Source organism: Muscardinus avellanarius (assembly GCF_963383645.1).
Source record: "Muscardinus avellanarius genome assembly, chromosome: 17".
NCBI classification, from domain to species: Eukaryota; Metazoa; Chordata; class Mammalia; order Rodentia; family Gliridae; genus Muscardinus; species Muscardinus avellanarius.
In genome coordinates this window covers 4069494-4141582 of record NC_137803.1, presented here as the reverse complement: position 1 = coordinate 4141582, position 72089 = coordinate 4069494, and the positions used below count along the sequence as shown (strand labels likewise).

Here is a 72089-nt window from a genome sequence, read left to right as displayed (position 1 = left end):
CCCCCTGCATCACTGTCACCCTGGAGCATCCCCATCGCCTTTGCTGATCTCTAAATGTCACTGCGTTTCTGAAGACTCGTCCTTCCCGGCCGGGTTCTAAATAGAACTGCCTTGGGTCTGTCTGGAGTTTCCTACCTGCCTGCAGTCCTAGCCAGTAAACTCCACACTGGAGACCCTGCATGACCATAACCCGTCCTTTGTGATGCTAACTTTTAGCACAAGCCACAGCACTTCTTTATGGCACCGTTGCTATTGCTGTGAGTCAGCAATCCCCGGAGACACTAGAGGACCATGCACAGACTCATCTCTCAGCTCAGGATTGGCAGGGTCCTTGGCTCACATGCTGGAAAAGAATTCTAACACAAGACGGCCGGAGACAGAGATTCACTTAGGAAAGCAGAAAATACATACTCAGGAGGGGGAGGATGTGGCCCACCCCAAAAGAAAGAGAGGCCCTTTATGAGTGGGTGCAGGGCTCTTGTGTAACAGGGGACTTTGGATAGGCACGGCAGGAGGAGGTGTGTGAGGATGGCCTCAGGCTTGCAGTCACAAGATGATTTAGGGTATTTGGTCATCTTCCAGGTCCTGACTATCACTGTCTGGGACCTGACCTTCAGTGACTTAACAAGTACCCATTTTGGTAAACTGTGTCGAGGACAGCGAACATTGCCCAAAGAGATTGCTCTCTGGAATAGCGCCCAAGGAGACCTCTGTGGTCAACAGAGGTCTGTGTGACCTCTGTTGTCTGATCAACAGACACCTCCCCAAGAATAGTCAACAAAAATTGGGGGTGGCAAGCTTTCATATTAAATTTACATTCCCCTTGTTCTTTATTGTGTCTCCTTTCTACCTACTTATTTCTTCTATCCTACCTCAGGTTGCTAAGGCACTCCACGCTGGAGCTTGTCCCAGCCCTGAAATCCTCCATTTCCCTGAGGGGTGTCGATTCCCTTTCCAGGGAACGGTGCTGAATCACAGTCTGGGCACCAAGCATGCTCAGGGGCCACCAAGGTGAATTGGCTTCCAGGACCTTTCAGAAGACAGAGAACCCAACAATCCCAGAAACAAATGAACCGATCAGTGCATTCTGTCAGGGAGATGAACTTTGCAAGGGTCGATTTTATCTGAGCCAGCATTATAAAACAAGATTCCATGTTCTTTCTCCAGAGCAGAGTACAAGAGTTCATACTGGGAGAATAAAATCAATATGGAATCAGTGATAAAAAGATTGCGGCTCACGGTGCAAAAGGGTTTGATGTGCACAGCTCTACATGAAAGAAACCGCCGAGATGCAGAGCATCCCCTCTCAGGACAGAGCTCTTGGAGTCAAAGCCAGGTCCCCGTCACGGGTTTTCACCCTTCCTGCGTTTTCTGACTGCAAGCCACCGGGTTATTTTAACTAGAGAGTGGGGTATTGGCCTTTAAGCAACACACATGGGACCATGGGAATCTACTGGGATCTACATGGATTCGTCACTTGCCCTTGCATGGATCAAATTCAGTGACACCCCAGGATGTTCCCACCCCAAGATGCACCTTCCCAAGCACAAATTTGGAGCAGCCATGGCACCAAAGAACACACAGCCCACTGGATCTTTTCAACATTTTACTGCAAAAAATTTCAAATCCCATATAGCCACAGCCACCATTTTTATTCCATCTATTGCCCCTGGCGCCACTGCGCTAGAGCAAATTACAAACACCCGTCAATCTACATCTCGAACACTTACAGATTCAACATATTTAAAGGAATAATCTGTTTACCCAACTTTATCTAATAGTGGCCACTCTGCCCTTACCCTCTCTAATTACCTCAAAAATACCTTTATTTTTACTTTGTTTAGATTAAGACCTAAACAAACAGGGTTTACACATTATACTTGATGGTTATAGTTCTTAAGATTTTTTTTTTTTCCGCACTGGGGATGGAACCCAGGGGCATCTACCTCCCAGCTACACCCCCAGTCCTGTTTTTTATTCTTTATTTTGAAAAAGGGTCTCACTGAGTTACAAAGGGCCTCACTAAGTAGCTGAGGCTATCCACAAACTGTGATCCTCCTGTCTCAGCCTCCAGAATGCTGGGATTACAAGCGTGCCTGCTCGGCTTCTTAAGAGTATTTTAACACATAATGGTCGTGTGTGTGTGTGTGTGTGTGTGTGTGTGTGTGTGTGTTTTACTAGGGATTAAACCCAGGGGCATTCAATCACCAAGCTACACCTCCAGACCTTTTATTTTTTGTTTTGAAACAGGGTCCTGCTAGGTCGCTGGGAGTCTCAGTCCATCGGTAAGGCTGTCCTTGAATGTGCAATCTTCCTATCTCAGCCTCCAAAATACTGGGATTATGGACAAGCGCGGGCTTTTATGTCCACCTTCCACTCTTTTAAAAAAAAAATACTATTTACTTGTTAGAGCAACTGGGTGGTCTGATAGAACTTCCCACATTCTGCACGTGGCTGATGGGCAACTGGCTCTTAACAGCTGGGGAAGGGTTAGCGCAGGACAAAGTATCAGGTGGCAAACCCAGTAGTGATAAGTATCAGAGAGAGGCACACGGCCAGGGGACAGAAACCCAAAGGAAGGGACGAGGCAGACTGCACTTCTAACCCAGGAAAGAGCTCTGCCATCCGTAACAGGGGTCTACTGGAAGAAGACCACCAGGGAGGTGACCACACAGACACGGATGAGCTGTTGCCTGAAAACCAAAGTCCTCTTCTCCAAACTTGTAGGAAGAGGCAAGGCTGTCTTTTTAACACTCTGTCTCTGCAGGCTTCTGGTGCATGCCTGCCAGCAATTTTTTTTTTTTTTTTTTTGGTGGTGATACTGGGTATTGTATCCAAAGGTGCATGATGTACAAGCTACACCCACAGCCCTTATTATTTTTTGTTTTGAAACACAGACTTGCTAAGTCAGTGAAAGCCTAAATCACGGAGTCTGACCTTAAACCTGTGATTCTCCTGTCTCAACCTCACAGGTACTGAGATTACAGGTATGTGCCACCTCCCTGGCCAGCCTTGCTTTTGATAACCTCTTCTCTCCGTGGAGATTCATATTACCAGACGGTAATTGCATCTAGATGGGCATGGTGGTGCATACTTGTAATCCCAGTACTTGGGAGGCTGAGACACGAGGATCGCAGGTTTGCAGTCAGCCTCGGCTACTTAGTGAGGCCCTCTGCAACTTAGTGAGACCCTGTTTCAAAGTAAAGAATAGAGCTGGGCACGGTGGCCCACACGAGTAATCCCAGCAGTTGGGAGGCTAAGACAGGAGGATTGCAGTTCAAGGACAGCCTCAGCTACTTAGGCCCTTTGCAACTCAGTGAGACCCTGTTTCAAAATAAAGAATAAAAAAGAGGGCGGGGGTGTAGCTCGGAGGTTGAAATCCCCTGTACCATCCCCAGTACTGCAAAAATAAATAAATAAATAAATAAAAGTAACTGGTAACTACATCTGCATCATTCTTATCATGAAAAAATAAATCCTCAGTTCACTTTACAGCCTTTTGAATAAAACGCTATTTATTTATTTATTTATTTATTTATTTTGGTGGTACTGGGGGTGGAACCCAGAGGCTTTCTACCTCCGGGCTATACTCCCAGACCTTTTTTTTATATTTTATTTGGAAACAGGGTCTCACTAAGTAGCTGAGGCTGGCTTCGAACCTGTGCGATCCTCCTGTCTCAGCCTCCCAAGCGCGGGGATTACAAGCGTGCGCCACCACCCTTGGCTAACACGCTCTTTAAAATCATTTACCTTTTTGTGATAATTTTGTTTAATTTATGCCTTTACCCTAATCTTTAAAAAAGATAACAAGATCTCAATGTGGCACAAGGCCAAGATCGACAGGTACTAAGGGGCTAGTGACCTGGTCATCAGGCAGGAAGATGACGGCCAGGGAGGCCTCGCGCATCATCGGGCAGCTCACACCTCATTCTCTCCTATTTCCTTGAGCTCCTTAAAACAGAGCGCAGGGACCCTCTCCAGCTGAGGAGGCTGGACGCCCCGTCACGGTGTCAGGAGGCCGCAGCTCTGGCAACCTGGCCGAGCCTCCTCCTGCCTCTTCAGGCTGCCGGAGGTCGCTGTCAGGTCTCCGCACTTGCAGCTGCCGCCCAGATCCCTGGCTTTGTTGCCAGATGCTCTCTGTGTGTGTGTGTGTGTGTGTGTGTGTGTGTGTGTGTGTGTCTGTCTGTCTGTCTGTCTGTCTGTCTGTCTTCACTTGTCCTGTTGAATTAAAGGCCTCGCCCACCCCAGTCTGGCCTCATCTTAGCGAATTACATCTGCAATGACCCTCTTTCCAAATAGGCCACACTGCCAGGTCCTGGGGGTACACGTAGATGTGTGTGTATGTGTGTGTATGCATATGTATTTTTGTATACATATACACATATATGTGTGTATATCTATATCTATATCTCTCTATATCCCCCCAGGATGTACATCTATTTACACCCTCAGTCTTCTGGGTCCTTGTTTTGAGCCAGGGTCTCATACTGCAGGCTGGCCTTAAACCTATGGTCCTCCTGTCTCAGCCTCCTAAGCACTGGTCAACATATATTTATAGAGGACACATAATTCAAACCCTAACATCCCCTTTTCCTAAAAAGGCTCAGGATAACTTAAGCATGCATTTGAGGTCCAGATGAAGTGTGGACCTTGCCCTCTGCACCTGCCCAGTCCAGGTCGGCACAGGCACCCCAAATCACCAGCACTGAACAAAGCCACTGTCCTAGCAAGTGGTCCCGTGACACTCAGTCAAGCACCCGCATGGTGTGAGTGTGGGCGCCCTTCCTTCGTTCAGCAGACAGCTCCAGGGGAGGTTTCTGGGCACAGCACAAGGCTGCTTGGCACCAGAGGGGAAAAAGCCAAGCAGGGCATGAACCCTGACCCTATAAGATGCAAGGCGAGGAGGGGAGACCCTGGGCCAGACGCCAGCGCCCACTGCAGCGTCAGCATGAGCGGCTGCTGAACCTCCCTGAATCTCCACGTCCTTCTCTGGACAAGTCAGGTAAGCCAGGAGCTTCGCGGGCGCTATGAGCCTGGGTGGAGGTAGAGGCAGGCGTGTACTTAGCAAGAAGCACCGTGAAGCTGAGATCCTGCCTCCAGACAGTCCCAGAAAGGCGCTGAGGGGAGGCTGGTACCTCACTCACAGGGACACATCCGGACCTGGACTCGAAATATGAAGAGCTATTTCTGGGCTCTTCGGGTGCCCTGGGGTGGCAAGGGCCCTGTAGGCGTGGGCTCAGCGAGCCGCTATTCCCAAGATGAGAACTAATGGAAGAGAGAGCGGCCTTAAGCAGCCCAGCTGCAGAGCGCAGAGAAGTCATCTGTGTTTGTTTGAAAGGAAGCTCAGGCACGGGAGCCCTGTAGACCTCAGCACCTCCGCGAGGAGATGAGCTTGAACTGCAGATGCTCTATTGAATAGAGCGGGGGAAACTAGTAAGTAAGCAGAACATACATACCCAAGGGAAAGGTGAGAAACTCTACCAGAGTAGAAAAATATCCAGAGGTGATGGCGTGTTCTTATCATCCCAGTACTCGGGAGGTTGAGACAGGAGGATCTCAAGTTCAAGTGTCCAGTCTCAGCAATTTAGCAAGAGTCTCAGCAACCTAATGAGACCCTGTTTTAAATTTTAAAAATAAATAGCCGGGCTTGGTGGCGCACGCTTGTCATCCCCGCGCTTGGGAGGCTGAGACAGGAGGATCGCACGGGTTCAAAGCCAGCCTCAGCTACTTAGTGAGGCTCTCAGCAACTTAGTGAGACCCTGTTTCCAAATAAAATAGAAAAAGGTCTGGGAGTATAGCCTGGAGGTAGAAAGCCTCTAAGTTCCACCCCTAGTACCACCAAAAATAAATAAATAAATAAATAAATAAATAAATAAATAAAGCTGAGGATATAACTCAGAGGTAGATCCCCCCTGAGTTCAATCTCCAGTATAGCCCCCCACCAAAAAAAAGATATTATTACAGAGAGTAATGACTCTGGTCTCCTGGAGGAAGAGAGGAAAGGAGGAGACGGAGACCACACTTGGTGAACACAGGGAGACAGGGACAGTGGGCTGTCCACTGGTGCACAGCGGTGGGTATTAGACAGGCGAGAGTATTCTCAGTCGAAGCACCTGACACTATAGGCCATTGCCTGAGCACAGGCAGGAGGAAGCAAGAAGGCCCACACCCGTGGGTGTGAGAGCTGCGGATGGAAAGTTAGCTTGAATTCTGTAGCAGAAGCTTCCAGAACTAGTCACCAGCCACACACATTATATCACCTCTGAACTGGAGCTCACAGTAATGCGTGACTAATTATTGTATCAAAGGTCAAGTGACAGGGCAGAAACTAGAGCAAATAAATAACCTTGCACTGATAAGAAATAGCAAGAAAACAGTGCTTACCAAACACTCTATTGGAGCTCGGAGCTCGGCGAGCCTTCACCCCCAGGCTGCTGAATGCGGTGGACTTAGTTCATCACAGATTTTGGTACAAAAGTGTCCCCAAAAGTGTTAGAGGTTTCTAGAAAGTTGTAAGCAAAGCATGAGAAAAGAGGTCCTCACTCTAGGAATACCTTATATTTATATGTAACAACAGGTATCAGCTAAGGTTCTGCAGTCTATCAGACCCCATCCTCACGTTGTGTGTTTGCTTGCTTTGATTTTTCTCTGTAGTAGTGGAGATTTAACCCAGGGGAATTCTACCTCTGAGCTATACCTCTAGCCCTATGATTTTTTTTTTAAAACAAGATCTCGCTAAGTTGCTGAGGACTTCACTAAGTTAAGTGAGGCTGGCTTTGAATCTGCAGTCCTCTTACCTCAGCCTCCCAAGTACTGAGATTACAGGTGTGCACTGCCACGCTCAGCTCATTGCCCACGCTTTTAATGCTAATATTTTATAATGCAATCTTAATCTAATATGAAATTCATAGATGATATCATATATACCTACTTCATGTATGTGTGTTGAGGGATTATTACTGGAGATTGAACCCAGGGGCATTCTACCACTGAGCTACACCTCCATTCATTTTTTTGTTTATTCTTTTTTTTTTTTTTTTGGTGGTACTGGGGTTCCTGGAAGCCCTTCTACCTCCGGGCTACACTCCCAGACCTATTTTTACATTTTTATTTGGAAACAGGGTCTCCTAAGCCAGCTCGCGCGGCTGGCTTTGAACCTGCGCGATCCTCCTGTCTCTGCCTCCCAAGCGCGGGGATTACAAGTGTGCGCCACCACGCCCAGCTTTATTCTTTCTTTTTAAACAGGGTCTCACTAAATAGCTGAGGCTGGCCACAAACCAAGATCCTCCTGTCTTAGCCTCCGGAATGCTGGGGTTAGAAGCATGCGTCATCATGCCCGGTTCATTTTTTATTTTGAAACAGGGTTCCACTAAGTTGCTAAAGCTGGCCTGTGACTCTCCTGTCTCATCTTCCTAAGTACTGAGATTAGAGGCATGCACAACTACAACTACTACATGCTTATACCTACTTTAAAAAAAAAAACAGCATTTGTTGAAAATTCTGGTTTTTTTTCCTCCAAAGTATGTTTTTGGCACCTTTGTCAGAAATCAATTGGTTATAAGTGTATGGATTTGTTTCTGTATCTTCTGTTTAGTTCCACTGGTCCATGTATCTGTCTTCGTGCCAATATCATGCTTTTTTTTTGTTACTATGACTGTGTAGTATAATTTGAAGTCAGGTATTGTGAGGCCTCGTACATGGTTCTTATTGCTGAAAATAACTTTGGCTATTCTCGATCTTTTGTCTTTCCAAATTAAATTTAGGATTGATTTTTCTGGCCTTGTAAAGAGTGACATTGGTATTTTGATAGGGATTGCACGGACTCTGTATATCACTTTTGGTAAAGTGCCTATTTGAAAGCATTGAAGATCTTTCCATTTCATAAGATCTTCAATTCCTTTCTTTAGTGTTTTATAATTTCCATTGTAAAGGTCTTTTATCCCTCAATTAGATTTATTTTTAAGTATTTTATTGTTTTTGAGGTTACTGCAAATGGAATTACTTTCTGGATTTTTTTCAGTGGAATCATTGGAATATAGAAAAGCTACCAATTTTTTTTTTTTAGACCAACTTTGTATCCTGCTATTTTGCTGACTTGGTTAATCAGCTCTAGAAGTCTTTTGGTTGAGTTTTTAGGTCTCTTAAGCTTAAGTATAAGATCAGGTCATATGCAAACAGAGATAATTTCAGTTCTTCTGCCTTTTCAACAAATGGTGTTGAGAAAACTGATTATTTATTTGTTGAAAGATGGAATTAAGTCCCTACTTCTCGCCCCTCACAAAAGTATAACTCAAGATGGATCAAAGACCTGGAAATTAGACCTGAGATTTTGAAATTACTGAGAATGAACATAGGTCTAACATTTCAACATATAGGCACAGGTAGACACTTCTTCAATAATTATTTTGGGTTTTTTGGGGTTTTTTTTTTGCAGTAGCAGGGATAAAACCCAGGAGCATTCTACCTCCAAGCTACACCCCCAGCCCTATTTTTTTTCTTTATTTTCAAATAGGGTCTCACTGAGTTGCAACGGGCCTCACTAAATAGCTGAGGTTGTCCACGAACCATGATCCTCCTATCTCAGCCTCCCAACTGCTGAGGTTATAAGCACAGGCCACCATACCTGGCTTCAATAATATTTTTAAAGTATAAGAAATTAAAATGAGAATTAATAAGTGGGATAGCATTAAACTAAAAAGTTTGTTTCCAAAAGGTAACCATCAAAAATATAAAGAGAAAGCCTACAGAATGGGAGAAGATCTTTGCCAGCTATTCCTCTGATAGAGGACTCATATCTAGAATATACAAAGTACTTAAATACTTAACAAAAAAAAACAAAATCAAGAAATGAGCAATTGAACTAAATAGGCACTTAACAAAAAGTAAAATAGTCCAATAAATATATAAAAAGCATTAGCAAATTAGGGAGACACAAATCAAAATCACACTGAGATTCCATCTAATGCCAGTTAGAATGGCAATCATCAAAAAGTAAATAACAGCCCGGCATGGTGGCACATGCTTGTAATCCCAGCATTTGGGAGGCTGAAACAGGAGGATCTGGATTCATAGCCAGCCTCAGCTACTCAGTGAGGCCCTTTGCATTTCAGTGAGAACTTGTTTCAAAATAAAGAATAAAATATAGGGTTGAGGATGGAGCTCAGAGGTAGAGTGCCCCTGGGTTCCATTCCCAGAACTGGAAAAAAAAAAAAAAGCCAAATAACAATAAATGCTGGTGAGGATGTGGGGAAATAAAAAGGGACTTCAGAAAATGAAGGAGAAACTCCAATGGAGTCAGGAGGTGGTTTAGGGGAGAGGAGGGAAGAGAGGGAAGATTGATGAAGGAATCACTTCCACTGACATTACGTATATATGTGAAAATACCAATGTCAATCTCAGTATACCGTGCGGCTAAGGGGGAGTGGGTGGGAGAGCTCAGCAGGCACTGTGCACATGTATGTCACTAACACTATAAAGTACATTATAATGTGATGCCATAATGCACCAATACTGGGGACAGAACCCAGGGGCCTTCCACCTCCAGGCTACACTCTCAGACCTATTTGATATATTTTGTTTAGAAACAGGGTCTCACTAAGTTTGCTGAGAGCATCACTAAGTAGCTGAGGCTGGCTTCGAACTTGCACAATCCTTCTGTTTCAGCCTCCCAAGTGCTGGGATTTTATAGGCATGCGCCACCACGCCCAGCAAATGAAAGTAATTTTAAAAAAGAATCATCAGAGCCGGGCGTGGTGGCGCAAGCTTGTAATCCCCGCGCTGGGGAGGCGAAAACAGGAGGATCGCGCAGGCTTGAAGCCAGCCGCACTGGCTTAAGAGACCCTGTTTCCAAATAAAAATATAAAAAATAGGTCTGGGAGTGTAGCCCGGAGGTAGAAGGGCTTCCAGGAACCCCAGTACCACCAATCAATCAATAAATAAATAAATAAATAAATAAATACATAAGAATCATCATAATGACCTAAATCTAGCACAAAGGAAAAATCAAATGAAAGCAATGTATAGTTAGCACTGTTGATTGTGTGGTGTGAATGCCTGGATATCATTATACCCAAAGACAGACAGGTCCCCACACATTTCCAAAACCCTGTAAAGTGATACCACCCACAGAAAAGAGATCACTTGACCGGGAACAACCCCCCCCCACACACACACACACACTCAGTCCTGTGCAAAATGTGCCAGCCCGGCTCCCAGCTCGCAGCCTGCATGGAGACTTCCAAATAGGTACAGGGTGTCCATCCCAGAAGGAATACCAGAGCCTGGTGAAGCCATCTTTGGCTCTAACCAAGGTGAAGAGATTTCACAACTTAGCAGGGCAGGTCCCTTTCCACCCAGTCTGGTGCTTTTCATCTGACAAGCAATGACAGTCACTCTGGCCTGGCAGCTCGGGCCTGTGTCTCTTAGTTCACCTCTGTACCAGTTTGTTCTCTGTTCATTTGTTCCTTGTGAGGCCAACACAGCCCCTGATGGAGTTATGGAGCTGGGTGGCCCCCGAAGTCCCTGCCCCCATACAACGCCACATCCCCCAGGACCATGTCTGGAAGCCTGTCCAGCAGAATGGAAAAATTGGTAGGGAACTAGGGTGAGCTCCATTCTCAGTTTGCCTTTCCCCAATGAATGGTAGGGCTGATTTCTGATACAGTGTCTTTCTGCTTTATTTTTAAAATAAAATTTAAATAGGTCTCAAGATACATTCCCCCCGAACATCTGGTCCAAAATTAGGTTTAGTTATTGTTATGGATTGAATTGCACCCCCACCAAAACCCGTAGGCTGAAATCCTAATCCCAGTATTTCAGGATGTGACGTGATTTGGAAATAGGTTCCTCACAGATGTAATCAGTTAAGATGGGGAGGTGCTGGTTTAGGGTGGGACTCCAATTCACCATGGCTGGTATTGTTTTAAGAAAAGAAAATTTGGATCCAGACAATTTGGTGAAGACAAAGGTCAAACTCAGGTGATTCTTTTACCATCCAAGAAGTACCAGTAACAGTGAGCAGCCACCAGGCCCTGGGGAAGAGGGTGGTAGCAGATTCTCCCTTCAGCCCCAAGAAGGAGTCAACTATGCAGACACCTGGATCTCGAATTTCTAACCTCCAGAAATTCTGTTGTTTAAGCACCTCATTTATGGCAGGAAAATAATACACTTAAATAAGTTTGTTTTGTTTTGTTTTTGTGAGACTAGGGATTGAACCCGGGGCATTCTACCTCCAAGCCCCACTCCTAGCCCTATTTTTTAATCCTTTATTTTGAAACAGGGTCTTACTAAGTTGTGAAGGGCCTCACTAAGTAGCTGAGGCTGGCTTTGACCCTATGATCCTCCTGTCTCAGCCTCCCAAGTACTGGGATTACAAGTGTGTGTCATCATGCCTAGCAATAAGTTTTTAATTTAAATATTAAAGCTGAGCATAGTGGTGCACATCTATAACCCCAGAGCTTGGGGAACTGAGGCAAGAGGATCACCAGTCCGAGGACAGCCTCAACAACTTAGGGAGGCCCTCAGCAACCTAGCAAGATTCTGTGTCAAAGTAAAAAGGGCTAGGGATATAGCTCAGAGGTAGCATGCCCTTGCATTCGATCTCTAGTATAAACAAATAAATAAATGCCATCTAACAAATCATAAAACATTGTTAGTATTTAGTATTACATAAGCTATAATGAGAGTCCTCTCTCACGGCAATATTTAAATCCTGTCTACCATAAACTCTGCCTATAGACCCACTCGTTATAGTCTGAGTCTTCTCTGGGCACATCACTGACACACCAGATATGATTACTAAGTATGTTTGGAGCAGGTAGAATGAAGAAACCACCCTGCAGCAGTTCTACTATGAGAAATAACCCCCTTACTCTGGTTGAGTAAAACCAATGGGCCAGAGCAATTACCACTAAAAAACGTGGGGTCCAGATCAATAAATATGACATCCGATGCTCCCGGTACCCCTGCACTTTCCCTGGAAAGCTGATGTCTCATATCCATCCCTGGCACATCTCACTAAACCCATTTGGCTCATGGCACAGGTTGTGTTACTTATTAACTATTTTATGAGCATATGTGTGAGCATACAAGTGAATGGGGGCTGTTAGGAAATTAGGCTCCAGTTTGCCATTCTAACTTGCACAGTCCTAAGAAACAGTTTCCAAAAGACCTCCTAACACGTTGCCCTCGAAAAAGAGCTTAGTGAATTCTTTCTTGGTTGCAACAGGTTAAAGGTTCATGTCATAGGAAATCATAGTATTTTGGTGGTGACATAGATGTAACTTCTCCTGCCCACACAAGAATCAAAAGCAGGTTCAGCAGTGCTGGGCGAGGTGTTCAGCCTTTACCCTCCCAGGGGAAGAGGTTACAGTCAGAATAACCTTTTCATCTGGCTATCACACACCGTCGCAATTGTGAAGAGTCCAGTTCCCACATCAGAAAGGAAAGTCCTCAGAGAAGCTCAGAATTGGACTCTTGCAGTAAAATCCCTTGCAGTTCTTCCCATCCTATGGAGAAATGAGCTAAAAAAAAATCAAACAACAACAACAACAAAACAAACCCCTATAACCTATAACCACTGAACTTCAGCCCTTTAGCATGAAGTGATTTCCCAACAAGTCTGTATCAACAAATTACACTGTTTTTTGTATGTCCTGGCCCGGTAAGGAGTTCGTGAACTTCCTCCCGAGGTCAGAGATTTGAAATAGGTAAATTAGTAGGACAGACAGAAGAGAGACAATGTTTAACTAATAAACCCAGCTGAATCACGAGAGGCCCTTGGACTTGGCAGTTTGGGGCTCCTGGAGTTCGTTGGTAACCTGCTTCTCTACATCATCCCATTAAGTTATGCTTTGATGGCTGGTAAAACAAGAAGCCCTGGAGGCCTTCACTGACTTCTGTTGGCTGAGAAACTGGTTAACCATACGCAGAAAAATGGAAATAAACCCCACTTTCTCACCATTCAAGATGGATTTGAGACTTGGGAATTAGACCAGAGACCTTGAGCCCCTTGGAGTGGCCGTGGGTCTATCTAACGCTGCAACACACAGGCACAGATAAAAACATTCTCCACGAGACCCCAAAGGCACAAGAAACTCAAAGGCAGATCAATCCATGGGATTGCATGAAACTGAAGAGTTTCTGTACAGCAAAGGAAACTATCAAGAACCTCAACCCGTGCTCAGCATCACTTCCTTCAACTCAATATTCTTTCCATCCTAGACTCTCTAATCTTTCCTGTCCACACTTTCCTCCCTAAGCATGATAGCACTCACCCGGCCTTAGTGATCATGAACTGATGCTCCTGCAGCCTGCATTTCCCACCCAGATGAGAGAGTGACACCATCTCCCAGAGGGCCTGGTCAGCTCCAGAACAGCTCCCATGCACTCAGGAAGAAGCACACCTTTATCATCTGGTACCCCGAGCGCTTTCCACAGAACCTAACATGGAAATTTCTCAATAAGATGGATGGATGGCCAGGAGTGGTGGGGCACACTTGTAATCCCAGCATTTGGGAGGCTGAGACAGGAAGATCGAGGTTTGCAGACAGCCTCAGCTACTTAGTGAGGTCCTTTGCAACTCAGTGAGACCCTGATTCAAAATAAAGAATAAAAAATAGTGCTGAGGGTGTAGCTTGGAAGTAGAATGCCCCTCGGTTTCATCCCCAGTATCACAAAAAAAGATGGATGGATGGATGGATGATTGGTTGGATGGATAGGTGGATGGATAAGTGTGTGAATGGATAAGTGGGTGGATAGATGATAGATGGATGGATGGATGTTTCTAGTGAAGAGATTCAGAATAAAATCAGAAGAGGAGACAGCCAATCCGCCATCATACAAAGAAAGGAAACTGAGAGAAAAACCAAAGAAGCTTTTTATAAAGCTGAAATGCCATCAGTCAAGTGTTCTGCCCTTCTCCTGGCACAGTCATGGCTTGGAAAACAGACAGGAGGAGCTCTGTAGTCCTGAGGATGAATGTAGGTGAGAGTCATAGCCACACAACAGGCACAGGGAGAGACAGAACAGGTTATAAATCTCACTGCAGCTCGAAAAACCCAAGGAACCAGCCAGGAATGCACACAGTTCTCAGTAGAAGTAGTTCTGTAAGACAGCAGAGGGAGCAGGAAGCACCACTGGAGCCGGAGGGCACAGATCCACAGCACGCCTTTCCTCAAAGGATTCTGTTTTTGCCAGTACATGGAAACTTCAGCCCCCCAAATTTGGCTGCTCTCATTTGCATCTCCTGGGGTCTCCAAGTGGCTCAGTGTGTGGGGACCTCAGTGATGAAGCCCACACCAAGGGGAAGCAAAGCACCAGGCCTTGGGGAAGTTTCGAATGAATGCTGGAATAGTCCACATCTGCCTAGGAGGAGAGTGACCCTTTGGAGACCCTAAACCAGCAGGCTGCAGCTGAAGGCAAGCTATTGAGACACGGTGTACAGCCAGAATATGACCTTCAGGGCACACCAGAGCCCACTAAGGCCCAGGCTTGCATGCTGGGATTGTGAGATACTGTAACTCCACAGAGATAAAGAGCAGCTGAGCAGAAGTTATCAAACTTGGGTTGAAGGCACAGAACTTCCTTGACCTCCGGCATGTAGCTGGCTCTGCCCGCCTTTCTGTTGTCTACTGATAACCCTTCACCCTCCCTTCTCCCTTGAGTCTGGACAAACTCCAAGATCCAGGCAGGAACTCAGCCACCCCATGTTTCACAAGCCACCAGGACCCAGGGTGCCAAGGATATTGGATATCATCTCTCCACCTCCTGTCATGCTGAGAAGCCCCTGGGTCTAGATGGGCCTGGCTCTAACCTACAGTGTGCCACATTGGCCCCGTGGCCTCCAGTTCTCAAAATCCCCCATCCCTAAAGGTCGAGGAGCAGTTTGTGGAGTGTTTTTGTGCGGGCTTGGACTTGATGCCAGCACCATGGTTGTGGGCAGGAGAGAGATCAAGGTGGGATCCACGAATACTATCCAATGATGGTAAAAAGAGAAGATTGGAGATACAGACTAGAGGTGGGGAGGACCACTTAGATGACTTCAGTTACCTATCATTTAGGTTATTCACCTTTGTCCCAGGAATTGGAGTAAGCTCTGAGGACACCGTGCAGAACAGAGACAATAGGCTGGGCAGCTCGGAGGAGGCTGGTTGGCGAGGACTCACAGCAGTGATCAGAAGAGAAGAGCCAAAGGTCGGGTCTGAGACCACGGCATTGGAGATGGAGAAGGGAGATGGGTGTCAGGGTAGACAGACCATCAGGGCTGTCTACAAGTAAACACTACAAACAAATGAACAGTTAGTCTTCAACTGTGAAAGTTATTTAATTCAAGCAATATATAAGTGGACAAAATAGAAAGTAAACAGTCCCTCTTCCCGCTTTACATGTGTCCTACAGGAGGCCACTCTGAACAGGCCAGGGAGGGCAGACAGTGGTGAAGAGGAGGGCCAGGGGAAGGAGGACTTCCAACTCCAGTGTGAATTGGGCCGACGCTCCTGAGATAAGGGACACCAGACAGGACCAGCACATGGGTGACGAGCTTACATCGCTCAAGTTGAATTTCCTTTATAACTGCTTTATTGAAAGATAACTCATATCATATAATCCACCCACTTACAATATACAGGCCAGTGGTTTTTAGTACATTCAGAGCTATCTAACTATCACCATAAACAATTTCAGAATATTTTCATCAGCCCCCAAAGAAATCCCATACCCATCAGCCATCACTCCCCATTTCTCCAAGGATTTGAAAATTCTGTACATTTTGTACTAATGGGTTCACATGATATGTTGCCTTTTATGAATAGGTTCTTTCACTTAACATGTTTTCATTGTTTTAGCCATGTGGTATCATGCATAGAAATTTATGTCATAAATAATATTCCATTTCCCATGTATACCATGTCTTTTTATAACCCATTTATCAATACATGAATATTTTTTTCCACTTCGGGGCTATTATGAATAATGCCATGAGCATTCATGTACAAGTATCTGTCTTGCTGGAGCCAGCCAGCAAAAGTGCAGGTTCTAAAGAGAGGTGTGAGAATGAAGAATTTATCTCTAAGAATTTGATTCTCAGAATATTTAATTTATTCTAACATGGGGGAGCCTCCAGCCTACTATCTCTACTGGCCGACCCCTGTTCTTAGGTCAATATTTCCTACTGGTCGATGACTACGCCTGGGTCAGTATTCTCTACTGCGCCGACACGGGGTTTGTTTTTCCAGAGGTATTTATACAGTCACAGGTCAATCAATATCCTTGTGCTACCACCACCAGAATACAATAAAGACCAATACAAAACACATATTACAGATAGATTAACCAGTACCCTCATGCCAGCACCATCTGATCTTCTCCCCAAACCTTGTTGACTCTGGGCGAAGGACAGTCAGCTGAGTCAGAGACACTAATCTAGGGGAAAGCCTTAATGGCTCCCCACAATTATCCCCCCCTTTTTTTTTTTTTACTATATTCAAAGAAGACTCTGCCTGTCTTAGGTTGTTTCTTTCATGTATCAAGGATTACCCATCTTTGGATAATACACTGCTAGGCTATATATCCTGTCTTAGGTTTCCTTGTCCCAAGGAAATCTTACCCATCATTGACTACCAGCCTCTTAAATGGGGGTACCCTTCAAAGGTAAATTGTGCACTTCTGCTGAAAAAATGCTCTTACTTTGTCCTGAGACCACACTTTGTCCGAGTCTCTAATAAACAAGGTATTGGGAGTATCATGTAACAGGTATTTCAGCAAGACATTTTCTCCAATTAACACAATGATTTTTACATGTTAAATCAGTTTTACAGAGTAAACAATTATTAGTGGGCTAACTTTTTTATCTATTTTCCCTGGGTAACCAGGGCCCCACAAGACCAAACCTTCAATAGCAGTTACTACTTGTCTGTAATACCACGGGTGTCAACTGCAGACATCCCATCTTCTTGACATCCCTAGAAAAACATAAGAGTGTACCAGTTCTTTATCCAAATTAACCAAAAGTACCAATTCTTTGTCCAAAATAATACTATCAGTCTTTGTACTATCAATTCTCCATCCAAAATAATCTTGACATTTTTACCAGTTCTTTGTCCAGTATAACCAAAAGTTTCCACAATGGTGTAAAATTTAAAGCAAGAAGTCCCGGCAATAGTGAGTTGTTACTGAAGACGGCTTCCAAACAGCTGCTTCCAAACAGCTGAATGAAGTATGGGATGATCTGGAACGTAAGCCCGTGTTTCAGTCATCAGCTTTAATCCGAGAGTCTTCCATTTTTGCTTGATCCATGTCGCACGAGTCGCTCAGGTATCCACCGTGCATTATCTTCATCCTGTGAAAAAACACAAACATGCCCTCTTCCCCATATTAGTATGGGGTCAGGACCTTTCCAAATTCCTGGAATTTACAAAGCAAAGTTGTTTTTGGAGGACGATGCCAATATCTATCTGCTGCCGTGTGACCAGTTTTGTCAGCATTCAAGAAATTAAGAATAAAAAGAGCATGATTTAAAGCGTTCTGTGGTGAATGGGGATATAACTCCCCCTTTTTATTTATTTTCAAAAGGGTTATTTTCAGAATTATGGGCTCATTCTACAATGTCATGTCCTTGAGGATTATAGGGTATACTTGTAATATGTTGAATACTATATGTATTGCAAAATCTCTTAAAAGCCATACTAATATATCCTGAACCATTATCAGTTTCAATGCAGGTAGGAAGACCCAAGAAAGAAAAACATCTCAAACAATAGGAAATCACGTGTCTAGCGGCCTCCCCAGTTTGGGCTGTAGCCATAACAAAACCCGAAAAAGTGTCAATAGACACATGAACATACTTTTGCTTACCAAGGGCAGAAATGTGTGTAACATCCATTTGCCACAGATTATTTGGAACAAATCCCCGTGGATTTACACCTAAATGAGGAACAGGCAAATACTCTGGACATATAGGACACTGTTTAACAATTTGTCGTGCTGCTTCTCGAGTAATTTGAAACTGTTTGCGCAGACCAGCACTGTTTTGATGATGTAAAGAATGTGATCGTTGAGCTTGTTCCAATTGAGAGGGGCAGACTAACTTTGTAGCATCGTCAGCAATTTGATTACCTTCTGCCAAAGGACCAGGCAGGGCAGAATGTGCTCTTATGTGCCCAATAAAACAAGGATGCTGGCGTGATAAGATCTGAGTTTGAATCTGAAGAAATAAATTACCTATCACTTTATTATGTGTATCAATATATGGTACTGTTTCTAATGTTTGAGGGGCATTAGCTATATATAGACTATCAGTATATAAATTAAAAGGTGTGTCAGATAGATGTTGAAAAACAGCCACTACTGCATGTAATTCTACAACTTGAGCAGACGTATAAGATGTCTGAATTGTAGTACTATGTTTACTAATTACATAGGATGCCTTACCATTTGAGGAGCCATCAGTAAATACAAGACCGCTTGAGATATGGGAGTAGCATGAATTATCTTAGGAAATATAAGAGCATGTTTATTAACAAACTGTAGTAGCTTATCATGAGGTAAATGATTGTCAATTTCTCCAATAAAGGATGCAAAAGCAATAGCCCATGAATCAGCATTCTGAAAAAGCCATTGTACTTGCTGTTTAGTAAAAGGAACGCTAATAAGTGAAGGCTCTTTACAAAATATTTTATAGATTCTGATCTAACAGAACACACCAAGCAGGCAACTAATTCCCAATATGGTATTAAAACTCTGCTTGGAGTAGTGGGCAAATGTATCCACATTAACAGTCCATCCTGCCACAAAACAGCAGTGGGTGTATGTGCCGATGTTAATATATAAGCAGCCCATTCTTTAGTATAATCAATGTACTGTTTTCTTTGACATTCAATAGCCAATTCAACTTTTTTAAGAGCAGCACGTCCTTCCTCTGTTAAGATCCAAGAGGAAGCTGGTCTGAGTCACCTTTCAAGATATCAAATAAAGGTTGTAATTCTCCAATAGTAATATTTAAAGATGGTCTTAGCCAATTAATATCTCCTAAAAGTTTTTGAAAATCATTTAAGGTTTTTAAATTATCTATATGTAATTTAATTTTTTGTGGCTTAATAGTCTTGGGATAAAGAATGTTTCCCAAGTAAGTATACGGTGGTTCTCTTTGTACTTTTTCTGGAGTTATAATCAAACCATTATTTGGTAATGCAATTTGTAAGCTAGCATAAGCTGACAACAAAATCCCTTCGTCTGTATGTGCTAATAAAATATCATCCATATAATGTATCATATACACAGATTTGTAGGATCTTCTGACTGTAGCTATAGCCTTTGCAACAAATTTTTGACAGAGTTGGACTATTGGCCATTTCCTGAGGTAACACTTTCCACTGATACCTTTGCATAGGAGCTCTATAATTTGTAGATGGAACACTAAATGCAAATCTCTTACAATCTTGTTTTGCTGCAGGTATCATATAAAAGCAGTCTTTTAAATCTGAAATTATTTTATAAGTGTCTTTGGAGATAGCTGATGGATTGGGTAGTCCAGCTGTAAAGCTCCCATTAATTCCATAGTTTTATTAACTTGCCGTAAATCCCGTAACAGTCTCCATTTACCAGATTTTTTTCTTAATGACAAATATGGGTAAATCCCAAGGGGAGTTAAAACTTTCTATATGGCTGTAGTCAAGCTGTTCCTGTACTAATTGCTCTGCAGCTTTTATTTTTCCTAAGGTTAGGGGCCATTGATCAATCCCAACTGGTTCCTCGTTTTTCCAAGTAATAGGATCGGCATGGAGCACAGGCTGATCAACAGCCCCTTCTAAAAACACCATAGACCTGCTCGAGGGCGTTGTAAATGAAGCTTTAAAGGCTCTATAACACCCTGATTATTTATCCCTAGACCTTCCTCTGGTAAAAGTCCTTGATCTAACATTTGCTGTGTCACTATAGGGCTGGGGCTATAAAGATATATACCCATGTTCTGCATAACATCTCGGCCCCATAGGTTGACAGGAAGTCCTGGAACAATATAGGGCTGAAAAACTCCAGTATGGCCTTCCTCATCTCTCCAAGTAAGCCAATCACTGCTTTGTTCAGGGTTTTTCATCTGTCCTATGCCTTTAAGATGAGTAAGGAAAGAATGCTTAGGCCATTTGTTAGGCCACAGATCAGCTGTTATGACAGAAACATCTGCCCCCACATATAATAGCCCTGAAAATTCTTTCCCATGAATAAACTATTTCAATTCTGGTCTTTGATTTCCAGTTGCTTGGACCCAAAAGGCATCTGATGAGCCAAATCCTTTTTTACCTTATTTAGATCTCTGAGCACTATTGTTAGTTTGCACCTGAGGCAGCAATACTAATTGTGCCAGTCGTTGGCCTGCATTAGTAACAGCTATCCCTTGAGGAGAATGTATCATGATTTTTATTTCTCCTTCATAGTCAGAATCAACTATGTCAGGGGCTACAGTTCCCTTCATGGTGACACTACTCCATCCTAACAACAATCCTGCTGTCCCTTTAGGTAACAGACCATAAACGCCAGTGGGAAGGGCTTGCATCCCCATTTAGGGAGTTAACACTGTAGAGGTGGAGGCACAGAGGTCCAATCCTGCGCTGCCTGGGGTTGCTCTGAGTAAGTCCTGAATGGTTTGTTGAGAGTTGTCCTGCTGAGGTACAGCTGTCTGGAGTGCCCCATAACATTGTTGCTGCGGGGCCTGAGGCGGGCCCCTCCTTCCGTTTCCGGACAGGAACTGATTCCCTTGCTCATCAGTCCTTGATTTACATTCCTTAGCCCAATGCTTCCCTCTTCTACATCCAGGGCATAAGCCTGGCTCTCGTCCATTACTAGCACTCTGCCTCTGTGGGCAGTTCTTAACTAAATTATTATTTTGTCCACACCCATAGCTTTTAACCATATTATTCTTAGGTCCTGATTGATGTTGTTGGAAAAGGACTTCTTGTACAGTTTTCCCTTGTAATGCCGCAGCCATAGCTAGTCCCTGTGTATATGCTGGTCCTATATCGGAACATAGCCGAATGTAATCACACAGGTCTCCTTTCTAAAAGGGCGTAAGGCAGCTTGACAAACAGCATTAGCATTCTCAAAGGCTAATTGCTTTACAAGCATCAGCCCTGCTTCACTGTCACCTATCAATCGACTAGCAGTTTGTAATAACCTGGCTACAAACTCCTGATATGGCTCATCTGGTCCTTGTCTTATTTTTGAAAGATCTTTAGTTTGTTTTCCTGAAGAAGCCAACTTGTTCCATGCTCGACGCGCAGCAGCATTGGTCTGAGCATAAGAAGCTAAATTTTAATTGCTGAGCGGTCTCCCTAAGTTGTCCTTCTCCTGCTAACATTTCAAAGTTTATGGGTATTCCCTGAGCTATGTTCAAATCTGCTGTGGATTGGCATTGCTCTGCAAATTCAGACTTCCACAATAAAAAAATCACCCCCTGATAAACAAGCTCGGGCTGTTTCCAATCAGGACACAAAGCCTCCATGGAGAGAGATTCTAACATGGCCTGAGTAAAAAGTGCTGTTGGTCCATATTGAGCACAAGCCGTTTTAATTTTTAATTGTTTGAAAGGAAAGGGTGTATGTCCTCTAATAACACCTCCTTGACCCAGTTTTGCTGGCATTTAAGAAATCTTATAATGCTTTCTTTACCATCAGGGTCTTCAGTATCTGGGAAACTCTGAATCCCCTAGTATCTTCTCCGTTTTTTGCAGCCCGATTTATAGCTGCTTGAAGCGGTGAAATTAAAGAAAACAACTCATCTCTATGGTACTGAGCAGCAGTTTCTTCCTTAGGAAGCTTAACACAAAGCATATCTTTTAACCTATGTACAAAAAGCAAAAAACTAATCTTCCGGCCCATTGTATATTACTATTTACACATTAGGAACTAATCTTCTGACCTATCCTCTATTACTATTTACACGTTAGGTGCCTTCATTTTCTATCTTAGTTTCTTTCTTCATTTTCTGTCTTAGTTTCTTTTGCACAAAGCTTGTTTAATGACCTATTATATATTACACTACCCATGTTTCACCACCACTACAAATCTTTGAGCCTACTCTTTTTATTCAGCGGTGTCCTTCATGGGATCCTCTATTTCAGAATTTCCCCATATTACAGATAGGTTAATCAGTACTCTCGTGCCATCACCATCTGATCTTCTCCCCAAACCTTGTTGGCTCTGGGCAAAGGACAGTCAGCTGAGTCAGAGACACTAATCTAGGGGAAAGCCTTAATGGCTCCCCACACTGTCTGAATACGTTTTTTTTTTTTTTTCTTCTTTTTTAGGTATGTATATCTAGCAGTGGAATTGGCAGGTTACATGGTAATTCTATATTTAACTTTTTTTTCATACTGGGTATTGAACCAAGGTCTGCTCTACCCGGTACCTTTTATTTTTACTCTGAGGCAAGGTTTTTTTTTTTTTTTTTTTTTTTTTTTTTCATTTACCTATCTACATTGGTCTTGAACCTGCACTCCCCCTGCCTCAGCCTCCTGAGTAGCTGGGATTACAGGCGTACACTGCCATGCCTCACCAATGTTTAACTCTTTGAGAAACTGTCATGTTGTTTAACACAGATTTTTATGTTTCTGCCAGCAAAGAAGTAGGGTTACAATTTCTCCACATCTGTGTCCGCCTTTCCTATTGCAGCCTTCCTGGTAGGGATAAAGTGACATCTCTCTGTGGCTTAGGTTTACGATTCCCTAATGACTCATGGTGTTGAGCACAGTAATGATGCGTATAGCTCACCTGTGTCTGTTCCTGTGGGCGTGTCTACTCCGGTCGAGTTGTAGCTACAAGTCCCTAGATACGCCATCTGTAATATTTTCTCCCATTCTGCGTACTGCCTGTGTTTTGCTCAGCTTTTCCATCTCCATGACCAAAATACCTGAGAAGCTCAACGTAGAGAAGGAAAGCTCATAGTTTTTAAAGGTTTGGTCCATGGATAGCCAGCTCCAAGGCGGAACCACAGCAGCAGAGCACCGAGGGGAGAGAGGCTGCGCTCAGTCACGGTGGTTGGAAACAGAGGGGCCAAGTGGAAGGGACCAGAAAGAGATGTACAGTCCCCAAGGCCACCCCTCCAGGGACCCACCTCCTCCACCCACGCCCCACTTCTGAAACTTCCTGCACTGGGAACATGTTTTCAGCACATGAGCTTCGGGGGACATTCTGGATCCAAACGATAACGTCCTTTTCGCTGACTTGATGGTGTCCTTTGAAACCAAAGATTCCCCACTTTGAAGTTCAATGTATTTCTTCTTTTATCATTTGTGCTTTCAACATCATTCCCTTAGAAACCATTATCTAACCCCAAATCATTAAGGGTTAAACCTCTGTTTTCTTCCAAGAAAATTATGGCTTTTCTCTTGTGCCCTTGAGCTGGTGAAATGAAAGAAGGTAAATGTAAGCATCATGCTATTATTACCTGTAACAATAGTTAATATTTCCAGCTGTGAGTTCTCAAATGAGCTCTCCCTAAATAGCAACTGGATTATAAAACATGACAGACATAATCAGGTAAAATAAGGTCAGTCTAACTATAGACCATTAGGATAATAAGATGAGAGTTATAAAAGGTCCTCTACTGGGGAAAAAGAAGTGCCTGTAAATTATGTGAATTTCGAATTAATTCTACTAGAACTTCTAATTATTCAGCTACTTCCCGAATTCTCTTGTTGCTCCAAGAACATTAAAACAAGTTAAAAAAAAAGTATCATCTTGTGAGGCCCTTTGCAACTCAGTGAGACTCTGTTTCCAAATAAAGAATAAAAGCCAGGCTTGGTGGCATACGCTTGTAATCCCCACGCTTGGGAGGCAGAGACAGGAGGATTACGCAGGTTTGAAGCCAGCTGCGCTGGCTTAAGAGACCCTGTTTCCAAATAAAAAACATAAAAATAGGTCTGGGAGTGTAGCCGGGAGGTAGAAGGGCTTCCAGGAACCCCAGTACCACCATAAATAATAATAATAATAATAATAATAATAATAATAATAATAATAATAAAAATAGGGCTAGGGATATAGCTCAGAGGTAGAATAACCCTGGGTTCCATCCCCAGTACCAGAAAAAATAAACAAACAAAAAAGCCAAAAACTGACAACATGACATTTTGGTGGTGGCTTTATTATTGTTGGTGCACTGTAATCATATATCTTGTTGAAGTTCAGCGGGCTGGAGGCACGCATGCGCTCGGCTCTCACTGAGCCCTCCCCTGGTCCTCACCCACTCCCTCTCCCTCCCACCTTCCCTCCCTCAGCTCAGCGCAGTGATTGACTTTGATCATTGTGCGCATGTTCAGCCGGCCCACTGAGGTGTCTCCCATCACCTTCAGTCAAGTCCCCTCCTTCCCTCCATTAGTTTCTCCTCCGTTGTCTGGAGTCCCTCCTCCTGTGTTCCAATTTCTCCAACTTCCACATAGGAGGGAGGACATCCGACCTTTCACTATTTGTGACTGAGTAATCTCACTTAGCATCATGTTCTCCACTTCCATCCACTTCCCTGCAAGTGGCACAATTTAGTTCTTCTTTATGACTGAGTAGAACTCCATTGCGTCTATATCTCATAGTTTTGTAATCCGCTCATCTACTGATGGATGTCTCAGCTGGTTCCATAGTTTGGCTACAGTGGTTTCTTATGTCATTTGGATTGGAGGTCAAATCTTTGCAACTTCACGTTTTGCATTGTTTTTCTGAAGGACCTAAGCTGTAAGCATAAGCACAGTTGTGTCTCTTACTTCTCTCTTTTTAAAAAGGATGAGTACACAATCTCCCCACCCCTGGACCTATACTTGCTTCTAGGCCAAAACAAAAGCCTTCAGTCAACTCCAGCCTGTACTACGAAAGCCCAAACACAACCAGATGCAAACCTGGCTGGATTCCAATGGAGACTGCCCTAGCAAGATCAGCCGCCCATCCTATCTTGCTAAAACATCCTCTCTTTATTTAAGTTAGATTCCAAAACTTAACATAGGCTCTGGGTCATGGTGAACTTTGTGACTTAGTGGACTCTGTGTGGTCAGCTTTCGTGGGAAAAGAAGTGACCAGAAAAGCACTGGTCCAAGGGGAGAGTAGAGAGAAGCAGGGAACAAGCTACCTCTGTCTTCACCTGTTTTGGGGGGCGGAAAGGATAGTGGGGAATAAGCCCAGGCTCGTTCTACCTCTGAGCTCTACCCCAGCCCTTTTTTGTAGTTTGTTATTTTGAAACAGGATCGCGCTGAGAAGCCGAGGGTCTCCCTTAACCGCTGAGGCTGGCCTTGAAGCTGCCACCCTCCTGTCCTGTCTCAGTCCCCCATGTACTGGGGTTACAGGCTTACGCCACCAAACGCAGCTTCTATTAATGTTCTAAAATCATGCTTTGATCTCATAGTGTGACCAAAGTGTGATCCAAAGGAGAAAGGATTTAAGGACAGGTGTGTGTGTGTATGTGTGTGTGTATGAGGAGGTGCGTGGATGTGTACAGGTGTGTATGTGAGGACAGGCATGTGTGCGTGTGTGTGTATGTGTATGTGTGTGTGTGTGAGAGAGAGAGAGAGAGAGAGAGAGAGAGAGAGAGAGAGAATCTGCCACAGATTCTGCCACAATTTAAACTACTCATGAGTTTAAATTGTCACAAAGAGCATAGTATAATTTTGGCATATCTTAAATACTGACTTTCAAAATGAGGCTAAAACATCACTCACTTAACTCTACCTGGTGACATTTAAATATTAGCAGCAATGGCCATCGTTGCCCTTTTGTAAAAGCATTTACCCGTCCTTAGGAGGCAGAAACTTTCTATCGTTCCTTTTCTCCTCGACCTCCCCCCACCCCTGCATTTCTTCTCCCCAGAACTGTACCCTACAGGGAGATGCTGTGATGACTGCTCAGCCCTCGGCCGCCGTGACCTGCTCCTCTACAGTAGAGATCCACCCACCGGGGATGTGAGAGGTTTGCTTCCCTGTGGTCCTGTGGCCCAAGACCCTGTATCACGGGTGTGCCTTGCCCTGACCACGGTCTCCCAGGACACAGACCTGGGGGGGCAGTGGAAGTGGCACAGCACCACCCTCCGCAATTTGCCACACCCCCATTGCTGACTGCAGGTTACCAGTGAGCTCAGGGCACACACAGAGGCCGCTGTCCCACTCCTGCCTCAGGGCTCGCCCCCTGCAGGGGGTCAGAAGAAGTCAGAGGGCAGTCTGACTAGAGGGCACTGTGCCTTGGCTGAAGAGGTATCAAAGGATACATACCCCAGTTCCCCAACCGCACCAGATCTGGCAGAAGACTCCACACCGTGGCACCGTGGGCAATTCCACACTTCCGGACGGGTGAGGAATCTGGGTCAACATCCCCAAAGGCACATGCTGAAACCCTCTCCCCTAAGGTGAGGGTTTTAGGAGATGGGGTCTGTAGGAAGTGATGAGGATTATACAGAGGCAGAAGGTGGAGTCCTCTATAAAGAGTCCTATAAAGTTTCAAGAGGGGAAGGTACCTTCATGAGGGAAAGGGCTTCTGGAACCTTGGGAGGTGTTTCCATGATACTCCCCAGTGGAAGAGAAGGCAGATACACGCTCCAAGCAGAGGACGGTCACATCTGCCGGGCAGGTCATCTACAGTAGGACCCTGTGCTGCATCCACCCACGCCCAGCACAGGAAGCGCCTGGCGCCTGGTGAAACTCCTGCACGCCAGCCATGAAGCACCAGGAAGGAAAGAGAAACGATGGCCCCGAGAACTTTTAAAGTCGAATAGAAAGCAGAAGACAAAACAGTGTCAAGTATTTCTTCTCCTTTGTTCCACTGACAAAGAAAGAAAAACTGACAGCCAAGGCAGAAAATTGCTGAATTGGTGATTAAAAAAAAAAATGTTGGACGGTGTGCTATAGCTCTTAAAAATGAAAAAGGTGCTGAGTGTGGTGGTGTGAACCTTTAACCTTGGGAGGCTAGCATAGAGGGATCGCAGGTTTGAAGCCACTTCAGCAACTCAGTGAGAACCTATTTCAAAATAAAAATAAAAATGGCTGGCACTAGCTGGGCATGGTGGCGCACGCTTGTAATCCCAGCATTCGGGAGGCTGAGACCAGAGGATCACGGTTCGCAGACAGCCTCAGCTACCTAGTGAGGCCCTCTGTAAATTAGTGAGACCCTGTTTCAAAATAAAGAATAAAAATAGGGCAGGGGGTTTAGCTCGGAGGTCAAATGTCCCTGGGTTCCATCCCCAGACCCACCCCACCCCCCCAAAAAAGCTGGTGCTATAGCTTGGAGGTAGAAGTGCCAGTACCCAAACCCCAACCCCAAAAAAGTGAAAAAATATTAAAACAGTAGGATCACAGGTTTGAGCCCAGCCTCAGTAACCTAGTGAGACTCTCGGCAATTTAGCAAGACCTTGTATCAAAAATAATAAAAAAAAGAAGTAAGGGCACAGCTCAAAAGGTAGAATGCCCCTGGGTTCAATCCCTATTACCAAAATTAATTAAATGACTTACAAATTGTACAAATTGATCCTTTTGATGCAATCTAGCATATGACACACCCCCTTCAATTCACTTCATAGCTGATTGAAGAGCCATGGTTTCAAAGGTACTAATATTGGAAGACATAGCTAAAAGAACACAACCCAAAGAGCTGAAGTATTTCCTCGGGTCCCTTAACAAGTGTTGTAATTTATTTTGAACCACAGGTGCGCCCATCAACCCCAGCTCCTAGCCCTTTGCTCTTCAGTTTTATTCTAAACAGCATGTTGGGAGTGGCTTAGGGAAGAGGGAGTGGAAGTGAGGGCAGGGGGTAAGGCAGCAGGACACCTGCCCCCACAGCTGTGCCGCCCCGCCCCGCCCCCCTGGCTGGGCGAGGTGGGAAACTCCTGCTGAGTTTGTGCAGCAGCCCAGGACTTGCTTTATAGCTGCCGCTGACTCCTCCCACATTTACTACTTGTTACTGGAAGCCGATCCAAGGCTGCGCTCACCAGCATCTCCACTCCACACCTGGCACCTGTCTGGCCCTGTGGGAAGTCGGTAATAAGCACATAAGCCTCCTATGATGGACTTTCTCTCCCTCCCTCCTTCCCTTCCTTCCCTTTTACTTTTTGCAGCACTGGGGATGAAACCCAGGGGCATTCTATCTCTAAGGTATACTCCCAGCCCTATTTTTTATTCTTTATTTGGGAACAGGATCTCACAGAGTTGCAAATGGCCTCGCTAAGTCGCTGAGGCTGCCCATGAACCGTGATCCTCCAGTTCCAGCCTCCCAAATGCTGGGAAGACAAGCGAGCGCCACCACGCCCGGCTCCCTGTGATTCTTTCAATCATGGGGCTTTCAATTAAATGTCTTTGGAGTCTTACAGGCATTAAGTGGAAATACCAGCTCTGCTATTGCAGTGAGACTTAAGCAGGGATGGTGACGACAAACCAAATGACAGGTCTTGCGAAGTCGCTTGACAGGGCGTGGCTCCAGAGGACGCAGAGCTGTCGGCTAATAAAAATAATTGTGTGGCACCCATAAACATAATAATCACTCACTTCCTGATTAGAGCCCTTTGTTATATTCATCTAACACTTCATTAACACAAGGTAATAATAATACAAGATGATGGTAAAAATTATGTTGTAATCTCTAGTATGGAGTTCTTGAAAAGTTTTCCCAGATATAAATAAATGAAAAACTCACTAAAAATAAAAGAACCACTTCAGGGGGCAAAATTCTAAAACTTGAATATAACTGCTTAAGAAAAATCTTCAGGTATCAGGCGAGTTGGCTCACACCTGTAATTCCGGTCCTTGAGAAGCTGAGACAGGAGGGTCACAGATTCCAGGCCAGCCTCAGCAACCTAGTAAGACCATTTTTAAACAAAAATATATAAATAAAAAGGCTTGGGAATGTAGCTTGGAGGTAGAATGTCTTTAGGTTCAACCCCCAGAACCAAGAAAGAAAGAAGGAAGCTCAGGAGCCTTATGGGCTTCGGCTTCCACAACAAGGCGACCTGCCAGGCTCTCCACGAGCTCAGCTCTGTAAGGTGGCCACAAAAATATCTGTGAGCTGCAGAAGGCACTGGCAGGAAGCACCTATTTCTTGCCTTAGCCCTTTGGTATCCTGCTTGTTTGTTTCCCAGACACCTCTTCCTAGCGATGCTGAAAGACCAAGTCCTGTGGACAAAATGAAGAATGTCACATGTGTAGTGTGTGTGTGTGTGTGTGTGTGTGTGTGTGTGTGTGTGAGAGAGAGAGAGAGAGAGAGAGAGAGAGAGAGAGAGAGAAGGTTGAACCCTGAACATGGGGGAGAGAAAGAGAGAGAGGGAGGGAAAGAAGGAAGGAGGGAGGGAGATAGAAATAGATAGATTATAGATAGAGAAATAGAAAACCTGGGAGATTGAACCCAGGGGAAGGAGGGAAAAGAGAGAGAGAGAGAGAGAGAGAGAGAGAGAGAGAGAGAGAGAGAGACTGAAGGTTGAACCCTGAACACAGGGGGGAGAGAGAGAAAGAGAGAGAGAGGGAGGGAGAGAAGGAGGGAGGGAGATAGAAATAGATTATAGAGAAATAGAAAACCTGGACATTGAACCCAGGGGAAGGAGGGAAGAGAGAGAGAGAGAGAGAGAGAGAGAGAGAGAGAGAGAGAGAGAGAGAGAGAGAAAGAAACTGGAGATCAAACCCAGGGGCATACTGTCTCCAAGATACACCCCTGGCTCTTTAATTTTTATTTTTTTTAAACAAGATCTCACTTAGTTTTGAGTCTCACTAAGTTGCTGAGGCTGGCCTGAAACCTGTGATCCTCCTGTCTCAGCCTCCCGAGTACTGGGGTCACAGGCATGCACCATCATGCCTGGCTCACATGTGTGCTCTTGTTGTAGAAGCAGAGAAAACAGCATGAGGATCTTAAGTCATTTTTAGTTGACTAATCTGTGATTAACCAGGCACAGCAGCATCTGCACATCAGAGCCGGCCACCTCCTAGTATCTGTGGGCATATCAAAACTCTACTCCTCTTACATCCATGGTAAGAAACAAGATTGTTACAGACATGTTTGACAAAATCTGGACACAAATGCCTGCAGGATTATTTTCCCTTTGCAATTCAGCCATCTTCCACATCACCAGCACTACATTCACTTGAGCTTCAGTGAGAAAAGGGGAAGGAATAATGTATGCCGTTCAGTATAAGACTCTATATGCTGGGTGGGAATCGGGGAAGGGCTGATGGGGTGCTGTGTGCGTGCTGTGTGCGTGCCTCCACCATCTTGTACTCCAATAAGATGAATGAATACAATGCACAAAAAACTTGTTAAAATCTATATGCTGTAATCATAATGAAACTCCAATATGTTTAGATATTTCCTAAGAACATTAATAGTTGGTCACCTAATGTGCCAGTGGAGATCACAGCTCACTACAAACTTACTTATGGTCTAATAAATTGTTCCCACAAGGTTGTATGTTTAAAAGGACAATAACATAATAATAACGCATTAGGCAGAAAATAACTGGAGAACCAGATGGCTGGATCCACCCATCAGGGCTCCCACGAAGAAACAAGCAATACCACCCCAAAATGTCTCATGGCTTGCCAGGAGCACCAATGTCTTAAAAAATCAGATGCCTAGAGCCCCACCCACCCAGGCTCCACATCTGCGTCTTGACAATTCGGGGAATCAGCATTTTCTTTGAAGGGCATACAGATTGTTGTCAACTTCCAGGTGGGAAATTCTCAGAGCTTTAGAGAGTATCAAGCTGAGATCCTCTTTGGCATGGCATGTTCAAGCTGAGAGAACCCACAGCTGCAAGGAGCTCTGGGGTCCGTGGGTGGCTGTTTATGTTGTTGGTATGTTTTTCCATCAGAGAAGATAACACAGTCTTTTTATAGATCCTATAGGCTACTATCTCTTTTTATTATGCATTCCAAATAGAAAAACTATTAGAAACCTTTGAGCTACCATCTCTGAGCCTTTAATTGCATGGTGAGTGACATTATTATTATTATTATTTTTTTTTTTTTTTTTTTTTGGTGGTACTGGGGGTGGAACCCAGAGGCTTTCTACCTCCAGGCTATACTCCCAGACCTATTTTCTATTTTATTTAGAAACAGAGTCTCACTAAGTTGCTGAGAGCCTCACTAAGTAGCAGAGGCTTGCTTCGAACCTGTGTGATCCTCCTGTCTCAGCCTCCCAAGCATGGGGATTACAAGCGTGTACCACCACGCCCGGCTGTGAGTGCCATTATTAACTGGTTGCCCCATTAAGATGTGAAGAAGCAAGGGCTGTTCCCTTCCCTCCAGCCAGACACATGAGTAGGAACTACATGATTAGCACGTTAAGTAATCCTGTGGATAATAGAGACGCAAAACACTGAAGAGAACTGTGTACCAAACAAACAGGCAAATGTGGTGGCATATTTTAAAAGCCAGATATATTTTAAAAAGATCATGCTTACAAGTAAATTATGTAGTGAAGAGCCATCAAAATAAAGTTAATGCATAAAAAGGCACATCTGAAAAGTTTAAGTGTATAAAGAACAGTTCATTTTTGTTGTGTTTCTAATGTAGGAAGAAAGAGAAATGGGCATATTAAAATTATTTTTCCAGGAAGAGGTTTCTGTCAGTCGAAGTAATTAACACTGGCTTCTCTTCTCCCTTGTGGAAAGTGTCTTTTCTTCCCGCGGCTTCTGGAAAGCAGTCAATCTTCTGCCATGTAGAGGCGGTACATCAGGGCCACGGCCAGGGCGGAGACGGCTGGGATCACCCAGTTGGTCCACCAACTAGAAAGACACAGGGTTGGCAATGAGCTTGCACGACAGTCAACGCAGGGGATGCAGAGCTACCGCCAGGTTTTTATTTTTGTTTGTGTTTGTTTGTTTGTTTTTACTTCTGCAACCAAACTGGCTAAAAAGACAACTCAGCTTTGCTAAAAACAATGTGCGTGCAATGCGTGTCCTGGAATGCTGGCAACTGCTCTTTCCTGCTCGGCTTCCATCCGAATCCATAAAACTTTGCAGAGATAGCTGCTAACCCCTCTCCCAGCAGAGAGCTGCTAGCCCTTCTCCCAACCAACTCGGGAACAGTGCCTTGCTGATGGACCTAAGCGAGGGGGTATGAATGACAAGGGACCACAAGGGAAGATCCCTGACATTTTATCACATATGTTAATTAAGCATTAAAAATGGCACTATGTATATCCCCATGCTTAGGAGGCGGAGACAGGAGGATCACGCAGGTTCAAAGTCAGCCTCGCTGGCTTAAGAGACCCTGTTTCCAAATAAAAATCTAAAATAGGTCTGGGAGTATAGCCCGGCGGTAGAAGGGTTTCCAGAAACCCCAGTACCACCAATTAATTAATTAGTTAATTAATTAAAATAAAAGTGGCACTGTGTTGAGAATGGGAAGACCAAGGTTTTTAGTCTGGGTGAGCTGTCACCCAGCTCTCCAGCCAAGGCAGATCATGTCCTCTGAGCCCCAGGGTGAAGGATTCTGAACCTGCATGAGAACCAAGGTTGCTACGTCTACACAGCTCTACCTCGTTGACATTCCGCTATGAGCATCTAATCTTGACGCCTGTGCTTGGTGGATTTAAACTATAAGCAAACAGCCCGACCACAGTACTGAGTCAGTGGCCTACAGGCCTAAATTCACAAGAAGGCCCAGTCTACATTGTGCAGCGTAAAATTTCAGCCAACTATAAATTATAGACTGCAGGTCAAATCAGGGCTAGAGCTTGGAAGGGCTCAATTATGATGGAAAACTTTCAATCTGAATCTCCAAATTAGATTTCAATTTCTTAGGAAATAAAAATGAACATATAGTCTTTAGGATATAAATAAACTATGTATACAAACATTTTCTTCATGTGCTAGCCCATTCAAAGACCAAGCACAATATACAGATTTTAAAGTACAGAAGGATTACAAGAAAGAAGCCAGTGTGTCAGTGAAGAGTGAGGAGAAGCGTTGGCGGGGACCAGGAAATATTCTAGAACTCCAGAGACTGGGGCAGTTAAATATGACAGGAGGAAATACAAATGTGAAGTTTTAAGCTTGGGCTAAAAAAAAAAAAAAAAAAGGCTGGGCCAGGTGTGGTGGCACACGCTTGTAATCCCAGCATTTGGGAGGCTGAGACAGGAGGATCACGGTTCGCGGACAGCCTCAGCTACTTAGTGAGGCCCTCTGCAACTCAGTGAGACCCTGTTTCAAAATAAAAAATAAAAAGTAGGGCTGGGGATGTAGCTCAGAGGTAGACTGCCCCTGGGTTCCATCCCCGGTAACACACACACACACACACACACACACACACACACACACACACAGGCTATTATATAAGCGATGGTAGAGCTGCCAACATGTTAACTTGAGCTTGGGCTGAAATAAGGAAATCTGGTCTCTATAACAAGTGAGTCACACTGTACTTGGATTACTGAGTGTAACTTTAGGGCCAACTCAGTGACAAGGGAAAACAGAGCCCTGCTGAGGGGGAAACGTAATCACTGCGGCTGAAGAAGCTTACTGATAGCAAAGAGGGTGGGCGGAAAGGAACCAGTGGCCTGGTCAGTGGCCACGGGGCCGATCCCCGAAGGCTGCCAAGGAGAAAGGGAGATGTGATTGGCTCTGCTCTGTATGTTCCTTGGGCAGATGCAGCCAGAGGGCGAGGTCTGGGCACTGGGAGGGCTGACAGTTTAGGATGGGGAGCCCTGAACCACCTGGGTGCTCGGGGGACAAGACCTGGGGGTGAGAACCGAGAGGAAGCGCAGGAGTCAGGAGTCGGGTACAGAGGGTCAGATGGGGAGGCGCTGGTCCAGCCCAACACAGCCTTGAAAGGAAACTGCCACGTACCTGGAGCTGGACTCAACAGTCGTAATAAGTGTTTCCTGAAACACGAGAGAAAAAGCAAAGTTAAGGGAACGTCCAGACGTCTGCTCCACTGACTGCAAATCAGCTGCAAAAGAAGGCCACGCTGTTCTATTCTCTATCATCCTTAAACCGTGTTCAAACAGAAGGTTACAGCATAACCCTCTTTACTAAAGTGCCTCATTTCACCTTTTATCCAGATTTCAAAATTTTAAGAATTATCTATATATAAGCAAGAACATAAATCTTGATAATTTGGGAATGTTAAAAACCCACACTCTACATAGAATATCCTGCACACAACAGGCATCTAAAGCCTTTTGGACACAGAAACTGAAACAGATACACAGGAACATAGATGCAGCCTAATCATTGTCTTTAGGAAGGGTAGTTCAGTTCTTCCAGAGCAGGACATGTTCCATAAAAAATGTAAATTATTTCATTCAAATCTGATTGGACAGAAAGGTTACATTAAACCAAAAAGTAAAAAATAAAAAAATAAAAACAAGACCTGTCACTGCAAGTTCTAACCTCTACATCACCGCTCCTGAGCGCCCTTAAACTTTAACTAGACAGTACTATCAGGACCCCTGATGGCTTCGGGACTGCTCTGCCTGACCTCAAGTCAGTCAGCACTTTCGGAGAGAAATGCATACTTCCCCAAATGGCTGAAAAAACAAGACTCGGTGATGTGTGAACTTCCCTGGGCTTGAGGTCATGTTAAAAGCGTTATTTTAATATTCCACACAGCAAAAGTGTTAGTGCTTCAAACAGAAGTAGCCGGGAACGAGGCGGCTCCATCAAGGGCCCTGGGCCTGCGGTTTCTAGCAGCAGAGATAAAGAAGCATGAGCCCAGCCACTGGCGATGTGCGGGAGGCAGGCGACACTCTGCAAAGCGCATGAAGCGACCTCCCAGGGAAAGGCAGGAGCCTTCCGGGGAAGCTCAAGCAAAGCAGTGAAGCGGCCGACCAACCTTGAAAACATCGCCTTTAAGATTCCTGACAGGACAGGGGGAAAAACATTAGTCATTTAAAAAAGAAAGCTTTACGTTTATTATCTACCCAAGCGATTTTAAATCTTAGCATCCGTAGAAAGTATTCACAACGACTGCACAATTATTCTTCAAATTCTGTATATATTAATGAAATTAACAAAAGAGCTCTAGAAATAATAAAAACATGCAAACAACATAATGTGACTTAGCTGTTAGAGGAAAGACATGCTGAGTTCTGACACCAACAAGCTCCCTGCAGGTGAACATTACTGTGACTCTGGACAGTCAGGCATGCAGCAGGGACCAGAAGGCAAACGTGAACGCCCATGCCTGTGCTGTTCTGGGCACCAGCATGGCCACTTGGCCCAATGTGGTCCCAGCTCTGTGATCGCTCCCTCCTCTGCCTTCTCAGCTGCCCTGAGTGCTGATGTTAAAATTCCACTCAGAGATGAAACTCTGCCCTATGTCAGGATGCTGCTGGCACATCATCCCTGCTTACCAGCCACAGGATTCTCTAAGGAGTAGAACTTTAAGAAATAATCATATGCCGGGCGTGGTGGCGCACGCTTGTAACCTGCATGCTTGGGAGGCTGAGACAGGAGGATTGTACAGGCCAGCCCCAGCTACTTAGTGAGGCTCTCGGCAACTTAGTGAGACCCTGTTTCCAAATAAAATATAAAAAATAGGTCTGGGAGTATAGCCCGGAGGTAGAAAGCCTCTGGATTCCACCCCCAGGACTTTTAAATATTTTTTAAAAAAAGAAAAAAGGAAAAAAGAAAGAAAAGATCATAACTTTTTTGATTGTTTATTAACTTCTTGGCTCTATAACCCAGGATGCTTTCTGCCACCTGTCTTTCCAGCCCCCGGAGTAAAAAAAGGTTCACTTTTACACTGGTATAAATCACGTATAATGACTTATAGATGCCATGTAAATCAACATAAAGTACGGTAAGTTCCATATAAACACATGCAAAGCCCAACAATCTTTGCAAATCTGAGTCATCCCAGAGCCACCAGACTCCATCTAACTCAGCTCATTCCTTAGTCGGAAGGCTTTCTCCCTTGGAATACCGACAGACTAGTACCTTCATGGGAAGTCCAGACCTTCGGGAGCCTAAGAGACTGCAAAGGCAGGAGACGGGAGCTAGCCTCCATGCGCCTTAGGACCGAGGCTCCACCGAGCTTCGCCGTGTACTGTCCTTGGCAGGTGTGTGGCTATCATGGGACACTGTGAAGCCAAATCACAATGCGTGCAACAGTACTCTGAAAGTTATAACCAAGGAAGGGCACTGCTAATACTGCCTTCTCTATAAGCAGCTATGAGAGACATGTTTAATTAAAAATGTGTTAATTTCTATGTCTGTGGATACCTTAGTTTGGCAACTTAACATCATGCTTTCTTTTGGGCAGGTTCAAGCTGATCATCTTTGGTATAGTTGTTCCAAAATTCAACTAGATATTTTAAGCATGTGACTTTGGGGGCTGGGTGTTGCTGGTATGAAACCCATGGCCTTATATACATCCCTAAGCTATATCCCCAGCCCCAAGCAGGCAACATTGTAAACAAAAAAAATACAGGCCAAAATGTACATGTCCCAGTCTAAAAAGGCACGGTTATACATACATAAATAAAAAATATCTAAGTAATTGCAGTGCTTGGGAGGATGAGATAGGAGGATCACAGGTTCGAGGTCAGCTTCAACAACTTAGCAAGACTCTTTCAAAAGAAAAAGGGCTAGCAATGTAGCTCAGAGGTACAATACCCCTGGGTTCAATAAAATAAAATCAAATGTAAAAATAGAATATCGCAAGACCCCCTTTTCTTCTGCTAAACAAAGCACAAGAAGACAGGTCTAGAAAAGTGGCCACACATTTTCATTTCGTTCGCTGCACTTGGGAAAACGAGGTTCTGAGTGACTGTTTCTGATGCCACCCACATTCTGAAGCACTTCTTGCCCGTCCTCCTGTACTAATCCAAGCCAATCACAATGGAGCAAAGAAAACTTCAATTCTTTTTTTTTGTTAGTGTGTTTGTTGTTTAATACTCCAAAGCTGGTCCATCTGTAAAATCCCTGAAGACAGTCAACATGTCTACTTTAAAAAGTGAGCGTGCAACTCTAAGACATTGTTGGTGGGAGTGCAAATTAGTGCAAGCACTTTGGAAAACAGTATGGAGAATCCTCAGAAGAATGGGAACAAATCTACCATTTGATCCAGCAATACCACTTCTGGGTATCTACCCAAAAGATAGGAAGCTAAACTACCAAACTAATGCATGTGTATCTATGTTCATAGCTGCCCAATTCACCATAGCCAAACTATGGAACCAGCCAAGATGTCCATCAACAGATGAATGGATTACAAAACTGTGGGATATGTACACAATGGAATTTTACTCAGCCATTAATAAAACCTCAATTACATCATTTTCAGGGAAATGGATGGGACTGGAGGGCATTATGCTAAGTGAGATTAGTCAAGTCACAAAAGATAAGAAATCAGATGCTTTCCCTAATATGTGAGAGCTAGGGAGAAATGGGTCATAGGAGGAACTCTAGATGAAAAAGGAAATCCTATAGAGGAGCAAACAAGACAACCTAAAGGAGGAGAAAGGAGGGGGGAAGAGGAAAATCTCTAAAACACACAATGTACTTAAACATATGGAAGTCAACCACTAAGCCAAGCAAGGGAAGGACGGACGGGGAGGGAATGGGGTGGGAATTGGGTAGGGGTTAAATCAGCGATGTGTACATGTTTGTACACACAAATTTTTTACCCCAATATGATGTTTGAATATAATGCACCAATAAAAAATTTAAAAGGAAAAAAAAAAGTGAGCGTGCTTCTTAAGACTAAAGGAAGATCTTGTAAGCGCAGCAAGCCGATCAGACTTCGACTGCCAGGTTGAAATGAAGTACTGCCAAGCGTTTTAACAGAGCTGCTCGCCCTCACGCAATGTTGTCAGGAATACTTTCTTTGATGTTGAAAGCCCGATTCCCAGAATTTAGCTTGGAAACGTGCTCTGTCCCCCAAATATTCCAAGAAGCAAAGTGACTGGCAAGTTAAAATAGAAAACTAGGCACCAACCGAAAAAAGTAAATAGTAACAGGCAACTGGTCCCACATTGGGTAGAGTGCATGTGCCCTGAAAACAAAGGGAGGAGGCCGGCCTTCGAACCCGGACGGCTGGAGGAGTGCAGGCTAAGCACCTGTGCGAGCCTCCTGCTTGTGGCTCGGCGGCTCGGGCCAAGGCTGCCCTGCATGGCTGGAAGCTCAGGCAGCGAGCCCCTTCAGCCCCTTCAAGCCTTGCCTCCTGCAGCTGCGGGGCTTACACTGGGATCGCGAGCGCTCTGTAACATGGGCCTGGAAGAGCAGGGCTCCGAGCTGTGCCGTTGTTGCTCGTGCACCCACATCCTGAAGTCTACTTTGAATCTTCCTGAAGTTGTCCTATTACCAACACTGAACTTAAGATTTTTGTTTTTTAATGTACTGGGGATGGAACCAGGGGCATTCTACCTCCAAGCTATACCCCCAGCTCTATTTTTTTAGTCTTTATTTTAAAGCAGGGTCTCACTGAGTTGCAAAGAGCCTCACTAAGTAGCTGAGGCTGTCCACGAACTGCGATCTTCCTATCTCAGCCTCCCAAATGCTGGGATGACAAGTGTGAGCCACCATGCCCAGCTCGAACTTCAGGTTTTCTTGGGAAAGGGAAAAATGTCAATAAAAGTGCCTGGTCCTCCATGGTACCAAGAAGACCTTCATTGTACTGAGAAGTGAGGAACACATGACCTTTCTACTCACACAACCGAACTCATTACTTTGTGTTGGGGAGTGGAGAGAAGATCCCGTCTAGTGGAATGAGCACACCAGTTCCTCCTGCAAACTCAGAGGAGCCCTGCTGTTTGTACTGGCTCCATAAAACCAACAGGACACCAGGCGTGGTGGAACACACTTGTAATCCCAGCATTTGGGAGGCTGAGACAGGAGGATCACGGTTTGAGGATAGCCTCAGCTACTTAGTGAAGCCCTTTGCAACTAAATGAGACCCTGTTTTGATATAAAGAATAAAAAATAGGGCTAGGGGGTGTAGCTCAAAGGTAGAAGGCCCCTGGGTCCCATCCCCAGTACTGCAAAAAAAAAAAAAAAAATCACTCCTCCTGCCAAGCAAAGTTTTCCCTCCTGCAGTTTTTAATCACAAGCCACTCTGTTTTTCAGGGACTTTGGCTGTTCTCATCGATTCTTATTCCAGGTTTATTCCAGTGAGGTCAGCTTGGAGGGAGGGCTGGTGAGCAGGTGCACAGTGAAGTTCCCACACCCCGGAGACGCAGGGAAGGAGACATGGGCAGCACCCTCAGAAATGGAGCTGAAAGTCCTCGATGCAATCAGATTTCACGTTCTCTGAAAATAAGGCTTCCATCAAATCTTTCAGATCAGAAGTATATTCCTTCTTACCAATGGCAGCTCTTCATAAGGTTTTTCACATTTTAACAACAATAGCAAAAACAACAACAAACCTTATAGTGCTGGGTATTGAACCCAGGGCTTCATGTACATTAGGCAAGCACTCTGCCACTGAGCCATACTCCCAGGCCTCAAAAGGGATCTATCTATCTATCTTTTTTTTTTTTTTTTGCAGTACTGGGGATGGAACCCAGGAGTATTCTATTTCTGAGCTACCCTCCCAGTCCTATTTTATATTCTTTATTTTGAAACAGGGTCTCACTAAGTTGCAAAGGGCCTCACTAAGTAGCTGAGGCTGTCTGTGAACCTCAATCCTCCAGTCTCAGCCTCCCAAATGCTGGGATTACAAGCATGTGCCACCATGCCCGGCTTCAAAAGCTATTTATTGACAGTCCTAGTTTTTAAAAAAGTAATGCCAGGTGTGGTGGCACATGCCTAAAATTCCAGTACTTGAGAGGCTGAGACAGGTTTGAGGACAGTCTCAGCAATATAGTGAGACTCAGCAACCTAGTGAGACCCTGTTTCAAAATAAAAAAATAAAAAGGGCTGGGGGTGTAGCTCAGAAGTAAAATGCCCCTGGGTTCAATCCTCAACACACACACACACACACACACACACACACACACACACACGTGCGTAACTTAATTATTGATAGTTGTACAAAAATAAATACATAAGTTCTCCTCACAAAATATACAGACTGGTCCACACTAACCTTATCTAGACAAGACTGGTGCAAGCCTGAGAAAGTTAAGTGAAAGACCTTTGCCCTCAGGCTGATAGATACTAAATACAATGCCATGTCTCCATCCACTGGTGGACACGGTAGAGAGGACCACACTTACCGAAGGCTTGGCTATCTTTGCTCTGTCGTCCTGCAAAACGAAACAAACAAAAAATAAAGCAATTAGAAATAAGTAAATAGGAAACAGTGAGGAATACTAAAACATCTACAAAAAGTAGCATTCCCAAAGTGCCTGCTTGCTTTTACCAAGATCTTTGTTTTTTAATTACCATTCAGTAACTAGCTTTTGGGGTTCAGCATTGACCGTTCAATATCAAGTCTGTTCCACCTGGCTTGACAGCTAAAAGGAGCAGGAGACTGAGCGCCAGGAGCTGTTTCCATCTGGAGCTCAGTTTAGAAGGCATCCTGTGACGGTCCGCCGATGCCGTGTACAGACACTTACTGCACCCGGATTGTGATCTTTAACTCAGGGAGCAGCTGAAGAAAGACCTAACTCTTCCCTTCTTTCCTCTCAAATTCCTCTGAAGGTGTGTATCTACCCTGCATTTGTGTGACATCCTCAGTGACTCCCTGGGACCTCCCAACAGTCAGCTCATGAGCTATTTAAACCTCTGGCTGAGGCCATCTGTCACAAGCAGAAGGTGTCTAGACTGACAACCGGTCAACCGGGAGGCTGCGGAAGCAGAAACACTGTGGTCATGCCTGCAGCTAAGGGTTCCTTTGTGTGTGTGTGTGGTACTGGGAATTGACCACAGAGGACTCTACCTGAGCTACACTCCCAGCCTTACTTTATTTATTATTATCTTTTTTTTTTTTTTTTTGCAGTACTGGGGATGAAACCCAAGAGCATTTTTCCTATGAGCTATACCCCCCCAGCCCTATTTTTTTAATTCTTTATTTTGAAACAGGGTCTCATTGAGTTGCAAAGGGCCTCACTAAGTAACTGAGGCTGTCCTTGAACCATGATCCTCCTGTCTCAGCCTCCCAAATGCTGGGATTACAAGCATGTGCCACCACACCCAGCTCCAGCCTTATTTTATTATTTATTTCAAAACAATGTCTCACCAAGTTGTGGAGGGCCTCACTAAGTTGCTAAGACTGAACAAAAACATCTGGTCCTCCTGTCTCCGCCTCCCAAGTACTGGGATTACAGGTGTGTGCCACCACGCTCAGCCCTTAAGGGTTCTTAAGCGTAAAATACAAAACATAAAAGGAAGCTGGGTGTGGTGGTGCATGCCTGTAATCCCAGCATTCAGGAGGCTGAGACCAGAGGATCACAGTTCGCAGACAGCCTCAGCTACTTAGTGAGGCCCCCTGCAACTTTGTGAGACCCTGTTTCAAAATAAATAATAAAAAAATAGGGCAGGGGGTGTATCTTGGTGGCTGAATGCCCCTGGATTCCATCCCCAGAAAGGAAAGACATGCTGAGTTGATACTCCCACGTTTTATAATTGGCTGCTCTGCGGACTTCTCAAGACTAAGAGGTGCAGCCCCTGGGCAGGGCTTTGAGGCCAGGGCATTCTGACTTTAAGTCAGACTTTAAGCCTGAGAAAAATATAACTAATGGGATATAAAGAAATTTCAGGCCAATTTATTTAGTTAAAAAATGGTGCTCCAAAATCAAGAGGAGCGCGTGCGTGTGTGTGTGTGTGTGTGTGTGTGTGCGCGCGCATGCACACGTGCGCGCACGCGTGTGCTTTAGTCCTTTTAAGGTTCATGTAACTACAAATCTAGAGTTAGGCAGGTGAGGTCACCGGTGGCCTTGGAGAGAAATCGGAGAAATCGGGAAAGCCCACCCTGAAAGGACTTACTGGATGGAGCTCCCCGATGATGTACGACTTAGAGAGCTCTCTAGCATCAGTCGAGTGCCCGACATCCTCAAAGTTCTCCGTAGCATCACCCCCGGCTTGTTCCCTTAAGACCTCTTCCCCACCAGGGTGCTGTTGAGAAGACAGGGAGAAGGTAAATTAGTGCTTCTTCAGGCAAATAAGCTAAAAGGAAGTGTCCAGCCGATGTGCCAAAGAGGCCCCGAGAAGTCCCAGGCGGCAGTGGGTGACTGCGCCGTCCGGGCTGCGGGTTAGCGAGCCACCCTCTGCGCTCGGTCTCCTCTGAGAGTGTAGGGCCCACCTCCCCTGTGACGTCGTCCCACGTGCTATCCGTGTGCATGGGAGCGGGCCAGGCAGGATGTTCTTAAGAACACGGCAAGGTCTGCTTTGCTCTTCTATACAGTTCCCCAAGCTGCTCCCCTTCACCCAGCCCGATGGACTTCTTGAGTCCTTCACTTGAGACTCCAGTTGTCACCTGGGACTTCCCTGGACCTCGGCATGGCCTTGGTCTGAGAAGACAAGTGGCAAGGGGGTGGTGAGCAAGTTAGTTCCCCCGTGGGAGCCGCAGCATGCCTGCGACACAGCGGCCCGGCTTGCTGGATGGGCGGGTGAGGCTGTGCCCAGACAGAGCCTTCTAGTGAGGAGCAAACAAAAGCTGGTAACTGCCCCAGGATGCTGCCATGAGGGTATGATGCCGAGTGGAGTCCACGGCGCCCAAAGGGGAAGAGGACAATCCTGTACTGGACGGCTAGGAGGAGCCTCTGTGTGATTTGGCTAGTAAACAAAGGATGCTGGCCATACAGCAAGGGGGATAAAATCCTCCAAGATGATTCACAAAGAGGCCGGTCTTTGGACATAGGTAAAGAGCTTCTCAGGCTAGGAAAGGAATTCTCAGGCAGGAAAAAAGAAAATGGCACTTGGTCAATCATCCTAACACTTTGTAGGAAAAAAATCTTAAATATGAGCTTGAGTATTAACTTTGATCAAACACTCCCTGGCCCTGAGTGTGGGACACAGAGTGGCCAAGAAGCTCCTGTGCAGAGCTGGCCGCGTCCGCTCCTGTGTCTCCCAGTAGTAAACAGCACTGTCATGGTAGAAAGGTGGTCAATTACTCATTTTGAAACCTGCCCTTTCTCCTACTTTATTTCAACACATATCTAGTGTTACAGAAATCTGCTCTTTCCTCTTCGTAAAAGTCTTCCACCGACATTGTAGGAAATCCGGAAAGCGCAACGAAGGAAATAGAATCGCCCACCATCTCGCCACGCCGGGGAAGCTGGATAAACATGCACGTATACATGTGAGTCATGTTTTAAACAAAGCCGTGCATTACCTTACGTACTGCATTCGATTAAGGCAGATGAAGCTGCTGGCAGAGGCAGTGCTGCCTCCTGGTCACTCCTCACCGTGTGAGCTCAGGAGGACAATGGTCTTGAGCTCATGGTTTTGTTAATACATGACTGGCATACATCACCCGCAGACTGAAGAGTACCGATACTCTTATTAAATGTTGTCCAGTGTCAGGGAGTACCTTTCCCCAGGCCTCACAATGTCACATCGCGCGGACAGGCATCCCCTGGGGCACGTCCGTCATCGGATGCCCACTGTGACTAGGACCCTGGCGCTGCAGGCTGCTGACCGGCCACTCCAGGCCCACCTGAGATTTCGAACGATCTCCTAGGCAGGGCAGAGGGTGCGGCTTTGTTAACTCTGGAGCACTGTAGAGAAGGCGCAGAGAAGTGGCCCGAGGGAGGTTCTGGGGTGCCCGTGATACCCAGCAGCCACAGGCGCTCCTCGTGTGACAGCTGAACTTGGGCTATGCCCGTGCGTGGTGGTTCTCATGCGCTCAGCCGGCCACGTGTTCCAGGACTAGCCCGCCACCTTCTCAAACAAGGTGAAAAGCATCGCCCGGCCTTTTACCACCGTAAAGTCAGACAGGTCTTCAGCATCCAGGCTCCTGATTTTGAACGTGCTAAAGTGCAGAAAGCGCGCATTCCATTTCCTATTACACAACGGCCTCACCCTCCACGGAAGTGCAAGGAGTCACCCCTCACCTTAATCTCTGACCAAGAGTGGAAACGAGGGCACAGGAGTGTAAGGCTGCCTCTGATTTGACCTACCCAGACCATCTGAGAGGTGGTTTTATAAGGAAAAATAGAGAGAGAGAGGGAGAGAGAGACATCTTGGGTTACAATGACCACGGATGCAGAAAATTTTAAAGTAATAAATAAAAACTACTTAAGAAATAATACTGAATAAGCTAACACTTAAATACTTTTTACAGCTGGGTGTGGTGGCACACGCTTGTTAATTTGAGCTTTTTTTTTTTTTTTTTTTTTTTTGCAGTACTGGGGATGAAACCCAGGGGCATTCTACCTCCAACCTATACTCCCAGCCTGATTTTTTTATTCTTTATTTTTGAAACAAGGTCTCACTGAGTTGCAAAGGGCCTCACTGAGTAGTAGCTGAGGCTGTCCGCCAACCACAATCCTCCTGTCTCAGCCTCCCAAACGCTGGGATTACAAGCATGTACCACCACACCCAGCCTTTTTTTTTATTTTGAGATAGTTGCTGAGGCTAGCCTTGAACCTGCGATTCTCCTATCTCGGCCTCCCAAGAGTTGGGATTGCAGACGTGTGTGCCACCACGCCCAGCTAACAGTGCGACTGAAAGAGGGAAATGGAAGAGTCATGGGTACATGAAACTCTGATGATTTTCATAGAGATGTGAGGAAAAGCCCAGGGTGGAAGTAAGAAAGAAGGTTAGATCAATCAGAGTTGAAGCCAAATAGCAGTGACGGCTCTGCCCGACGTCATCTGCCTGGGGACATCGGATGCGAAGTCTGCCCCCCAAAGAGCCTCCTCACTGCGCCTCCGCCCATCCCACGGAAGGCAGGGAGAGGAGGCGAGGGGCAGACTGGGGCCATCTCCCCTGCGCAGGCCTCCAACACAGTCTTCTGTTTTGCCTAAGGAAGACTTCGTTTTCTGCTTTTGTGCTCAAGTGAACTCACTCCACTAGTACAAGTCGAGTGTCTCCACGGGCCAGACACAGCGGTGAGCCAAGATGGCCCGGGCACAGTCCACGGCATGACTGCACGTGGACGCGCCTGTTCTGGAATGATAAAGGACCATAAAGAACCTGATAAGGGGGTGTTACCAGCACTGGGGGTCAGGAGAGCCCTGCGGAGCAGCAGGAGGCAGGGCTGGCTGCAGGAGAGAAGCCAGAGGTCATGGCAGTGCAGGCTCCTGAGGTCCAGAACAGGAAAGAGGCCCACCGCAGGCCCAGAGGGAGGACGGCGGGCTGGGAGGGCCAGTTCAGGCCACACAGCGCTTCCGGATCTCTTGAGGATTTCTACTTTAGCCCTCAGAGCAATGGAAAGTCACTGCAAGGACCTAAAGAGGAAGGGGAAATCAGACTTCATTTAAAATATAACCCAGTCATAAACTTCACATGGTGGTGCACACCTGTAATCCCAGTACTTGGGAGGCTGAGACAGGAGGATCGCAGGTTTGCAGCCAGCCTCAGCTGCTTAGTGAGGCCCTTTGCAACTCAGTGAAACCCTGTTCCCAAATAAAGCATAAAATATAGGGCTGAGGGTGTAGCTCGGAGGTCGAATACCAGTGAGTTTCATTCCCAATACTGCAAAAAATATCCATATAACCCAGTCATCAGAATGATGGCAGACATGTTGGAAGACTCCTTCTCTGAGTCCATTGCAGCAAGCTAGGCTAGAAATGCCGGCAATTTAGGGTGAGACAAGAGCATCCCAGGCCGCGGATGTGTCAACAGGCGTGAGGGACAGAGCAGGATGGCGAGGTGAGCGTGAGATAGGTGAGATGCGGAGGTGTGACAGGTGTGAGATGGAGCTGATGAAGCAGTGCTCCCAGGTGCTGGGACCACAGAACTAAAAGTCAGATCTCCTTCACTCCTCTGGCTCCAGTTGGCCACCTTCAAACCTCTCTCCCTTCCCACAGCCACATCAGGCCGCCTCACTCCACAAGGACAGCGGCCCAAGGTCTCCTGCCTCCCCCGTCCTCCAAGCAGCTCCCCGGTGGCCACGAGGACATTTAGAAGATGACCATGGGCGTCGAGGAAAGAGATGCTGAAGGAACGGTCTAGGGTGGGTAGAAAACTGGAGGCTTGGCGGGGAGAACGTACAGTGGGAATGTGGAAGGCGAGGCGGACACGTGCGAGAGGCGAGGGCGGGCTCGTCCCTCGCCGCGTGCTCCAGCCCTCAGCGCTGGCATGGCTGTGGTGGCCAGACCTCAAACTTGCCAGACCCGTTCTGCATCTCAGAAGCCTCTCAGCTGCGGTGCTCAGCTCCCAGACCTTTGCCCGACCACCTCGCCTGCGCTCTGTTCCAGTGGCAACTTTCCAGAGCCGTCCCCAGACCCCCACCCCGAGCGGCCTTCCTAGGCCCTGTATCGCATCTCTACCCCGACACACTCCATCTTCCTTCCAGCACTTATTTCTGCCTGAAGTCAGATTTCCCATTAATTTCTTTGTAAGATTGATGGGGACAGAGATTCTGATTTGACCTGTTCACCACTGTTTCATTATCTGTAAGGTTTTTTTTTGTTTTGTTTTGTTTTCGGTGCTGGGGATGGAACCCAGGGGCATTCTATCTCCGAGCAAGACCCCCATGCCTATTTTTTAATCTTTATTTTGAAACAGGGTCTCACTGAGTTGCAAAAGGCCTCCCTAAGTAGCTGAGGCTGGCCGCAAACCGTGATCCTCCTGTCTCAGCCCCCCAAATGCTGGGATTACAAATGTGCGCCACCACGCCTGACTTCCATGTCTGTAAGTTTTTGTTGGATAAATGAACGAGATAAACACAGGTCTTTTACACATAAGTTTAAGGACTATTATATGCAACCAGCTTAGGAGTCGATCTGAACTTCCTCTCATGCCAACCAGTTTATACAGCACTCCCTTCCCTGAACTCTAACAGTTCTTACCATCCAGATCATGGGATTTCCTACTTAACTTAATCAAAATAGGTGACTGTCTGTTCTGTACCAGGAAGAGCTTTCAAAATGTATTAATGTACCAGTATTGGGAAAGAATTCCAATTTTGAAAATATATCTTTGTACTAAACAAAGCCAGGAGTGTCAGGAAGAAGGGCCTTTTTACATTTCTAAAGAGAAGTAAAGAAAGCCAGGAGCCAGGGGAAAGGGTTCTTTACATTTCTAAAGAAAGACAAACTGTCTCAAGGATGGGAGGAAATCCCAGATCCCAGAGAAGCAACTTAACACATCTTGGGAGGGTAACAAAAGGTATGGAGGTCTGTGCCCTGAGACAGGGCTGCCCCCCTGCCTCGAGGGGCGCGGGTGGATCCAGCTGGGATGGAGACAGTAGAAAACTGGGCTACTGATAAGGCAGCATATCTACATATCAAAGGACCTGCCACTCAGCATGTGGGGGTCTTTTGGTGTATTCACTTGAGTCGCCCCCCCCCATACCATTTGTGAATGGTATGGGGCTTAAACTGTCTTCTGTATTTCTATCTTTTTAAATCTTCAGCAAGTGTCCGAGCTATGTATACTTATCCTTAGCTCAGGACAAGAACCTGCGCTTTTTATCTTTGTGTGGTTGTGTTGGGGGAATTATTTCTCCCCTCAAACACTGCAACATATTTCACCGTAACATTTTCTGTGCAAGCCATTATGTGACACAAAAGAAAATGCATTCACAAACATATCAAAGTCAATCACTAGGTCAAACATGAGGAGAAGGGAGGAAGAAGGGAATCGGGTAGCAGTTGGGGAAGGGCTACATGAGCGATGTGTGCAGGTATGCCTCCACTACCTTGTACTCCATTAAGATGCATGACTGCAGTGCACCAGTTTAAAAAAAGAAAGCACATAAAAATCAATGTGACTGGTCCTAAAGATACACGTGATTCATATGTAGTAAAAGAAATGACAGAAAAATAAAGCCCTGGCCTGTGTTGATGTGGCCTCCCAGTTTTGACCACCCCTGAACGGCCCAATGGGTCTTAAAGATGGAGTGCCCGGCCCGCCACTGAGGCATGACTGAACGAAGTCCCGAGGGGCAGGCACGGGCGAGCACGCAGCTCCCAAGGGTGGCACACGGCTCTCCGGTGTCACCTGCAGCAGCTGATGAGTCTGGTCTCCTCCTCTTTTCTAGTCTTCAAAAAGCTGTCCCAGATTTACTAAGATGATTGACTAACAAAAACTATACATATTGTGGTATATATGTGTTTCGAAGACACACACACATTGCAAAATGATGCTTTCAAGCTAGTTAACCTAGCCAGCACCCTGTGTACTTCCTGGTTATTTTTTGTAGGGAAAATATTTAAGATCTACTCTCCTAGCCATGTTCAGGTACAGTGTTATTAACAAGAGTTACCATGCTGCACAATGCATCTCCAGCAAGAGTTCGGCATGAACCAAACTACTCTGGAAGAAAAAGCAAAGCTTTTCTTGCTGACTCATCCCAAGGAGAGGCCATCTGCAAGGAGCCGGGGGCCAAGAACCCAGCAGCTCCTCTGGGCCTACAGCACAGCTGAGGATCAAGCCAGACCTGTTTTAGCATCTTGCCAATTCTCTCCCAGGGAGAGGTAGGAAGTTCTTGCCTGTACAATGCAATGAAGGCTTGCATGGTACAGTTTATTTTGCTTACATTTGTTTAATGTAAATGAAGGGTTTTATGGCTTTCGTCCTTGTTTTACAATCTACGGTCTCTTAACCTTTTTGGTCACACTTTAACATGAGAAATACAGTTGTAATTGTACTTGTAAACTTGAGGATTTATCAAAGTCAAGGTCTACCAATGCATTTAGTAATGAGAGTAATACAAATAAGACAGGAAATAAAGTGTCCTCCTAAATAATGGCATGCACTGGTTCTGTGAGTGCTCAGTGACCTGAAGGTATACCCTTAGGTTCCCAAGAAACCTAAGAGCTCTTACAAAGGGAAAAAAATACACAGAAATTGGGAAATTGTTCTTCACCAGGCAATAAATATCCAAAATGAACAAAGCATTATTTACAAACCTTTGGACTATGCTAACAAACAGAAAGTAGCCCAGGAGCCCATTTCATCTTTTATTAATAGTAACCAACATTTTCAACTAGACACTGTTACCTGCCATCAAAAATCAGCAGACTTAACTATGACCAATTTATCAGTTCACCTACAAAGTGAGTCATGACCCCACCTGCCCCATCTCTTTCCAGTGGTAAGAATTTGCTTAGCCGGGCGTGGTGGCACACGCTTGTAATCCCCATGGTTGGGAGGTGGAGACAGGAGGATAGCACAGCCACCCTGGCTTAAGAGATCCTATTTCCAAAAAGAAAAAAAGTGTAAAATAGGTCTGGGAGTGTACCCCAGAGATAGAAGGCTTCCAGTACCACCAAAAAAAGAATTTGCTTAAACATGAAAAGCACTTAAAATGGGTGGGGTCCCCCTGCACCTGGGATTACTTCCTGCAGGTGAGATGCCAAGGTGATCAGGGTTAGCTAGCCATGTACAGCCTCCTCCGGGACCAGATGATAAGCACCCTTCATAACTAAGTTCTAAGAATCTCACTGAGAAACCACGTGGCCTATACTACTATGAAGCTCAATGGCTTACACCAGGCCATCGGAGAAAGAACTTGGCCCGCACCTAATGGTCAACCCAGGGTGGTCTCTACTCCAGTAAGACCTAGAAGTGAACAGACAGCACACAGCATACAACTTTTTTCAAATGCAGCTAAGGGTCTGATTTCCCTTACACAGAAGAAGAAAAGTAGCAGCAGCAAATAGCAGAAAACACTCTACAAGAGCACAGCAGTAAAAATATATTATGTGGTGGCTGCAGAAAAGTACAGGGAAAAAAAAGAGATGATCATGGGGTTACTTTTGTATGTTAGGAGGCTAATAATGAGGCTGGGCGTGGTGGTGTGATCCTGTAATATCAGTGCTTAGGATGGTAAGACAGGAGGATCAAAGGTTCACGGTCAACCTCAGTAACTTAGCAAGAACCTGTTTCAAAACTTAAAAAAAAGGCCGGGCGTGGTGGCGCAGGCTTGTAATCCCCCAGCTTGGGAGGCAGAGACAGGACGATCACGTGGGTTCGAAGCCAGCCGCGTGCGCTGGCTTAGGAGACCCTGTTTCCAAATAAAAATGTAAAAATAGGTCTGGGAGTGTAGCCCAGAGGTCGAAGGGCTTCCAGGAACCCCAGTACCACCAAAAGAAAAAAAAAAAAAAAAACCTTAAAAAAAATAAAGTAGGGCTGGTGGTGTAGCCCAGAGGTAGAATGCCCCTGGGTTCAATCCTTGGTAGCACAAAAGGGCAGAGAGGGAACAATAATGATAAAACAGAATAAAATTGATGCCTCAAATCCTTTTTAGAACAAAGCCTAAGAGGCTATTATATAAAGGAATAAATGAATCATTACAGGTCCCATCGTATCCAGGATTTTTAAAACTGCAGGAAAATCCCATTTCCATTTTAATAGTAGGTACTTAAAGTGGATTATAAAAATTAGCAAGAAAAAATAAATTTAGATATGCTAATATAGATGATTTCAACAAAAATAAATTCTTAATATGAAGGCAATAATCTCAAGGACATAGAAGATGTTGCTAGCAAAATCAAAGTCACTTTAAATGAAAAAACTGCAGCCTGCAGTTACCATTTACTGAGAAGCTGCTGACTGTAAGCAGTCTCTAAGCCCATTCTTCATTTTTGCTCATTTCTATGGTCAACATAAAAGTTCCTTAGAAGCTGGGCGTGGTAGCACACGCTTGTAATCCCAGCATTCAGGAGGCTGGGATGGGAGGATCACAGTTCACAGCCAGCCTCAGCTACTTAGTGAGGCCCTTTGCAACTTAGTGAAACCCTGTTTCAAAATAAAGAAAAAAAATATAGCTGGGCTGTAGCTCAGAGGTAGAATGCACCTGGATTCCATCCCTAGTACCGAAAAGAAAAAAGTTCCATACTCTCTACCCATATAAGAAATATGAGTATATTTTGGGGATTATACTCATAGCTATATTCCTCTTTACCACAAATCATTTAATAAATTAAGATAGCCTCTGGCTTGATACACAACAATATTTTCATTCAGTGGTTGTGCTTAACCCCTCGGATTCTCATTAGTGGCTTTGGATAAACAAGTTACAACTCTTAAATTCCAAGGTTAGCTGGCCTTTCCCATGTAAACTCTAGTCAATAAAACTAAGTGAGCTTTTCGTCCAGTTCACCGCTCTAGCCACCCACCTCTCCTCGCTTCACTGCTTGACCCACTTATAACCCTCGTATCTATCTACACTGACTACTCGTCCGCAAACTGTTTTGACCATTTCTTGTCCCCTACCCAGAAATCTACAATACTGAATTACCAGAATAGGGATGTCGCCCTTGAACATAAAAATGAGGGCCATGCCCCCAGGTGGCTAAGAAGGGGGCCAGACAGGGAGCCTCCTCCAGGTCTGAGGAACATGGCTGTGGGCCACCAAGCCACCTTCTTAATAACAGACAGACTTCTATCTTGTTTAACACAGTTACTGGAGGTTCCTCTAGGCAGAACTCCTACATCAATTATTTAGCCAAGATATACTGCCTGCCAGGCGCCATACCAAAGTGCTTCAGTACATAAAAGACATGATCAAACATAGTCTCTAGAAACTCAAACCCAAGTCAAGGCAACTTTATCTTAACACAGACCAAACAATTAGAGAAATGTAAAGAGGCCATTTGGATTGTTGACTCAACAACGTGAAAGTCTAGCAAAGTCTGTTACCCTCGGACTTGGGAGGTTGAGAAAGGAGGCTCACAGGTTCAAGGCCCACACAGGAAAACTGAGCAAGGCCCTGTTCAAAATAAAAAATACAACAGGGATGGGGTGTAGACCAGAGACAGAATGCCCCTGGGTTCAACCCTCGGTGCCACAAATCATCATCACCAACACCACCACTACCACCACACCTGGAGCCTCTGGGGTAGCGGGAATTTGGATAGAACAAACAGGTGCAGATGAGGACTAGGGGCCCATGAGCTGGAATGAAGGTTCACCAGCCAAAGCGCGCATGCGTGCTTGGAGTCAGGAAGAGACACGTCTGAATAAATAAAAACACAGCTTTGTTGCAACACGACATCAAGATGGCACAGTGCTGCTGTGTAGTCCACCGTGGAGGCGTGGCACCCTGCTGGGTGGCACCCTGGCTGCACTTTCCCACGTTTGCACAGCACTGTCGTGGAACGACACCTATATCATGCGTGGCGTCGTGGCAACGGGGCACTGTCATCAGGCAAAGCCGTCAAGCGCAGCACCATGGCGGTACGACACTGTCGCAATCGCCACTGCTCTGATCCGAACCAGCACCAAAGCAGCAGCCTTGGGCCTCTCCAATCCCATCTCCCCCCGGGGCCCAGCCCCTGCCAGCTCCGTGCAAAGGCTGACGCCATTGCAAGCCAGGCTCCAAAGAACATGGCTGAGCTGGAAGATGTGGAGTCCAAATGGTTTATTTAAACTCCCAAGGCTGGAGAAAAAGGACCCAACTTCCAAAAGTACAAATGGCAGAGACGAGACACAGAATGACACCCAGGCCATGCTGATAGTTAGGAAAGCGGCAGGCCAGGTCAATGACTTCTAGTTCACTCCTGTTATTTTTTTATTTTATTCTATTTTTGTGGTACTGGGGATTGAACCCAGGGTCATTCTACCTCCGAGCTACATCCCCAGCCCTATTTTTTTCATCTTTATTTTGAAACAGGGTCTCACTAAGTTGTAAAGGCCCTCACTAAGTAGCTGAGGCTGTCCACGAACCGCGATCCTCCCGTCTCAGCCTCCCAAATGCTGGGATGACAAGTGTGCGCCACCAAGCCCAGCTCGCTCTTTTTAAATGCAAATTAAATGTCCACTTATGTTTCCGGACAAAGTATATATAAAATATATCTCTTAAAAATAAAGTTTCCTCATAAATTCCCTTCTGGGACTTTGGAGAGACTCTTTTTTGCTTTCTCTAAACTTCAAGAAACTCAATCATTTGCTGTACACTCCTGGAACTTGACTAATAAAGGTAAAGAGACACACATGCACACACTTTTGTGTCAGGGCTCTAACTGACTCCAAGGCTGTTGGTATAAAAAAAAAACTAAAAGTGTAAGCAGATTACACTCCAGTAGTGCAATATGCATCAGATAAGTAAGTGTCCTGTCCTCTGAGGGACAGCTTACACAAAGGCAAACAAGTGCAAAACACACACACACACACACACACACACACACACACAAATCTGCCACCTAAATGTAATTACCTGTGGGCTGGAAGTCGGCCAATTCTGGAGTTTTAATCAGGATCTTACATTCCAAACACTTAACATTGCCCAAAATGCAGACTGTCCAAAAACAATGACTAGGCAAAAAAAAAAAAAAAAAGGCAAAGAGATTATCTGCAATAGTTAAGCTAAAAATAAAAGCAATTCAAAAGAGTTTGGAGAACAAACAATTCACACAAAATTTAAAATAACCAGCCAGGCGTGGTAGTACATGCTCGTAGTCCCAGTGCTTGGGAGGCTGTGACAGGAGGATCGATCGTAGGTTCACACCAGCCTCAGTAACTTCGTGAGGCCCTCGGCAACTTGGTGAGACCCTGTTTCAAAATAAATAGTAAAAAAAAAAAAAAAAAAAAAGCAGGGCTAGGACACCGGGCGTGGTGGTGCACGCTTATAATCCCAGTACTTGGGAGGCTGAGACAGGAGGGTCGCAGGTTCAAAGCCAGCCTCGACAACTTAGCGAGCCCTCTGCTACTTAGTGAGACCCTCTTTCCAAATAAGAAATAAAATCGGGCTGGGGGTGTAGCTCAGAGGTAGAATGCCTCTGGGTTCAATATCTATCTCACAGGTGTGCACACACCCCCCCCAAGTTAGATCCTCTAAATGTTTCCTATAACTTCTAGATTTCATTTTTCAAAGTCAGCAGAAGGTGATGACCTCAAAGTTGATCTCAGTTTTCTGCCTGTTCATCCCGGCTCTGCAGAGGAGCCAGCGCCTGCGTGGAGCATGGACTCCCTTCTCACGACTACCTCACAAGCATGCCCTGGTTTACTTCTCTCCATTGCAATTTGAAGACCTAGAATGAAACTCAACACGAGGCTTGTCTATGCTACGAATGGAAGCGGGCTTACAAGGCCCATTCACTCACTCAAACATCTGCCCGGTGCAGTGCCAATCTCTGTGGTCAACAAAATGGGAAAGTCACAGCCACACCCTGAGGAGTGAGTCCAGTAAAGAAACCAACAAGTAATGGCCGAGCATAGTAAGTACCAGGTATAGAAGCCTTGCCACAGAATACAGGATATATATTCTATATGTATATCCACAGAATAGAGAAGCTGTGCCACAGGAGAAGGAGCAGAGGATGGGCCGGCAGGAATTTACCAGGTGGGCAAGGAAACAGGTGTCACAGCTGGGCGTGGTGGTGCACGCTTGTAATCCCAGCTTTGGGAGGCTCAGACAGGAGGATCGCAGATCGAGGACAGCCTCAGCTACTACTTAGGGAGGCCCTTTACAACTCAGTGCGACCCTGTTTTAAAATAAAGAATAAGCCGGGCATGGTGGCGCATGCTTGTAATCCCTGCGCTCGGGAGGCGGAAACAGGAGGATTGCGCAGGTTCGAAACCAGCCTCTCTGGCTTAAGAGACCCTGTTTCCAAATAAAAATATAAAAAATAGGTGTCTGGGAGTGTAGCCCAGAGGTAGAAGGGTTTCCAGGAACCCCAGTACCACCAAAAATAAATTAATTAAATAAAGAATAAAAAAATAGGGCTGGGGCTGTAGCTCAAAGGTAGAATGCCCCTGGGTTCCATCTGCAGTAAAAAAAAAAAAAAGAAGAAGAAAAGGAAAAAAAAAGAAAACAGGTGTCATGAAGGCCCAGAAGCAGATGCAGTGGGCTTGCTGTAGAGCAGCTATAATGACTGGCGGACGGCAGGTGGCCACGTGCAGGGAGATGGGAGATGCCTATGAAGTGCCCCCTCCACCCTCAGCTCTGGCCTACCTTCCTGCACAGGGTCTGGCTCAGTGTCGGACCCGCGGTCCTCACCCTGTGATCTTGTGACTGTTACGGTGAAATATGTTGCGGTGTATGTGAGGGGAGAAATAGTTCCCCCAACAAAACCAAAGATAAAAAGCGCAGGTTCTTGTCCTGAGCCAATGGTAAATACACATCATCCCGGACTCTTGCTGAAGATTTAAAGAAGTTTATTAAAAAGATAGAAATACAGAAGACAGTTAAAGCCCCATGCCATTCAGAAATGGCACAGGGGGGTGATTTGAGCAAATTCACCAAAAGTCCCTGCATGCTGAGTGTTCTTATCCTGACCAAGTCTGTGGCAGGTCCTTTGATATGTAGATATGCTGCCCTAGCCCAGGTATCTGTCTCCATCCCAGCCTGATCCACCCCCTCTGAACTGGGGTGGGTAGCCCTTCCTCGGGCACAGACCCCCACACCTTTTGTTACACTATCTGGGATCTGGGATTTCCTCCCATCCCTGAGGAACTCTGCCTCTCTTCAGAAATGTAAAAAAGACCCTGGGCTCCTTCTATTCTTTTGCTAATTATCCATGGAGAAATCTACCAGCCTTCTCCCAACAGCCCCTGGCTTTCTTCACTACAAACAATATATTTTTTTAAATTGGAAATCTTTCCCAGTACTGGCACATTAATACATTTTGAAACCTTTTCCCAATATTGGTACAGTCATCATCCATGTTCTCATAACCAAGTCCTGTTGGTGGTGAGTCTGAATCCGTGGGGACAGGATTCCAGCAAACATCTATGAGTAATTAGAGATCATGGCGGACTGATCCCAGCACGTGCTGCAGGTGTAAAGGAAGGGAAAAGGAGCCACAGCCGGGGTGGAGAAGGGCTGGGTCTAGATTCCTCCCCGGGCCTCTCCAAGGCCACCACACAGGGACAACTCGCTAAGCTGCCCTGGGAGCTGTTATGGTTTGTTACGGTTTTGGAAACTGCCCCCAGGAACCCCTGTTAGGCTCCTGGACACAATTTCTCTCAAAACACAAAAAACACAAAAACCGTGGGTTCTTGTCCTGAGCTAAGGATAGATATGCAATAGCCTGGACTCTTGCTGAAGATTTAAAGAAGTTTATTAAAAAGATAGAAATACAGAAGCTAGTTACAGTGGTTCGAAAGAATTCACCAAAATTCCCTGGATGCAGAGTATTCTTATAGTCAGCCTGACCAGATCTGCAGCAGGTCCTTTGATATGTAGATATCCTGCCCTATCTCTAACCCAGGTAACCCGCTCTGTCTTCACCCCCAGCCAGATGGGGGGGCAGCTCTGTCTCCAGCACAGACCCCATATCTTTGTTACACTCCAGAGATGTGTTAAGTTGCTTATCTGGAATCTGGGATTTCCTCACACCTTGAGGAAGTTTGCTTCTCTTCAGAAATGTAAAAAGGTCCTAGGCTTCTTCTATTCCTTTGCTAATTTATATCTACAGTGACATCTGCTGCCCCCCCCCCAATAGCTCCTGGCTTTCTTCACTACGAAAGATATATTTTAAATTGGAAATCTTGCCGGGCGTGGTGGCGCACGCTTGTAATCCCCACGCTTGGGAGGCGGAGACAGGAGGATCGCGCTGGTTCGGAGCCAGCCGCGCTGGCTTAAGAGACCCTGTTTCCAAATTAAAAAAATATAAAATAGGTCTGGGAGTGTAGCCCGTGGGAGTGTATCCCGGAGGTAGAAGGGCTTCCAGGAACCCCAGTACCACCAAAATAAATAAATAAATAAATAAATAAATAAATAAATAAATAAATAAATAAATAAAATTGGAACATTAATACGTTTTGAAGCCTCTTCCAATACAGGAGCCATGCAGGGCTGCGAGGAGAACAGCCACAGAGCCTGCGAGCACACCAACCAGGCAAGCTGCAGAGCCCACTGAGAGAGACCCGACGGAACACTCTCCTTGCTGTAGAGAGGCGGCGCTGAGAGCTGCCCAAAGCACCGGGTCGCGCACAGGGCCAGCCTGACAAGGGTGGCGAAGAGGAAACTGGATCAAGGGCTTTATGCAGAAACTAGCTTGGCTGGTTTGAGAAACAGAGAGAGGCAGGCGTGGTGGGCAAGGGCTCCTGTTACCATCTGAGGTGGGAGAGGCAGGCAGGGCCCAATCACCCAGGCTTCCTAAACCAGGGCAAAGAGATAGGATTTTATTCCAAATGTAACGGGAAACCATTGACAGGGACTGCGTGGAGAAATGACACTCTGTTTCTCCAGTGAAGGTTTTGTTTTTGTTTTTGTTTTTTTGGTTTTTTTGGTTTTGCTTTTCTTCTAGAAAGTACAGCTTTAATGGAACCATAGCACCTTTGACTTGAGCTGAAAGCTCACAGGGCCGGCACTGAGATGAAACACCAAGGGCTTCCTCCATGGGCCCCCCAGGAGTTACTGGAGAGCCAGGCGAGATGTCAGGGCACCTGCTGTCCCAGTCCAGGCAGAGATGGTCACTACGGAGTGACCGAGTGGCAAAGGAGTAAGAAACCAAGGGGGCTGCAGACAGGGGCAGGCGGGAGACTTGCTGGAGCCACCGAGGGGCCATCGACATGGTCCCCTCATCAGACCGGAAGGTAGGACCAGTCCTCCAGGGCAGTTCCTAAAACGACAGGCATCCTGACAAACGTGTGACAGACTAGAGACATAATTCTATGGATATGCACACAGAACATCCATCCATCACCCAGAGATGTCAGCTCTCCCTAACCGGAGGCCATTTACCGACACGCTGCAGAGCCAGACTCCCCAGCCAGCTGAACTGAGTGTCCATCTCCAACTTCCGGATCCCATACTAAGATGTAGTGGACACTCTTTCCGAATAGAAACCACCGGGACGCTACAGACCAGGCCAGGTGGGCAGGGTCTCATGTGCCAGGAACAGAGACCTGGGCTCTCTGTTGAAAAGCTCCTGTTGCAAATTGGAATGGCCGCTTCCTTCGTCTTCTAGAAGGCCACAGAGCAAAATGGAAGCAGAGGGGAAGAAAGGCGCAGCTCTCCCCTCCTCTGTCCCCAGGGCTGTTTTTGTGCCATGTCAGCATCTCCACTTCCTTTGCTTTCTCCCTGGTGCCTGACAAAGAACTCTTGAGAAGGGGGAAGAAACCCTCAGAGCAAATAAGGATGACAGCGTGCCCAGAGAAGGACCACTCTCTCCCCACGCTGAGCTAGCTGTCTTCATACCTCTAGAGGACTCACACCTGGCCTGCCCAGGGAGCTGCAAAGAACTTGGGCTGTGTGCCTTCCTGGCTGCCTGACTTCAGCCAGTTCCCGATGCCCCTGGGCTGCGTTTTCTTACTTTTTTTTTTTTTTTTTTGTATATTTTATGGTACCAGGGATTGAACTCAGGGGCATTCTACCTTCAACCTATATCCCCAGCCCTGTTTTTTACTCTTTACTTTGAAACAGGGTGTCACTAAGTTGTGGAAGGCCTCACTAGGTAGCTGAGGCTGGCCACAAATCTGTGATCCTCCTGTCTCAGCCTCCCAAGTACTGGGTTTTCTTACCTTTAAAAAAAGAAGCCGAGCGTGGTGGCGCACGCTTGTAATCCCAGCTTTTAGGAGGCTGAGACAGGAAGATTGTGGTTTGCAGATAGCCTCAGCTACTTGGTGAGGGCCTCTGCAACTCCACAAGACCCTGTTTCAAAATAAAGAATAAAAAAATCAGGCTGGCGTGTACCTCGGAGGTAGAAGGGCTGCCAGGAACCCCAGTACCACAAAAAAAAAAAAAAAAAAAAAGCGCCAGTTAATTAACACTGAAGTGTGTACAAAGCTCAAAGAAAATAGAAAACAACGACATAGCTTATTAAGGAGGGAATGTTTTTGAGCCGCTGCTATTTAGAATCCTAGTCACTCTGGAACACTTTTCTGAAGGCTTTGGACTCTTAGACAAGGAAATGGACTACAGCTAGTACTGACGGCTGATTTTTCTCTTAGGAGATACAAGGCATTACTCACTGCAACTAAGCTCTTAAGAGAACTGACATGCTAAAGATAACTTTTTCTCCCTACATTTTCCTTCTGACGAAAATACACTCCCAAGTCACTTAGGAGGAGAGATGGGTAAATCAGGTCACAAGCAGGTTTCTCAGTTCCCAAGAGAACGAAGGCCCAGGGAAGCAACTCCACGGGTGAGCAAGCCCTTGGGTGTAGTCCAAAGACCACCACCCAGGACACCTGGGTAACGCACAGCCGAGAATCCCACATTCTATGACTTTCTGTATGGATAATCAGATAAAATGCGCAAGACAGGAGCAGCCAAATCAAGATCACTAAAATGTAAAAAATGGAATGGCGTCCTCGGCATTCAGTGGGGAAAAAAAACAGGTCACAGGTTAGCATGGAGCGCCTCTTCCCACATGTGTTAAACACATCCCGGAGCAAGTGTGTGCGTGCACACAGCTGTCTGGCAAGAGCTCACGGACCTGCCCACTGTGGCTGCCTCTGGGGAAGCAGAATTCCAGGCAGCTTTGAACTTTTCCACATCATCCACTTGCTTACAACGATCCTGTGTTCTTATTTCTCGAAACCATAAAGTTGTATATTGAAAAGGTCCAGAAAAGGGATGATTTTCCATTATGCATACAACACATTCCTGGAAAATCATATTTCAGGTGAATATTTGGGTTTTTTTAATGCTTTCTTTTACTGGTGAACACGTAATGCCTGAGATGTGTTTCTACTAACTAAATGTTGGGTGTATCACATAACAAAACATAAGTTCATAAAAATTTGTAAGATTCTGTGCCGCATGGCAGGGGACTAAACCAAGGGCCTCCTTCATCCTAGGCAAGCACTTGAGCAGAACTACACCCTTTCTCCCAAGGGGACTTTAGTTAATCAAGATATAGTCATTTCCAAATAACTTGACCATATATGGAAGAATTTATCTCTAGGCTTTTTATGTTACTTCACTGGTATATACTATATATATCTGCATATATATATTATATATATATATCTCTGCCTTTATAGCAGTACTACAGTGTTTCAGTTATGTCGCTTTATAAGGTTTGAAATCAGAAAATGCACATCTTCTAGCTTTGTTCTGTTTCGAGATTGTTTTGGGTATTTAGAGTTCATATATCATGTTAGGACAGAATTTTTTCTGAAACAAAAAAATGTATAATAGTTTCACCTTAAAAAAAATCCTCTGGTAAGAAAGAAAGCAAAAAGAAATATTGAAATGTTATCTCTAAGTGATCAAAAGCTTGATATCAGACAAATTAATCTGTTATGTGAGATTATCATTGTTAATTTTGGATATATTGTTATAATATTAGATGTCAACCACTAAGCCAAGCATGGGAAGGAGGGATGGGGAGGGAACGGGGTGGGGATCGGGTAGGGGCTAACTGGGTGATGTGTGCATGTATGTCTACACAAGTTTTTATCCCATTATGATGTATGAATACAGTGCACCAACAAAAAAAAATTTTAAAAAAGAAGCAGTCATTTGCATGCCCCTTCTCTGCATGCTTTTCCCAGTGCTGTCTCACACATGGTTTCTCCCAGTGCTCACAGGCCTGAGGTGGAGGTGGTGACGGAACAGCCTCCATTTCAGAGCGAGGAAAATGAGTTGACCAAGTTCAGCTACACAGGAGCTCCAAGACCGGGGCTGGTTTTCTTGACGCTAACCCAACACTTTCCCATGAGTGTCAAGTGAGACCAGGACTATTCAGATTCCAGTAACAAAAGACCTTAACGTCTGTCTCCCTTGGTTTGGGAGGACCTCGAGAACAGACAGCCACAATAAGTAAGAGACTGGTATATCATTTATTCCCCAATTTACCCATGCTGGCTGGCATAACCTGTTTTTCCTTCCTTATTTACAATTTTCATCCACCTTAAAGATAAACAAAAAGCAAAAGTTAACAGTCTCAAGTGTTATATTAGTTTTTCTTCCTGTTTCAAAACAAAGTAGCCTCTTCAACCTCTTCTCAAAAGTAGCAGCAGGGTATAAAGAGAAAAGAAAAGAGTAGAAATATATGAGACCAGCAGGTTCACATGCTTCAGGTAACCTTCGAGGATATGGTTTGCATATGTTTACCCAAAAATGCCTAAGCCACCCTTACCAACAATCTCTTAACATTTTCCTTCCATGGACTTCATATTTTCTAAGTTTTTTTTATAGTAAATAATAAGTAAGAACATTCCCTTTGGCATTTATCAAAGGCATGTGTAGCAACAGCAACTCGTAGTAGCATGAATATCAGAATACCATCAAATTCCCTTAAGAAAAGCAAAGGCGGTTAGTATTTTAGCCCTAAGCATGGCAGCCCTGTCAAGAGTAAAGGTATGTGTCCTGTTTGTCCAGAATGAAAGTCATGGATCTTAACTGCCCATCCTCTCTTCCTGGACCTCAGAGAGACTGTTCCCCACGCCCAGAGCCCTTCGTGGATGCGATGTACACAGCCACCTTCCTGCAACAAAACTTGCTTAGAACCCCAAAAGCCAAAGTGGGTCAAGAGCCAACAGCTCTTGTGAGGCAGAATGCTGTCAAAGAATATTCACCACTCAGTGGCCAGATGCAGAATCCCAGGAGTGTTCGAAAATGATCCACAGACACAAGGTCCCATTTTTATAATAAAGGAAAGTGAGCCGGGCATGGTGGCGCACGCTTGTAATCCCAGCATTTAGGAGGCTTGAGACAGGAGGATCGCGGTTTGTGGACGGCCTCAGCTGCTTAGTGAGGCCCTCTGCAACTCAGAATAAAAAATAGGGCTGGGAGTATAGCTCAGAAGTAGAATTCCCCTGGGTTCCATCCCAGTACCTAAAAAAATAAATAAATTAATAATAATAATAATAATAATAATAATGGAAAGTGAGAAAAACTTAACATATAACACTTAACAGTCTCAAGTCTTATATTATTTTTTCTTCCTGCTTAATTTTTAGAGAAATATATATTTCACAAGTTAGATATCTATTGAAAGGAAATGCAAACCTTTTTTTTTCCCTAGCCCTAAATGTCCAAGTTTTTATTTCAAATAATTGTCCCTCAAAGTTCTCTACTCATTAACCTGGCTAATAATATAATCAGATATGACAAGACTCAATTTAACACATATAAATTCAAAAACTAAAAGTTAGGACTGCAAAAATATGTTTTGGTTCAAAGCAGGCAATATGGCTCCTAAGCCTGCGGACAAGTAGAAAACAGTCACCAAACACCTGCTGTTCTTTAGACTACCATTACTAATAAGCTCAGCCTCTCTCTCAGGCTTCTGCTGCTCCCCTAAAACAACAAAACAGCTTTATTTCAGTTCAGAGTCCACATTGCACAACAATTAAACTTCAACCTGTGTTCCTGACCAGAAAGATAACTGTTAAAACATTCTCTGGTTTCACCCACCAGATTTACACCTGTTAACCTAAACACGCACTTAAGACACACAACTGTATCATGATGCTGCAGAAAACTGGAGCCGAACCTTGACACCTTGACCTCCGCTACAGGAGAAGTGTATTTAAAAAAAAAAAAAAAAAAAAAAGCACCTGCCGCTGTGGTCTCTGTGGTCTGTGTGTAACAAGCATGGTTTTCATTCTTATAATACCCACATGGAGTCTGCCCGCTTCATCCTCCCCCTTTACAAATAAGGCCTCTGAGAGTAGGTAATAGGACCATCTGGCATCACACCCCAACGAGCGCCCAATAGCAACGTGGACGTACATCCCAACCCATGGTATCCTGACAGAAGAGAGATCCACTCGGTGAGGAGAAAGTTTGTTCAGACTACGTGGAGTTGAAGACTGTACAACTGGAAGGCGGTTTTGTGGGAAGGAAGGACCAAAAATAAAATAAGTCCATATGAAGATAAGCTCGGGAAGATAGAATTTTCTTTAGTTTATATGTTTCATGACATTTCTGGAACCCTTAAATGCGGGAGAAAGGGAAAAGGACAAGGTAAGGAAAGAGAGAGACAGCCTCGGTCCCTTTGTTTTAAAGCTAGTTATATGATTAAATAGAACTGCTCCAATAAGACGGGCGTGGTGGCGCGCGCTTGTAATCCCAGCATTTGGGAGGCTGAGACAGGAGGATCGTGGTTGGAGAACAGCTTCAGCTTAGTGAGGCCCTGTGTCAAAATAAAGAATAAAAAACAGGATTGGGGGTGTAGCTCAGAGGTAGAATACCCCTGGGTTCCATCCCCGGTATCAAAAAGAAAAAAGAAAAAGAAAAACAAGCAAAGAACTGGTGTAATAAGATAATGAGCATCGGAGGCATCTCACTCGGAAGAAACTACCCAACAGAGCATCCGGCTGAGTCTCTGAATGAGAGGATGTGTGCGTGCGCGTAAATATACGTCAAGTAGGTACCGACAGGGAACCCGGGAACCCTGGTGTGCCCAGAGAGAGGCCTAAAGGCCTCAGCTGTGCCAGCCAGGGATAGGAAGTCAAAACCCAGGACACTGCGTGAAGCCAGCAAAGGCCACAGAAAGTAAGAGATAAAGGCAATGGGAAAACACGTCAACAAAAGGTGAACTCTGAATGTCCTGAGAAGGCAAGCCCTGTGGAGGAAGGGGCCCGGGTCTGGGCCCATCCCGCTACCCTAGAACACACAGGCAGAGTGCTTGCAGAGCTAGAAAGTCGGCCCCAGTTCCTCCTGAGGACCCCTCCACCCCTCCACCCCAGGCCCAAAACCACTCATCTCGCCTCCAGACACACAAGAATACAAGTGCCATCCCTGCTGCCTGCTTTGCAGGGCTCAGCCCCTTCCTCCTCCTCTGACTTGAGATGCACTGCTCCCCAGCCGCTTTCAAAGCCAGGCTCACAGCAACTGCGCGAAAAGAATGGAGGGATTGTTTTCCGCTGACTTGTCCACTAAGCTTGCCACCGCTTCCTTCCAGGTTTGCTCAGAAAGGTCGTGCAAGCCCCCTTCCTGCCTCCTGAGAACGAAATGTAAACGCGAAGGGCTTGCGGGAAATCTGGATGGTCATCTCTTATTATCTCCTTCTGAGATTCAGCCGGGACAGTTGTGAAGGATTTCAGGGCGGCAATTCTCAACCGGGGGCCACTGCGCACCCCAAAGGGCATCTGGCAATATCTGGGGGCAGCTTTGGTTGTCACCCTGGAGGGAGGGAAGGCAGGAAGACTACACAGTGTGCTACAGTAACTAGGATGGACCTTGCAACAAGGAATCATCCAGCCCAAAAAATGTCACCAGCACCAAGGGTGGAAGACCCTGCTTCAGGAGAAGGTAGAAAGTACATTAGAGTGGTCTCAAGTGGGGTGACGGTAAGAAAAGCCGGGCATGGTGGTGCACTCGCGTAATCCCAGCATTCTGGAGGCCTCATTCTCGAACAGCCTCAGCGACTTAGTAAGGTGCTTTGCAACTCAGTGAGACCTTGTATCAAAATAAAGAATATAACAGAGGGCTGGGGGTATAGCTGGGAGGGAAGTAGAATGAATGCCCCTGGGTTCCATCCCCAGGACTGGAAAAAAATAAAATAAAATAAATAAGAAAAAATAGTAAATGCTTCATAATAATATAAAATACCTCAACAGTCTCCTGTAAGTACCACTCCGTCCTAGGCACAGAGTCAAAGCACACACTCTATCTTAAAATTCCTGAATTTCCCGGTGGGCGGGGGGAACTACAGTGTGTGTTTATGTCCCTACCACTCAGACCTACATAATGATGTGAGATTACAACGCGCCAATAAAAGTATATATTTTTTAAATGCCTGAATTCCACATCTGTGAAGGAACACCCCCCCCCCACGTGGAGACTCCAAGTCACGTGGCCTCAAGCAGGCCAGCCAGTTCAGAAACTATAATAGTGAACATACTCTGGCACTCAGCTGTCCAAGGACAGACAGACCTCACTCCGTGCTGAAATTACCCCTAACTAAACGGGAACTCTTATCATATCTGACATTCTACCAGTTGGCAATAGAAGAGCGAAATATCTTACCAAGAATCATCAAGTACATCAACTCCAAGCATTTATTTATTTATTTATTGCAGTACTGTGGATGGGACCCAGGGGCATTCTACCTCTGAACAACACTCCCAGCCCTATTTTTTATTCTTTATTTTGAAACAGGGTCTCATTGAGTTGCAAAGGGCCTCACTAAGTAGTAGCTGAGGCTGTGAGGCTGTCCTTGGATCAGGATCCTCCTGTCTCAGCCTCCCAGATGTTGGGATTACAAGCATGCGCCACTATGCCCAGCTAACTTCAAGTTTTTTAAAAGAATAGCTTTTGGGGGTTTGTTTCTTGGCTTTTTTTTTTTAATCTTTGGATATTCTCTGTAAAATATAAGTCTCCTGATGTAAACTGTAATCCAGCTAAAACCAGACCTCTATTTTTGTCTCCCCCCACTCAAAAAACAAACAAACAAACAAACAAAAAACTATGTGACTATGTCATCACTAAACATTCTCCTTTATTGTGTTGGGGGTAGTGGTGAAAAGTGTTGTGATTCAAAAAACCCCTCCAAAGTGATAAAAAATACACCCAGAAGTAGTAAAGACAATTGCTAGAAATACCCCCAAGATTGTACAACAAAAATAATCTACTCAACTGTCTGCCCCTCCTCTTCCCTCCCTGCTCCCCCTTTTTGCATCCACGTCACCCTTTTGGTCTCTGTCCAGGAGTGGAAAGCAGGCTTTACCCTTGACCCCAGGCCTGGGGCCGAAATTTCAGGCCTAAGTCAGAGAACAGCATCGCCTTGGCCGGTGGGGTTGACTTAGGGATGTTGAAATAACCTGATCCAATCAAAGTGAACTTCAGGGCACTCACAGAAACCAGAAAGTAAGCTTGACAATGTGAAATCTGAGAGGATGTGAGGCTGAAGCCACTGCCACTGCCTCATCCATAGGAAGCCCCAGAGAAACCAGGTATTGATCAGTCTGAAACCAGTCTGCATTACACTACTCAGGCTTCTACACTCGGCCTTTCGTTCAAGCCAGTTTTTGTTTCGGTTTTCTTTCACTTATTAATGAAATATGTGTTGATAATAAACCTGGTTTTAAATTTTTAAAAATATATACTCTAATGCAAAGAACCTTGGAGGAATTCTTCCCCCTAGGATCAAGTCTCCCTGGCACTCCCTCAGGCTCCCTACCGCACTCTGCCCCTGGGTCTCAAGTTGGCTGACCCTTGTGCCCAGTCCACTGGAGGAGGTGAGCCATCACTGAGGCCCTCCCCAGAGGACAAGGTGGTGGTGAATCTGCAAGTCAGGGGAGAGGGGATTCCGACTCCACCCCTAGTCAGACCCCAGAGTCCCCTGGCTGGATCCTGCATCTCTTGGGGTGGGTGATGTCCAGCATGCTGGTCCATTCCAGGAATAACACTGTTGTGGGCCTCTACCCTGGACGGTGATCCTTCTATTCAATTTCAAAGATAAAAGGGGTCTTTAACTGTGCCCTCCGTTAGGAAGTAGGATATTGTTCTAGGACCCTGTACCGTCCCACAAGTGTTCCAGTGCACTCCCCAAACTGCTAAAATGGCTCACTAGGCAGGGATGCTGGCGGATGCTTTTGGGGCGCTCCCACGTGCGCACACATCTGTGTGCTTTCACGAATGCATACTCAGGGGCGCAGACTCAGGTTGGTGTGCAGTCGCCAGGAAGGGAGTGTTCCAGGGTGTGCTCACAGAGATGTACAGACTCGGGTGCGGACAAAGGGGTGCAGTCGTGGGGAGCGCTCCCCGGTGTGCACACACTCAGGACACAGACCCAGGGATTGCCACGCTCAGGGGCGCGGGCTCAGGTGCGCAGTCTGGGGAAGGTAATGCTCCCAGGTGTGCTCACACGGTGCACACACTTCCGGAGCAAACTCCAGGGGGACACTCAAGCGTGCAAACACAGGTGTGCAGTCGCTGAGAGGGCTCTCAGGAAGGCAGACTCGGGGGCACCGCGGGCCACAAGTCGTAGGCCGCGATCCCGACGCCCTGTGTCAACTCACCTCCTCCAAAAATTTGGTCAGATCGTACACCTTGTGGTGCAGGATGATCCAGGTGCTTTTGCTGTCTTTGTGCTTCTGGATCTCTTCCAGGGTGTAGTACTTGACAGCCTTGTCCGACTTCTCGGCCATCTCGGTTTAATCGAGCCTCGCCAGGCCCCACACACACAGCCGTGACAGGTAGAGTAGTGCGCGCAACTCTGGCACCTCCGCTCGGGACATTCCCCGACAGCCCGGGTCCCTAGCCCAGGCCTGGGCGGAGGCTCGGCGGAAAGGGGAGGGCGGATGGCTCAAGACCTGCGAGGATTGGCCAATATAAGCATCATTCAAGCAGCCACACCCTCTGACGACCCCCTCCCCGAGCCCGAGCGTGCCCCACCCGGAGCGCAGGTGTTGATTGGCTGAGGGAGGTGCCCTTCACAGCCACCCGCGGCTGAGTGCCAAGGGAAGGGCGGGTCTTCTCTGCGCGTGCGCAGAAGCAGCGGGAGGGTACTCGGGCGGCTCCAGCCGGTCTGGAGGTGATGCTGCAGACTTTACAACACTAGAGAGAAGCTCAGAGCAGCGCTGCATGTAATCCCAGTACCCTGAAAAGCTGAGACCTGAAGGTCGAAGGTTCAAGGTCAGCCTCAGCAATTTAATGAGACCCTATCTCAAAATTAAAAATAAAATAGAGTCGGAGGTGGAGCTGGAAGGTAGACTGCCCCTCAGGTTCAATCCCCAACACCAAGAAAGAAAAACTGAGGGGCAAAAAGAGGTATCATTGGTCCTGGTGCACCACCATACTGAGCTCAGAGCCCTGGGCAGAAAGTCGTGGGATGTTTCCTAGTCAAGTCAAGGCTCCCAGTCCATAAAAGGTCGTGAGGAAACTGTTAGTAGGCACAGAAGATGTGAAAGAGAACCTCACACATGTTTAAAGAAAAATTTTACAGCTTAAACTGTTAACCGGCACAGAAGTGAAAGCCTCAGACGTTTAAAAATGAAAAAGAAAAAAAAATTTCCATCTTAACCCCTGTGAATCAAATGTTTTCTCTCAACAATCCTGGCTGATTTTGCTTCCCTGACCTCTATGGGTGGGGGTGGGGGGTAACTTACTTTCACAAGGAAACAATCCGGGTACCTTTTTTTTCCCATAAAAAATATAAGCATCCAAATTACTTCTGTGACTCTTAAGTAGCTTCTCTGCTGCTGACCAGTGACAGACAGGACAAGGACTTGTATTGGTCTCTTTTTTCTTAACTGTTTGGCCTCACACCTGTTTTCAAGATAAGCCGTAAATGATGAGCGGCACTTGGAATGGAGTCTAAAAGAACTCCCGGCCTTGGCCTTCCCTCCTCGGCCACTCTAGAAGCAAAGTTAAGTATTAACATCTGGCCCTCGGCAAGGAAGGAAGGATTGATTATGTACAGGGTCCAGAGGAGTTCCCAGTTGTGGATAGAAAAAAATACAACTAGGAATGACAGAGTCCTCAGCTTACGGAAGAGAAAAGAATGTGAGCAAGCATCAGTCAGAGACACAGACAAATTTATTTAGGAAAGCAAGAAATACACATGTAAGGGAGAATGTGAGTCACCTACAGTCAGATGTATCCTGGACGTTCATGACCCTTCTTTTAAAGGAGACGTGGTGAGTGCTGGGTACGGGGAAGTTTATATTACAAACTACTTTGTGGTGGTCTGCTCATCTCTAGGATCTTTAGGCTGATCTTGTGCTGAAGGGTCCTCTAAATTACAAGTTTCTCAAGATATCATATCTATTTTGTTAACAGTACACAGGTAATTATAACTTTTTGTTGTTGTTTAAGATTTACAGATTTCCCAGGAATCTGGGAGAGCCAAGCCTGGGAGAAAGAACTGGTCTGAGGAGTAAAGGCATGAGGAACGTTAGCACAGGCTGTTGTGTTTCCTACCTATTTCAGAAGAACTCCAGGATATTAAAAAGCCTGGCTTGTTCTTTTATTGGTGCATCATAGCCTCACATCATAATGTAGTTCACAGTGATGGTGGCACGCATGCACACAGCACCTGGTGGGCTTCGCTGCCCCCTCCCCACCCCCTACAGGGTACTGGGATTGGCACTGGCATTCTCGCCTGTGTATATAATGTCAACGGGAGTGATCCTCCCTCTCCCCCCAAAGCCTTCTGATACGTTTATTTATGCCCTTTCAGCAATCATAGTTAATTAAACACACACACACACACACACACACACACACACATACACACACACACTCACAAGAGGTTGTTCATGCAGCTGCTTGGTGACTGTTGGTTCCCTTAACCCCTGTCCATAGCAATGTGTGCTAACTGAAAAAAAAAAAAAAAAAAACATTGCTCAAAGCATTCCAAAATATTTACTTTTCCTTCTTTCCTTACAAGTAAACATTTCGTGTGTGTGTGTGTGTGTGTGTGTGTGTGTGTGTGTGTGTGTTGCTAGGAATTTAACCCAGGGGCATTAGTTGTGGAGGGCCTCACTAAGTTCCTGGGGCTGGCCTTGAACCTGCAATTCTTCTGTTTCAGCCTCCCAAGTACTGAGATTACAGGTTTGTCACCATGCCTGGCTACAAGCAAACATTTCTAAGTATAAAACCTTGTTGTTCAGAAATATTTCTAAGAACTAGTGCTAAGAAAAGAATGTAAAATATTTGTACTATAGTGCTAAGTAGTTGTAGTTGATATATATTAATGTATTATTTCACATTGGCCAACAAAAATAATGTTGGAACAATTTCCAAGAAAGTTCTGTGTATCTTTTAACCTTTAATTTTTACTCAATTGGAGGCTTCCAGGAAGTTTTAACTGTAGTAGAGAGGTCCTGTGTTTCCTTCACCTGGCTTCCCCTAATGAACTCAGAATTGACAGAACTACAGTAAAATATCCAAACCAGGAAACTGATGTTAGTACGATGTAGAGTTGCGCAGGGCTCCATTCGGTTTTAGAATTTATGAATGTGTGGTGTAGATCCGCCAGAGTTGAGCTACAGAGCCGTCCTACACCACCAAGCTCTTCCAGAGTCCCAAACATCCTGGCTCACTACCCCTTTTCAGAAAGACAAATAACTCAGTTCCCCCTGGATGCTTCCACGACCCCCATATTTTTATCCAATGCCCCTAATTGCAGTTGAGTTTACCACCACCCTCCCTAGACCTTTCTATCGCCCCCTACACACACACACACACACACACACAGGGATGGTATTGCCTACTGGCGAATGCTAATAGCATCAGCTAAAACTTAGCCCTTGCTTCCTATGTGAGCATTGACGCGCTCATCGATCTGCAGACCCCGCAAGTGCTGTGCGTCTTACTTCCTTTGTCTTACTGCATTGGCTAGAACATCAACACTAGGTTAATGGCAGTGCTGACGCTGTCCATCCCTCTCTTGCTTTGGTTAGGAACCAGTGCATATCCTCTAGAGTCACATGTCTTGTTGGGTACACACATAAATATTCCTCTTTTTATTAAGTAACTTTATATGATATTTCATCCTCTTAGTTGTTTCCAAATGTGCATTACTAATATGTAGATACACAATTGGATTTATGTTTGGCTTGTATCCTACAACCCTGATGAACTCAGTTTTTGATAAGTTTCTTGGGATTTTCTGTGTAGACCATTGTATCACCAGGATGTTTATCTTTTATTTTCTCTTCTTGTCACATTGGCTAAAACATCCTGTACCGGTTCAATGGCAGTGGTGACGATATCCATCTCTCACTTGTTCTCAGATTTGGAGGGGAAACTTTCAGTCTTCCACCACTAACTATGACATTAGCTCTCTGTAGCAAGTTTCAAAAGCGCTCCAATATACTCCACTCTAGCTAACTTTCCAAGCATTTTCATTATGAGCAGGCACAAAATTTTGCCTCATGCCTTCTCTGCATCTGTGAGTATGATGTGAATATTCTTTGTCAGCCTTTCATACTGTGGGATACATTGATTTTGACATCGACTCGGCCATGTATCTCTGGATATCCCTCACCTATCATTCTTCTTATATGTTTCTGAATTCCATTTAAAGTGTTTTGTTTAGAATTTTTGTAAATAGGTTCATAAGAGATATTGATATGTGGTTTCTTTTTTATGTACTGCATTTTTCTGGTTTGGCCTTCATAGAGTGTATTGGAACCAGAAATTTTGTAGAATTTGTGTTATTTTTCTTTAAAATGTTTGAAAAATTCTTCAGTTAATCCACAGACTTTTTTTCTATTGAGGTCTTTATAGCAATATTAAAACAGGAATATTAGTCTGAGGTCTTTCCTATAACTTATAGTAATATTCCAATTATCTATTTCATACTGGGTGAGTTGTATAGTATGGTGTGTGTGTGTGTGTGTGTGTGTGTGTGCGTGCACACATGTGAATGCATGTGTTTTACTAGGGATTGAACCCAGAGGTATTCTACCTCTGAGCTACTCCCCAGCACCATTTTATTTTTTGTTTGGTGCCAAGACTTTGCTGCCCACCCCATCTCGGCATCTACATGTGTGAGAATCCATGTAGTCATCGGCGATTAGCCCTGAGAGAGGGCATGTCTCTGGCCAAAAAACTCCTCCACTCTTAGATAATTTTTTCATAACTACTATCCTTTTGGTAATGATTCTTTTAACTCTCCAAACGAATTGCTCCGGTGGAAAAAAGATCAGGACTGTGAGTGAAAGTTGAATCCATGTCCTTCCAGTAAACTTTTAGCCTTGCTCAAATGGTAATTAGATGAGCCTTGTTCAAATGGTAATTAGAAGCAGCATTCCAGTCCACCTTCGACCTTCAATACAGCGACACCACCTGGTTAAAAATAGCTATGTCAAAACAAAGGACAGATAAAATAGATGTGTAAAGATGAAAGAAAGAAAATATGGTGAGAATAAGAAAGTATTTTGTATGAAGAAGAGCTTATCCTGAGATTGGCCCGAATGGGAAAGAGAGAATTAGGGTAATCAGAAAAGAAAAGAAAGTTGCAGAAGGTTAGTGATAGGAATATGGATTATTAAAAGAAGGAAAATGCTCAGCTGCTAGAGAAATATATCTGACAACTAAATCTAAAGACTTCATGTTATTTCTTGGTGTTTACCTGCTAAACTGTGTCATGAGTTTGTTTAAGTTTTCAGACAGCGGATAGTATTGCAGACAAAATCCAGCAGACATTCATCGAAATTCCCTAGATCATCATGAAGGAACACGGATTTTCCTTATGATAACTATATGAAAGCTGGAATCTCAGACTTCATCCCCCATTATAAAGGAGGACATTGGACTAAGCCCTAGGAATGAGCTCCGAAAGGGTTAAAGAAAACTCTTAAAAAACAAACTGGATTCTTCAAGTGATTTTTGGGTGTGACTTTTAGCCAAATAG

The 72089-nt window shown here is 45.3% G+C and overlaps 1 protein-coding gene across 2 annotated transcripts; it reads right to left on the bottom strand.

Moving 5' to 3' along the window:
- Window positions 1-31634: 31634 nt before the first annotated feature.
- Window positions 31635-66873, bottom strand: CYB5A (cytochrome b5 type A; the record flags this gene model as incomplete). 2 transcript variants are annotated; one of them, XM_080714799.1, is made up of 5 exons in its annotated part: window positions 31635-31716; window positions 33781-33815; window positions 40095-40124; window positions 41806-41934; window positions 66745-66873. In XM_080714799.1, 5 exons carry the CDS (start codon window positions 66871-66873, stop codon window positions 31635-31637), a joined length of 405 nt encoding a protein of 134 aa, XP_080570925.1. The 2 variants fall into 2 exon arrangements, with proteins under 2 accessions (XP_080570925.1, XP_080570926.1); XM_080714800.1 differs by lacking the exon at window positions 40095-40124.
- Window positions 66874-72089: the final 5216 nt, after the last annotated feature.